General features: G+C 37.8%; 7 protein-coding genes and 1 non-coding gene across 12 annotated transcripts; 4 read left to right on the top strand and 4 right to left on the bottom strand.

Moving 5' to 3' along the window:
• Nucleotides 1–5063: 5063 nt before the first annotated feature.
• On the top strand, nt 5064–13928 carry LOC126623066 (wax ester synthase/diacylglycerol acyltransferase 11-like). Its single transcript, XM_050291851.1, has 6 exons — nt 5064–6144; nt 10578–10650; nt 10960–11027; nt 12300–12509; nt 13348–13485; nt 13620–13928. The coding sequence occupies exons 1-6, from the start codon at nt 5278–5280 to the stop codon at nt 13773–13775; spliced, it is 1512 nt and encodes a 503-aa protein (XP_050147808.1). The 5' UTR covers nt 5064–5277; the 3' UTR covers nt 13776–13928.
• A 167-nt stretch (nt 13929–14095) lies between these two features.
• Nucleotides 14096–19114, bottom strand: LOC126623064 (filament-like plant protein 7). 5 transcript variants are annotated; one of them, XM_050291850.1, is made up of 6 exons: nt 18773–19114; nt 17694–17804; nt 17276–17423; nt 15126–17127; nt 14967–15024; nt 14096–14851 (listed from the first exon to the last, which is right to left on the bottom strand). In XM_050291850.1, the coding sequence occupies exons 2-6, from the start codon at nt 17790–17792 to the stop codon at nt 14363–14365; spliced, it is 2796 nt and encodes a 931-aa protein (XP_050147807.1). In that variant the 5' UTR covers nt 17793–17804; nt 18773–19114; the 3' UTR covers nt 14096–14362. The 5 variants fall into 5 exon arrangements, with proteins under 5 accessions (XP_050147807.1, XP_050147806.1, XP_050147805.1 ...); XM_050291849.1 differs by having other exon boundaries at nt 17276–17429; XM_050291848.1 differs by having other exon boundaries at nt 17270–17423; nt 18773–19113.
• Nucleotides 19115–26730: 7616 nt separating this feature from the next.
• TRNAM-CAU (transfer RNA methionine (anticodon CAU)) lies at nt 26731–26815 on the bottom strand. Its single transcript is given in 2 exon segments — nt 26731–26766; nt 26778–26815. It is a non-coding gene; the product is annotated as a tRNA-Met (tRNA).
• A 286-nt stretch (nt 26816–27101) lies between these two features.
• On the top strand, nt 27102–32628 carry LOC126620889 (probable E3 ubiquitin ligase SUD1). The gene is made up of 9 exons (XM_050289198.1): nt 27102–27541; nt 28284–28976; nt 29267–30034; nt 30126–30337; nt 30448–30810; nt 31111–31271; nt 31349–31512; nt 31604–31750; nt 31875–32628. Exons 1-9 carry the CDS (start codon nt 27221–27223, stop codon nt 32379–32381), a joined length of 3336 nt encoding a protein of 1111 aa, XP_050145155.1. The 5' UTR covers nt 27102–27220; the 3' UTR covers nt 32382–32628.
• A 1348-nt stretch (nt 32629–33976) lies between these two features.
• Nucleotides 33977–38850, bottom strand: LOC126620890 (polyadenylate-binding protein 8-like). Its single transcript, XM_050289199.1, has 9 exons — nt 38242–38850; nt 37038–37156; nt 36267–36923; nt 36068–36145; nt 35597–35686; nt 35247–35384; nt 34838–35011; nt 34545–34760; nt 33977–34400 (listed from the first exon to the last, which is right to left on the bottom strand). The coding sequence occupies exons 1-9, from the start codon at nt 38498–38500 to the stop codon at nt 34155–34157; spliced, it is 1977 nt and encodes a 658-aa protein (XP_050145156.1). The 5' UTR covers nt 38501–38850; the 3' UTR covers nt 33977–34154.
• A 1047-nt stretch (nt 38851–39897) lies between these two features.
• On the bottom strand, nt 39898–42168 carry LOC126622594 (uncharacterized). Its single transcript, XM_050291370.1, has 4 exons — nt 41527–42168; nt 40696–41382; nt 40349–40596; nt 39898–40291 (listed from the first exon to the last, which is right to left on the bottom strand). Exons 1-4 carry the CDS (start codon nt 42166–42168, stop codon nt 39898–39900), a joined length of 1971 nt encoding a protein of 656 aa, XP_050147327.1.
• A 9579-nt stretch (nt 42169–51747) lies between these two features.
• On the top strand, nt 51748–52402 carry LOC126624056 (bifunctional protein FolD 2-like). Its single transcript, XM_050293051.1, has 2 exons — nt 51748–52009; nt 52189–52402. The coding sequence occupies exons 1-2, from the start codon at nt 51944–51946 to the stop codon at nt 52390–52392; spliced, it is 270 nt and encodes an 89-aa protein (XP_050149008.1). The 5' UTR covers nt 51748–51943; the 3' UTR covers nt 52393–52402.
• Nucleotides 52403–59452: 7050 nt separating this feature from the next.
• LOC126623308 (CBS domain-containing protein CBSX2, chloroplastic-like) lies at nt 59453–67377 on the top strand. The gene is made up of 7 exons (XM_050292154.1): nt 59453–59919; nt 60022–60086; nt 60478–60538; nt 65473–65525; nt 66417–66532; nt 66820–66877; nt 66990–67377. Exons 1-7 carry the CDS (start codon nt 59649–59651, stop codon nt 67065–67067), a joined length of 702 nt encoding a protein of 233 aa, XP_050148111.1. The 5' UTR covers nt 59453–59648; the 3' UTR covers nt 67068–67377.
• The last annotated feature ends 3020 nt before the right edge of the window (nt 67378–70397 follow it).

The raw sequence follows: 70397 nt of genomic DNA on the forward strand, positions 1-70397 counted from the left end.
AATGTCCCTTGACTTTGTACACCTCATTATTATTGTTAATATGTATTTCCATATGTTTGATATTAATTATTTGACATGTAATGAGATTTAAAATCCCATATTATATGGCATATAAATTAAAACTGATTACAATAAAAAAGAAAATACTCAAAAATTTTGATTGAATAAATAGATAAAAACAAGTAACAATATAACTTTGAAATAATAAATGTCAAACGAATGTACCTATAGTGTTCAAAAAAATTGAAAAATGGTACATTTTATTATAAATATGTATACATTATAAATAAAAATAAATAGATTTTACATTAAAAATGGGTACATTTTACATCAAAAAATGGTACATTTACAAACGAACAAAAAAATTGTTACATTTTACATATAACCAAGTGGCACATTTATAAAGAAAAATGGGTACATTATAAATAAATTATGAGTATAAATACAAATTTTAAAAATATGGGCACAAAATGAAATTAATATATGGGTACAAATTAAAACTAAAAAGAAAATTGGTACAAAATAAAGAGGGGTTGCCAATTAAAATTGGTACAAACAAAAAATAGAAATATATGATACAAAGTTTAATCATAAATAGAAATATACCAAATGTAATGTTTCTAACATTATATTTAGAAATAAATGTAAATAATTTATAATTGAAATAATGACGTTCATTAAAAGCTAGGGACCTTGATAAAAAAAAATTTTAAAAAAAGTTTTAATTAATGCAATAGAAGAAAGAGGGTTGATAACCTAATTTCTCCTTTTATTGAATAATGAACATTCTGTTTAAATTCTTGCACATCATAAATATCTTATTATGGCTTACGTCAATGAGTTGCCTTATGATGTCATCTCTTGATGGGGTCATATGGTCAATTCCATGATAGCCAGCAGGCTTCGGCCTTGTAACTTGTGTTATTGTGGTCAGGGTATGTCAATAGACGATAGAAACTTGGGTCCAAGGAAAGAAGAGACAAGACCAAGTAATGCAAAGTTTAATAGGAAAGAATCTATCACAACCCGTCCCGAATTATTTTTTTATCGATGACATGAAATGACTAAATTGCCCTTGGACGTTGAGCTCATTATATAGTGTTGTGGTTTGAGTTGGGTTATAGACTAATCTAGTTAGTTCCTAAGTTTTGGAACTTAAAGTTAGTGGTTTTAGTGGTTATTAGTAACCCAAAGCTGGACCATACACATACTCACACCTATACCCTTACCTGTTGACCTTTCTCTCTCCTCCCTCTCTCGGTTTTCATCCATTATCCGTACAATTGTACGAACAAACTTCAAACCAACCTTTGCAGGCATGGATCAAGGCTATGAAGGTGGTCTTTGTGTTCTTTGTGAGCTCAGGAGCCCATCCATGCCCTTGGTTGGACGTGAAGACCTCATTTTCCCGAGAACCAGATAACCCAGTTTTGGGTTACTATTCATGCAGTCATGATCGTGGAAGTTTCAGTGCATTTTAAGGTTCTAGGAAGCTTTAGGACGTCTTCTCGAAGCTCAAGGAAGAAAGTTGGAGTGTTTTGGACGTCGGGAAGTCCCAGTTCGCAAGTTTCAAGTTTTGGCCGGATTATCAAGGTTTATCAAGCGAGATTCTGTGGGTTTCAAGGCTTGAAAGTGGTAAGAATGTGTTCTACTCACTCTAAGCTTCATTTTGAGACAAATTTCATGAATTTTGGTTAAGAAATGAAAAAGATATGAATGTTTCAATATTTTCCAGAAATTGGCGATCGCAGCGACGCCAGCGATGGTCTCCGGCAAACCAAGGAAGACGAAGGGGAGTATTCCGTCAAGTTTGACAGAATATTCTAACGACATCAGGTAATGCCGTTAATTTCTGTTAAGGTTTTAACGGAATATTCCTAGCGGCAGTTAAGTTTCCATCAGGGTTGGTCGCGCGTGGGTGGTCGGAAAATTTTTCTACAAATATGGGGTTGTTCATGGTGTTGAGTAGATCACGTTGGTATATTCAAACACCCCATTTGAGCATTGTATGAGAAGTTATTTCCTAGTTTTGTGTATGTGCTTTAAATAACGTTTATTTAGTTATTTCGCATATAAGTAAGACCTCTATGAAGGATGAGCGCCATCAATCGAGGCTCAGGGGCTACGAACCTTTGACATATCAGTGAGTGGGCTTTTGGTTTTTCGTATATACCTATATACTTGAGATTTTTCCCAGAAAATAAAATTGAATGATTATACGTTTTGAAATGCCATGCAAAGTATCTGCCTATTTTATTTATGCATTAGTAGTTGCATATATTTATGATTGGTGTTGCGGACGCACAGGTAAGCCAAGTAAGTTCATAAATTAAAGATATGAGATTACTTCAGTTATGCGAGATATGATGTGATGTATTGAGAGCTCATAAACCTGCACCCCGGTGTTAGTGCTCCCGCCCAGAGTTAGGGCACAGTCCTTCACATGATGTTCACCTCCCGCACCATATGCTTACCTTGGATCCAAGTTAGGTGCACAGGCTTGTTGTACATACCACTTTAGGTGGTTCCGACTCGTAGGCAACTCGCGATCATTCGCACAGCTTTCACGTGATCGTAGCACTAGAGCATATTCATTTTACACCTAGTCTTGTCGTACAAACCACTTTAGGTGGTTCCGACTCGTGTGCAGGATTTGATATGATTGAGATTGGTTATGAGCTATATACTCAGCCGTGCAGGTAACGTTAGGTGGATACGGCTAATATGATATCTGGCATTGATATATTTTAATTGGATTACTTATGGCATTTCATTGAGATATTTTGGCATAGTATATTTCTATGGATTTTCATCCTGAGCATGATTTCTGTTATAGTATATATTAATTTCTGGGAAATTATACAGGTTTTACGGCAAGGGGTTAGAATTTTTGAGAAATGAAATGATTTTGAAAAGCTTTGTTTTTGCCCACTCACACTTTCTGTTTTGCGCCCTTCCAGGTTTTAGGTAGAAATGCTTTGGTGGCTCACGGGGATTTCGACGGTGGTTTTGACAGAGCATCACAATTGTACGATCACCTTTGGGTGTTATATATCTAGTACTTGTCCAGTCGGACTGCACTTAGGCTATGTATACTCTGATGATGTATTTCACACTTAATCTCGCACTTGCACCTTATCTTAATTAGTACTGCTAATAGTTGGATTTTTATTTACTCATATTTCTCTATATCAATTTTACTTCCGCACTGTTTACATGGTTACGTCAATCTCACGTGACGGCCAACATACTCTGATTTAGGTCGGAATGTGTCAGAATCACTAGAATAATGTGTAATCTAAAACCCAATTTAACTAAGACTTACACAATCACATATATTAAATAATATTTTCAAGACATGTGGAATAATATATCTGCAAAATAAATAAATAAATAAATATTATTTGATTGAAATTAATTTGTCGATATTTTACATAAAAATAAAATTAATTATTTGCACATAAATTAATAATGCAAGCAAAATAATTTATCTACAAAAAGAATAATGAGCTAAAACATGCCTATATGTGTAATATATTTGTTAGGCATAAGTCAACTTTTAGACATATTAGACAATGAATAATGTGCTAAAACATGCACATAAGGAAATTATTTGCCATATTAAGCAAGTTTTATGTTTTATATATTAGACAACGAATTTCTTACATCAAACTTTTTTTCTCTTGTAAAATCATTAATCCTCCTTATAATCCGCATGAAATTAATTGTGTACATCAAACATTTAAATAGAGGTATTTTAGGCATCCAAAAGATGTATAATCTATAAAGTCAAACATAATTAATGCATTTACTTATGTAGAATCTAATCACTAGGTTTTATTTGAATAAAAAATTATGTCAATTTTTATGTGGAGAAAATTAAATTTCAAGCACTAAAGTCACATTTTGATTAATTCCTTTTAGAAAAATAAGTTTTAAGGATGGTGTCATTTAAAACATAAATATTATTCTTACCATCAATTTGTACCATCATTTATACTATCTTTTTAAGAGAAATGAGACCCACATGTGCACTGTTCTAAAAACCGGCCTAGATGACGCCTAGGCACTGGACAGTCGAATACCGAACCGATTTGCTCTTAGTTGAACACAAAATCGAAAATACGTTAGGCAGACACCTAGATGGGATTAGGCGGTCTTAGACGGGACTGGGCGGGGCTGGACAGAGACTAAGCGGGGGTATGTGCAGAGTGCCAGAATCTGAAAAAAAAAGTTGTTGCAGGGGCGAGCACGCGAGGAAGAAGATGCTTTCCCTTAATTTTTTTGTTTGCGTGACCCACGTTTGTCCTCTTTATCTCCCTTTCAAATGGTGGGACCACTATCTTTTCTTTTCCTTATTTTATATATTTTTTGAAACCTCACATCATGTTCTCTTCTTACTCATTTTCACAAAAACATCCTCTTTTATTCTTTTTTTTTTTATTCTTTTTAAGGTTATATTTATGAATGTTTTTATAAGACCACACCTTATAATTATGGGAAGAGGATCCATTCCGGATCTTAGTGTCTAGAGCCTCCTCATCAAACAATCTGGACCGCACAATTTAAATCCAATGGTTTCTATTAATTTATTTTCCTGACCCTCCACACACAACCGACCTTGATTTGACTTGCACACCAATCAACGGCCCAAATTGTTTGATGAGAAGGCTCCGGACACTAAAGTCCGGAGTGGATCCTCTTCCATAATTATGTACGTAAAACTCTCCTTGCATATATATATATATATATATATATATATATATATATATATATATTCTAAATAACATGTTATTCAATATTTATCTATATATTATATAGTAAATTGAATTAAATTATATGATATACAATAAATTTACTCAAATCCTTTTAGTCCGTCTAGGCTCCCGCTTAAACTCCGTCTAGACGCTAGGCCTCAGTTCGCCGTCTGATTTGAGCCTAGCGTGTTTTAGAACCTTGCACATGTGTTAGCGAGCTCTACATTTATTAAAGAGATGACACAAATAATGATACTACAAAATGGTAAGTTTAGCACTATTCCATTTAAAAATATGATATTCTAGATGTAAGTTTGCAATAGGTGCGGAACTCCAGGTTCTTGTCTACCCGGTCCCCCGAAAAACTTCTCTATTTCTACACTTGGCTTCTCAATCGGCCTTAAAAGCTAGTGGTCAGTGCATAATTCAGTCTTTTGTTAGCAGCTGGGCACAGGCATCAAAACCTCCCTCCATTCTCTCTCTCTCTCTCTCTCTCTCTCTCTCTCTCTCTCTCTCTCTCATGGGTTCGTCGGCAGCTGACTCCTCCGAATTCAACGAGCCTCTAACCCCATTAGGTCGGTTCTTCCTCCAACCTGAAATGAACCAAATAATCCACTGCGCCATGGGCTTCACAAACCCTATAAACATAGATGCCGTCAAGTCCCACCTCAAAACCTCTCTCCTCCTCTCCCACCCACGTTTCTCAAGCCTCTTGCTTCGCCACTCCAACGGCCTCCAGCACTGGCATAAGACCACCCCCAGCGTCGACCTCGACCGCCACATTGTCGTCATCAACAATCCTGTCCTCACCACATCACCATCCGTTGACCACGAGACTGCTGTCAATGCCTACTTGGCCGACCTTTCCACCACCTCTGCTGGAATACTAGGCACCGACGTCGACAAACCCCTCTGGGAACTTCACCTTCTCATGGCCCATAACTGTGGCGTCTTCCGAATCCACCATGCATTGGGAGATGGGATGTCGCTCATGTCACTGTTCTTGGCGAGTTTCAGGGAAGTTGACCAAAAAGATGACGAAGAAAAGGGTTTAGGTGGTGGGTTTGTGAAGGAGGTGAGATTGGTGAATGGTGAAGAAAAGAATATTAACATACCAACTTTGGCTTCTGCTGGTGGGAAGAGATCAAAGAGACTAGTAGGTTTCACTGGTGGGAAGAGGTCGTGGGTTTGGTTGCTAGAGTTTGTGGAGATGCTGTGGTTTAACATGGTATTTGTGGTGGAGTTTCTGATGAGGTGCTTGTGGCTTTCTGACCAGAAAACTGAGATAAGCGGCGGCAATGGAGTTGAGCTGTGGCCAAGGAAGTTGGCCACGGCTAGGTTTTGCCTTCACGACATGAAGCTCGTCAAGAAAACTGTTCCAAATGCGGTAAGTGATTTCATTCGATAAGCAAACGAAATAAGTCGAGTACATAGAGTATGGTAAAAGCTGTGGCCCTGAAAAAACCTTTTTCCGGGTAAATCACTTGAAAAAAAATCCCGAAGTAAAATGGGCCACTCATGCTAAAAAACAATAGAAAACTAGATTTTAATTATTAAATAAGACGAAAGTGTAAAATATATTTTACACAAATTGAATAAAAATATTGTATATAAATTAGATAAATTGATTTTAGTTTCTAGACTCTATTTAATGTCACATATGCATTTAATCTCCTTTCTTCTGCATAATTTTTTGGTGTCCATGAATTAAATTATATGAACAATATTGTAAATTTTAATACTTATTTGAATTCAAATGAATGAGCTTTTATTTGCTCACATTTTGCAACACCAATTTATGTTAAGTATCTTATATAAGAAAATATTTTGATAAAGACTTTTCGATACATTTATGATTTTGCATATCTTTTTATGTACCACTAATTTATTACAATATTTAGGTACGAACATTTTGGTAAACTAGTTTAGCATAATATGTTTAGATACGGACAATTCGGTACACTAGTTTAGTATAATATATTTATGTACAGACATTTCGGTAGACTAGTTTAGTATAATATATTTATAGGTACGGATATTTTGGTAGACTAGTTTAGTATAATATGTTTGTTAACTACATTGGAGAAGTAGCAGAGATGAACAATTATAAAATTAAGAAATGAAGTTTTACAAAGAGGATAAATGTGAGAAAGAAATGGATGAAGCTTTTGTATTAAACTCAATGAACTCACTTTACTATCTATTTACAATAGCTATATATAGCTGACTAGAGGACTAACTAACTATTACATCATCCAATCTTTTACAACTATTTTGATGAGCTGTCAGAGATGAGTTAGCAGTGATATATTCAACATCCCCTTTCAATCTCAACTAGGTTTCCCAATTTGAGATTGAATGAGTGCTTTGACAAATGCAGAATTATGAAGTGCTTCTTGTCCATATACTCCTAGCCCTGCTCCCATCATCAATTAATCATTTGTTCTTGGTGTTTAAAGGTGTCTTCATGCATCTGCATTGTCTTTTTTTATGGTACCCATGCTGTGATTGTCAACCATTATGTTTTGATGAACTATAGCCTTTTTAATACTTCCCTTTCAGCCTAGATTTCTGAAAATAGTCCAGTCATCCACCCGATGCACATTTAAGCTATTGATACAAAAGATTTGCAAACTGACTGCACCAAAACTTATGTCCAGTTGTATTATCTTGCTACAATGCATCATCTGTTTTTCTTCCTGTATGTCCACAAACACTCTTGACAAATTCTAAGGCAACAAGAGAATGACACTCTTGACAAATTCTAAAGCAACAAGAGAATGACACTCTTGACAAATTCTAAAGCAACAAGAGAATGATACTCTTGACAAATTCTATGGAATTAAAGAAAGAATGATACTTTCTTAACCATCAAGAAGAATGACATTTTCTTGAAATCTTGTAAACCAACAAAATCACTGAATGAAACAGTAGTTTATCTCATATATCTTCAACATGGACCCATATATCTTCAAGAAACCGACTATAAATTCCGAAATCACAAAAATACAACAAAACCACCAGAAAACCACACCAAGAATGTAGAGCGAATATCACCTGAGAAGATCCCATATCACAAGGCAGACACAACAGAGAATCAAGAAACAGACAACATCCCAAATCTGCAAGATCTCTCCACACCAGAGAAAGGAACACGGAGCAATGGCAAATATAGAACTCAGAGAGCTGATTTGCAAACACCACAAAGAAGAAAGAAATAGACCAAAATCTTGCACAATCTTACACCAAGAAACCAACAAAATCACTCTTTGACATTTCGTCAAACAGATAATGTGCAAGAATGCACTTGCCAATTAAGGATGACATTTGAAAAAGTTCTTGATGTCTAATATGATGCAGAGTCCATCATCATAAACTGGTGACCCAGATGTGATAACGACATTGTTGGGTGATCGTAAATTGGACACCAGAGGGCATTCAATGTTCGAAGTCAGAAAGTTGATGATTGGAAACGGGACGAGTAGCAGCAGAGAACCATACTAAAATCTACATAGTGCCTTAGAGGGAAGAGAGTCAAATTCCACACCAAGCTCCCAAATTTTGAACTTTCCTCCACACCAGCTACCAACATAGCAATTCGGAGTTCCACTAAGGGAGACAACGATCCGAATCACAACAAGCAATCAGACTATTAAGGTTAGGGCTTCGAGAAGCCGCAGGCTCGCAATCTCCATCGAGGTAAAGAAGAGGATTCTTGTATCGGGTTGGAGGGGTGGTAATATGTTTGCTAGATGTCGTCTGTGGTAGAGATGAGTTGACGACCCAGATTGTGGAAGCCCAGACGAAAAATCAACCAAGAAGTTACAGGACCATCGCAGAAGCACCGAAGAAAATCTAATGAAAAACGATGAAAACGACGAAATCTAATGAAAAACGAAACCACCAGAGTCCATGGCGTGGCTCTGATACCATGTTAACTACATTGGAGAAGTAGCAGAGATGAACAATTATAAAATCAAGAAATAAAGTTTTACAAAGAGAAGAGAAACGTGAGAAAGAAATGAATGAAGCTTTTGTATTAAACTCAATGAACTCACTTTACCATCTGTTTACAATAGCTATATATAGCTGACTAGATGACTAACTAACTCTTTCAACTAACTATTACATCATCTAATCCTTTACAACTATTTTGATGAGCTGGCAGAGATGAGTTGGCAGTGGTATATTCAACAATGTTTAGGTAGGGACATTTAGGTACACTAGTTTAGTATAATATATTTAAGTGCAGACATTTTGGTACACTAGTTTGGTATAATATGTTTAGGGACAGATTTTTCGGTACATTTATGTTTTTGTATATTTTCTTATGTTCCACTTAATAATTATAATATAGTTAGGTAGGGACATGTACACAAATTCAGTCAAATATATTATGATACAGATATTTAGTTTACACTAATTATAGGAGTAAAACAAAATTAATGAATTAAAATATGTCTAATAATAAAATTAAAATTTAAGTAGAGACATTAAATAAGATATCCATTAAATATTTAAACAAAAGTATAATATAAGTTTGAATCAAGGACGCAGAAAAATGACTAAAATTAATATGTAATTTAACAGCAAGTTTTTATTAAATTTTAATCTTCTTTAAAGATTAAAGTTTAAAATCTCTAAAAACAATTACTTACAAAATCTTCAAACAAACTAACTCATTAATCAAGGTGGACTAATATCATCCTAAAAGGACACACCACGATGACGAAAAAGGGAAGCGAGTCGCCCTATGCGCCACCATGCTTGCTTACATTAAACAAACAAGAAAAAAATGAAAACAAATATAAGTTTGTGGTTTGTATATGTAAAAATACATTGCTGTAGTTAGACATTAGGCACATTCAAACATTAAATTTTTTATTTTTTTATAACCAACCTACCTTGGTTCAGTCATGCATAGGTATGAAAATTCAAACCGTTAAACTCGATAACCGCGCATGAATAATCAAATGAATGGGCGGATTTGAAGATATGTGGAAAAACCGTCGATAATATTTCGTTACAATTTCAAATATGATTATAGGGGTCCTTGATCCGTATTTGTCACCAAATCTACTCCGAATAATATATATTATACATACAATATAACATAATATATTTTATTATTTATATGAATATATATATGTAACATCCCATATCGACCAACGGAGAGGGGGTGATATGCTTTATATGTACATGCTCTCCTCCCTATAGCACGAGGCATTTTGGGAACTCACTGGCTTCGAGTTCCATCGGAACTCCAAAGTTAAGCAAGTTCGGGCAAGAGCATTCCTAGGATGGATGACCCACTGAGAAGTTCTTGTCTGAGTTCCTAAAAACAAAACCATGAGAGAATGGTAAGCCCAAAGCGGACAATATCGTGATACGGCATAGTCAAGACTGGGATGTGACAATATATATATATGTATGTATGTATGTATATTCATTAGTATTGAAATTATTTGATAATTTGTTTCGTCTTTCTCTTGTAGTGGCTATTATATTTGCTTTCGTCATCCCTTTTCTTTTTCATAGGACCAATTTGCCTTAATTTATTATCATAAATACTTCCAAAAAGTATTGTTATATTTTGTATGATTTGATATCGATATTTAATGATCGAACTAATATCTATGAATTTATAACATGTAACGAATTGAGGATTTTTCACATATAAAATGTTGGCAACTTAACACTACAGAGAAAATTGTTATGAGCGCCATGATTTAGAAAAATAAAAAGTAAATATATCCAAAAACAAACAGTTGGTCACGGTGTTTTTACTTATGTAAGTATTTTTTTTATGCCACCATGCAGACCATAAATGATGTTCTTGTTGCGGTTGTTTCATCTGGGCTATCAATATACCTAAGTCACCAAACACCAAAAGGTATAATAATTTAAAGGCAATCCATTTTTGCAGTCCTTAATTTTGGGGTGTGATATCCACATTCTTCTAAATCGGATGAATTGAATAAGATCAACAAACATAAATTAACAAGGGGTGTGTGAGAAGTAATTTTGGATGTGTTGATAGCACACCCCCTTAATTTTCTTGTACAACGCCAGAAGGGATCAGAATTTAAAGGCAACCCATATTTTCGGTCCTTAATTTTTTTGTACGTCTCGTTTGAATTATATAAGTTCAATGGCATTCGATCACGTATCTTAATCTAAACCCAATTGTTCTTCCCGTCAGTTTTGTCAGAGGGACTTCGAATTACTGGGCTGGCCATGGTAAATTTAAGACAGCAGCCTGGAATGGAGGTTTGTAACTTTATATATTTTATATTTATTTTTAGAGTAAAGTTACATTTACCACATATTTATACTATCTCTCTAAATACAAGTAGGCCACGCTAAGGTCTCATCTCTATCAAATAGATGGTACAAATAGGTGGTAAGAGTAACATTTTTGTTATTTTTTTTTTATAATTAATTACATAGGTCAATAGATGGTACAAATAGGTGGTAAGAGTAGCATTTTTGTTATTTTTTTTATAATTAATTACATAGGTCTGGGTCGGTTGACAAATCGTGTTAAAGTTATTGTGCCACCAGCCGGCCATATATACACAATTTTAGAAAACCACCTATTGCCAACCAATTGTTACCATACAGTTGCCAAAAATCGGTTCAGTCAAAACCGTTGGCCGGTTCGATTGATAAAGGACACAACTTGCAAGTAGCAACTGATATAATATAATATTTCACTAACTAATATAATATAATAGTTCACAAACTTGGCTTATTAATTGAAATGTCTCATGAAACTACCATTTAGTCTCAATTTACCCTTTGAAACTAGTTTTTCTCACTTTGCCTTCTGAACCAGACATTTTCGACTGTCTTGGTCTCACTTCGCCCATTCTATTAAAGGGCTGTTAAACTCAAGGGTATTTTAGACATTTTATTTTTTACAAATTTGTTTACCTCTAACTTACACACTAAACCAATCTCAATTCCATTTTCTACAACTCTAATTAAAGCCATGAGTTTTGGGCATTTTTAAATAAATTATTCAATCAATAGAAAATTTTCGAGCAACAAAATCATTATATTAATCAAAATAAGGGTTACATTTTTGTTCTTAGAGTCACTTCACTTGGAAGGCATCCAAGTATTGGCTCAAAACTTTGCACTTGAAAAATACTCATTACAACAGAAAGAAAACATGATCAACCTATTTAAAGATCTTTATAATCGAAATTGGCCTAATCATAAGTTTCATCCATAAAAAAATGATTTCAGATTAGTTCCACAAAATATAATCTTAAAAACACCTTTAAGCTATCATGTCCAAATATTCCTCAAACCAAAAAAAATCATCTAAAGCAAATGTGCTCAGTTTGCAACCGAAAGTTTTACATTGTTGCTCCGAATTTTTGTATTGATTGAATAATTATTTTTAAAAAGGCCCTCACTTATGGGGTTTGAATTAACGTTGTCAAAAATGGAATTAGATTGAATTTGAACATAAATCATTTGCTGAATTTGGCTGTACAGTTTTACAGTTAAAAAGCTTGAACATGTGATCAGGTATCCGATATGATGAAATCTTCTGGGTCAAGTTGGGGTAACAAATTCGGCATGTTTCACCTACCTATTCATTGCCATAAGAGCAGCGGCACTGATCCTCTTGAGTGTCTGAAGAGAAATAAGGTGATGCTTGACAGGAAGAAAAAATCTGTGGAGGCTCATTTCTCAAACAAAATTGCATGCTTTGTTATGACCTACTTTGGACAAAAGGTGAGGATAACAAAAAGAGAAATGTTAAGGAAACTTTTTCAAAATTGAGACTCTCCCTCACTTTATGTTTTTTGCACAATTATCGCGCCAACATTATAAAATATTGTGCCAAAAATATGAGGTGGCGGACGGTCCATAATAAGTCTCACTTTGAGACCTACTCCAACCCGTGGAGTAAAACTCAAATTTTAGGTTCAAAATCTACCTCAACCTACTCCAACCCTTAAGTCAAATATGAGTTTTAATCCAAAACTCATTTATGGGGCAAATTTAACCTAGAATTCCCCTGAGTTTTTTTTAGTTTTATATTTATAGATTTATTGAATCCAACGGTTAAGATATAATATGATCAAATTTAACGGTAAGAAAAAAAAAATCTAATGGTGCAAATTTAAATCCACCTGCTAAAATAATAAAAAAAAATTATTTCATGTGTTTCATATTCTTTCATAGTGTTCCACAAATTTAATTATGTCAATTTAGTGATTTTTCAATATTTATCAGAATCTAAATATTTTGATATTAAAATGTTCATAAAATTAAATTAGGATAGTCTATATAATTTTTTTTTTAAATTACTTTAAAGAAAAAAAATTATCCTAAATTTATTTTTTAATAATATCGATCTTAAAATTTAATCCAAAAAAGTTGGAGCAGAAAAACTATTTATGAGTTAAAAATTTTAGATTATAACTCGAATACGGGATGGTCTTAGAATTTCTCTTAACAAATTGCACTTTTTATTCTTTTGAAACAATTAATTAAATATTCGAGAATACCAAACAAAATTGGGTGTTAATTTTTTTTTAAAATATTATTAATATCCATTCTACTGCAGATTGCAACCTGGTTTCTTTACAGGCTTGTGTGCAATGCTAGCTTTACCATCTCAAATATAGTTGGCCCGCAAGAAGAACTTGCACTTGGAGGCAACCCTGTAACTTACCTAAGAATTAATGCATCCAGCCTGCCCCAGGTATGTGTGTGTGTGTATAAATATATATATATATGTATACACACACATATATAATCCCAAAGATTAACTTAAATATATGTAATGTGAATATATATGTGATAGAACATGAATGATTTTTCTGGCTGGTAATGTAGGCACTTGTAATGCACTTGGTGAGCTATGCTGAAAGAGCAGACTTGCAAATTTTGGTGACCAAAGATATCATCCCTGACCCTGCGTTTCTCGCCAAGTGCTTTGAAGAGGCCTTGCTTGATATGAAGGAAGCAGCTGCAGCCATCGGTCGAACCTAACAAGCACGACGTAACGTCTCTACGTTTAATGGAATGTTATATTGTTGTATGAGGTTGAACACAGTGATGGATAAGGGATACAGTTTTACATCCCATTAGCATGGACAAATTTTTCTATATTAACATTTATTTATGAACATTTCCACTGGAAAACACGGATTAATTGGTCGGCTAATGCTATTGGTGGAAAAAGGTTGAGCCCATGCATGACGACGTGAGTTCGAATCCATCAGTAGCTAATCTAACATCTAATCTAACAAAATCTATCGTTTGACCAAAAACAAAATATGAAATTACAGGTGGGTTTACTCAGATTATAATTATATAATGCATCTTTAGGATTAGATTGAATTCATAACTGAAGAATGGGGGTAGATTAGTGATAATCTTACAGGCTTTCACACTTACAAACAAAGACATACACATCAACCATACTTACAATGTCATAGTTCTCTCTCACTCTCTTACTAACCCTACACAAGAAAAAAAACCAAATCTCTCAGGAACCCTCTAAGCGTTGTCAAACAACCGAAAAGCATAAGTAAAGTCACATATTTGCCTCAGTAGGCATGATGGCTCTTGAGCAATCATACTTTCGCCAAGGATTGGGGTTTCTTGGCGCTTCCTTTCTTTCTTCGCAGCAGTAGCCTCCTTAGCAAACCAAAACCTCCTTGTTTCTTACTCGGCACAATAGCCAGACTCCCAACTGCGCTGTTACCACCTTTACCCCTTGAACCTAGATGCCCTTCCGGCATATGTACCAGAGCGATAGGAGTGGACAAGGCATTGTGACTATCAGACTGAAAAAGCGATGGTTTCTGCGGATCTGCATCCGTTGTTGTCTCATTATCTTTTGGAGACTTGGGATTGTCCTCAGCTAGCATTTGATCAAGCAGGGAAGAGCGCCTGTTCAAGTTATTGCTGGTGGCATTGGCTGCAGTGCTGGTTGTGGAGAACACCTTGTCAAAACGTTGTGCTTCCCTTGGTGTAGTCAGTGCCTTGATCTGTTTTCCTAGGTTTAGGATGGTTTCTTGACACTCTGCCAGCTTCACCGAAGCTGTTGTGATTTCCCATCCCTGCAAAATATAACATGTCACATTGCTGTGCCTAGTGAAAAATAGTTTACAAATGTGCTCGATTACTTATTTTCATATAATGATAGTGATGATTTCTACATTCCCGTGGACTTACGGAAGGGGATTGTTTTTCGTCTTGGTTTATGCCATGCGTTAGAGTCTCCTTCTCAGCACTGAGTTAAACATTTCACAAATCAGAGTTGTCTCATCAATCAAATCAACACAAGCTTTACATAGTTTCGGCAGAAAGAAAAATCAGGAGACCGGAACTTACCTTTGTAGCTGGAGCTGAAGCTCAAGACATGTTGCTTCTAAATCTTCACAACAGTTATGTTTATCCTCCAATTCAACTTCTAAAGAAGAAAACTTCTGGAAGACTTGTTTCAACTTTGCTTTGGCAACAGTCAGTTGAGTATCAAGATCTTCATTAATCGACTTCTGATTTTCGATCTGATCTACCATCACCCCCTCTGATTCTTTCAGACTCTCCACTTCTGTCTTTAAGATTTCAATTCTTTGTTGTGATTCCTGAAGTTGTATGACCAACGCTTCATTCTTTTCGGTTGCTGACTGCAGGCTAGCTTCCATATTCTTTAGTTCATCTTTCAATCTGCTGTTTTCTTCTTGCAGTTTATCCTGCACCATATTCAATTGAAGTGGAACATTTGTTTCCTTTGAAGAAGCAACTAAAGGCAGACACAACAACTGCTCCGCAGACGCACCCTTCACTCCATTATCTCGTCGGTCTTCAGGCCAACCAAATTGCTTATTGATTTTATTCCTCATGCTTGAAGCATCTTGACAACGTTGGCTGCCACTATCTTCCACTGAAGTGTCAATACTCAAAGCTCCACCAAAAGAATCTACAGGATCAGATTCTGCAAGAGGCCTTGAGACTGCACTTCTACGAGGTCCATTGTCGGTTGGTGGATTTATGTAACCCAAGGCAATTTTGATGTCCTCAAATAGCTCATCTAAACTTCGTTTCGAAACATTCTTTTGCTCCAACATTGCTTTTAAAACGACCTGAAGCCAATCAAAAGAATTCTCTGACCTTGAATCTTTTGACAGGCCGTGCTTTCTCTCATCACTGTTGGAACTGACTTCAACTGGTACAAGCTCCCTACCGGTAAAACAATGTTGATGCCCATTGTTAGGAGGTTTACCAGCAGAAACTATTGCCAATTTCTCCATCTCAACAAAATCATCCATTAAGCTAATGTCTGAACATTCCTGTGGACTTTTAAGTCTGTCGTTTTTAAAATGTTCCAACTCTGAAATTAGAGCACTAGCCCAAGATTCGGACGAGCTATCATCACTGCCAATGTCAAACCTTGAATATCGAGAAATGTCATTACATGGTACCAGCTCCATAGATTTATGGAATTTAGAAAGCTCTCCAAGCTGAGTCTCAGCCTGTGACAATCTGGAAGCTGTTCGAGAATATGTGGTCCTTGAAGAAAGGAGTTCGGCATTTTTTTTTGTTAAAATTTCTCTCAGAGTTTTGTTTTCTTCTTCCAAATCTCGTAATTGCTCAATCACGAGACTCATCTTCTTATTTGAAATTTCAGGAGAATTTCCCATGTTGGCATCTTTTGCAACCATATCTCTTGTATGATTCTGCTTTCTTCTTCTCATCTCGGTCTGATCCCTTCCCAGCATTTGAACCTCACTCTTCATATTCACCAAAGCAGTAGGACCTGGCAGCCGCTTTCGCATAAGGAGATGAAGTCTCTGACATTCTTGTTCTAACTTTGCGATTATCCTCACACTCTCCAAATGTTGTTTATGGGATTCTGCAGCTGACCGACGGTTGTATTCCATCTCCTCACTTCGGATCTCAAGTTCCTTCTCAAGCATGTGAAATTCATATCTTAGAAAAGCATTTTCCTTTTCTGTGGAATCCAGTCTAGCCATTAGGGCACTGAATTCTGCATCGGTTTGAGACTTGTGTCTATTCAAATCTTCGATCAATTTGTCTTTTGCTCGAAGGGCTCTGTTCAAATTAGTATTTTCAGCAACCAAGTGTGTAAGCTGTTCACTTGTCTCTCTCAACTTCTCTTCTAACTTTTTCTGTGCCTTCTCATACTCTCTTGATGTCATCATAACTGCTTCATGTATTCTTTGCTCCTGTTCTTCTTGAACAAACTTTAGCTGCTGCATGCATTCGTTCAATGCATCATCTGAATGAGTTGATCTTTCATTTGTGGATACTCCCTGCCTCAAAGGTTCCTCTAATTCTTGCTTTAAAACCGACTCTCCTGCCTTCTCACTACCTGAAACAATAGTTATTTATACAATCAGCAAAAACTCAAAAGGAGCATTCAATGAGAAAATAGGGATTTTACCGATGATATAAAAAACAACGAAGCCTGTAAAGAAAGATTTGTAAGTTGTAGAAAGAGAAGAATAACTTACAATCACCTGCTATAGCTTCTTCTTCCGGTTTTGCATGTTCTGGAACGGGATCTTCTTTTACAGTGCGGTCTAGGAGAACTGAAGCTAACTTCTCATTTAGATTTTTCCTCGATCTCTCTGTTTCGCTTCCTTTCTCAGCTGGATATGAAAATGTCTGTACCTAACATGATAAAACATCGGTAGTACAATAATCAGATTAAAACATCTTTGCTCCCCCAGTAAACTACTCCAATATATGCACATAGATGGATTGTATACTATAAAAGGCTTAAAACAAAAACAGCAGATGCGCAAGTCAAATGAACATATAAGCTGCATATCCGAGGACAATTGCTGCGCACAAGACAGACAAAATGCAGGAAACGAAACAGTATTATACTCGGGAAACAAATTGGCTGATCCGAAATGCAAAGTGATTGGTTACCTCTTCTTCAATTCTTCCCAAAGGAGTGGCAACTTTGTTAGTTGCAAGAATTGTCTTCTCTGAAGATTTTTTCCTCCAAAGCCAAGCCTTGTGGTCCATGATTTCGGGTCACTATTCAAGAACAGAAACGGATAACCAATTAAGCATGTAGAAAACTGTCAGTAACTTATAAAAGAAACAAAGCATTAGAGTAACAAACAATGTCCTTAAAAATGAAAGTGAAATGAATTGATTGCCTAACTAAGACGCTGTTGGTAACGCAGGGATAAAAACTCGAAATACTGAATTTCCGTTTTTTTAACTATCCGGTATTCTAAAGTATTCTCATCTATGGGGAGGAGGATTCGAACTTGAGTGCAAGAAGAGGCACAATCCCGGACCAACTTGCCTAACCTGCGTCTGCTAGAAACAAAGCATTAGAGTAACAGTGTCCTTAAAAATGAAAGTGAAATGAATTGATTGCCTAACTAAGACGCTGTTGGTGACGCAGGGAAAAAAACTCGAAATACTGAATTTCCGTTCTTTTAACCATCCGATATTCTGAAGTATTCTGATATAGGAAGATTCCAACTTGAGTGCAAGAAGGGGCACAAACCGTGACTATCTGGCCTAACCAACGTCTGCTAGAAACAATTAATGATCATAACCACAAAAAGGAAAGCATAGAACAAAGATTTAAGCACCCTAATTTTCTCCCAGTGCAGGCTCCAAAATTTTACAGTCCACTGAGGCTGCATGCAGCTGAAAACCTCTCAAAAGGAAGAAGGGGTGATCAACCACAAGGTAACAGTGGCATTTCTCCGTCTCCGATCAACAAAATAAGGCAGAATTTTTAGCTTTCATAACCAAATTGCTATACTCTTTACCAATCTAAACAAATAGACCGTTTTACTGCCGTAAAAATATTTTTAAAAATTAAAAACAAATAAATTAGGATTAACCATGGTGAGATTACCACCAAATTTGAGGAAACAAGAAGTCTTGCAGTAAATCTAAAATTTCTTAGCATGGTAAGAGCGAGGAAGATCATGCATGAAGAAAATGAAGGTAAACAATTATCTGAAACCAAAAGTTCTCACCTGGGCAATTAAGAGAGAGACCAAAATGCTAAAACAGTGGTGCTCCAAGAACTGTTTCCACCATGCCTTACTGTGGAAGTCAAGGGAGAAGAAAACAACGACTTATAATACCACAAATGAAGAGAGACTTTCTTCTTCATGGATCAATAGAATCATAGGATGCTCGCACTCCACCGACAGTTTACCTCTCTCGGTAATAATAATCAATGAGAGAGAGAGGGAAGAGAGAATAAAAAGAAAAAAGAGCAAAAAGGAAAAGCCAAAGAGAAAAAGAAGTCAAAGAACAACGGGCCACAGGTAGAACAGGAGAAAGAGAGAGAGAGAGAGAGATGGGTTGAATGCTGTGTGATTTAAGTGTGGTGGTTTGAGTTGGACAGCAAGAAGACGCTTAATTAATGGCATAACCAGTGGTCTTCTATCATAGTAGTAAAATGGTTCGAAGCCCTTAATGTTGGCGTGAGTTCAAATTATGTGGATGACTAATCTAATATTTAGTCTAACAAAATTTATTATGGTTCTTTACAACGGCGGTAGAAAGGTGTAGAGCTCTACCATGATAGCATGGGTTCAAACTTCATCAGTTGTATTCTTCTTCACTTGTAAGTAAGAGGTCTTAGGTTCGATTCTCGTCAAAAACGCCAAATGTGAATTTGAACTACATTATTATTAGCTCATTGTGAAGTTAAGTTCATTTTTTCTTTTTTAATGTAAATAACAACATTGTTTACAAAATAAAACCTATCGTCGGAAAAAAAAATTAAAAAAATTAATGGCAAGTGTCACTGTGTCACGCATGGTGGAGGTGGGAAAAAGACAAATAAAGGGAGAATAAGACACGAACGGATTACCAAGTTTTGGTGGATCCAATCCAATTGTGTGTGTGTGTGTGTGCTTGTAGTATGGAGTTGATACGTGCTATTAAGTTAGTGGGATGTGTGAGGCAACAAAAGTATGTACAAAACCTTTGAACAATGATGATGTCCTTAGACGAATCATTACTTGTTTTAGTCCCTACCAAATTTAATTAATTAATAAGCTTTGCATTTATTTTGGTAAACTTATGATTATTTTATATAATGCTTTGAGCTTGTCTTACATTGCCACTAAGATTTTTTTGTGTTGTTAATGTGATTTTTGTTTTATATGATAATTCAAGATATAATATGTAGGTTCTTGACTGTAGGTTATTTCTTATTCTTATTATTGGCTGAGATGGAACTCGAACTTCAAAAATTTAAAAGGAGTGGTGTTATTCATACACCACTTAATCTTTTGTCGTTGAATTAAATTAATTAAAGAGAATCAAGGGACATAAGTTAATAGTAATTGTGTGTGAATTAAAATGAAGTATGTAGATGGCACTACTTTTTATAAGTGACATAGTACTAGACTAGCTAGTTGATTTCTGCATATAGAGAATTTAAGATTAGTTCAAGCCAAACTTGAATTTGGCCAATATATTGAATTGGAATTTAAAACTATAAGAGGCAAATACAATTCAGACATTACACATTTTGGTAGAATTTAAAATCATTCACCTAAGGCCATCTCTAATGAAAATGTCAAATTATTAGTCAATATAGGATTTGATAAGATTTTATTGGACTTTGAAATCAAAGTGTGGTCAATTAGGATTTTAAAAGAAGATTTTAAAAGACTTTGAAATCATGGTGTAATCAAAGTAGGATTTAAGAGGATTTTAAAATTACATCAAAATTTATGGGTAGCCAATTGAGATTTTTATTAATTTTTTTAGAGTGATTATAAATCTATGTGAAGTGTATATAACCAAAACCAAAAAGAATCACATCTCACCCTCTAGGATTTCAAATCTAGCTTATGTTCTTCTAATCCTCTCTCCTCATTCCTCACTTCTCACCGGTCATTGTCATTAATCCTATCTTCTTTGAGTCCAATTATGCCATGTCTCAACACCATGTTACAACCCCTCTTTTCCAACCCAGTACCAGAAACACAATCAAACGTCAAATACAACCCACAAAAGAATATAAGAATGGCAGATATAGTTTTTGCTAACTCCAAATGTATTTACATACAATGCTATCATTCGTGGTCTTTGTATGCCAAGAAAGCTTGAGGAAGCATGCTCCATGCTCAAAGTTTTGGAATCCAGAGGCTGTGATCCGAATTTTACTGTTTACAACACCTTATTAAGTTATTTGCAAAGTATTGGAAAGCTTGCTTCAGCTTATGAAGTAATAATATATATGATGGAGAAAGGGCAGTATACCCATCTACTTTCAAAGTTCAAGGAATATAGGAGATGTTAAATTGCTAAATTCTTTTATTTTCAATATTCACTTGCAATCTCATAAGAAGAAATTAATTAATTCAGCTCAGTTAACAATATATAGCTCCAGGGTATCTGTAATACTCTAATTATTTTTAAATATGTGATTCAATTATGAAATTCAAATTAATTGATGATTATGAAATTTAAATGGGGAGAAATGTGAAATCCCATTCCTGGATTTTAGTATTAAATATTTTGTAGTCGTATTTGGGTTACGACGCATTTATATTTACGGCATATAATTGTTTTGATAAGTTTAAAACGATGAAATTGCCCCTAGTTGGCTAAACAGAATTATACGAGGATGTACTTTATCCATATATGTTTCGCTGCATTTCTTGGTATATTTGGATAGAGGTCGATCCTACAAGCGCATAGGCTAAAATCGTTCGTGAAACAGAGTTATAACGAAGGAGATATAAACGAGAAAAGGTAAGGGCAAAATGGTCATTTGACCATTTATTTAGAAAGCTCCAGCTTTGCTGAGTAGCCATCTGGGGTGCCACATGTCTAGCTGTTATGGAGAAAGGAGAAGAGAAATGAGGGAAATGAGAGAGTGGACGGGCTAATAGGAAGAGTAGGAAAGAAGGGAAATGAGGGAAAAGAGAAGGAGGGAAGCAGATCCACCCTCGACCTATTTCCTTGCGCGACTCGACCAGACCACAGCCATGAAATTCGACGTTTTCTCCGGCCAATTTCCAACGAATTGCACCGAGCCACCACTTAGAAACTCATCCCCGATCTCCTCTCCTATTTCCACCAAAAACCTGAGCCATTTCAACTCTCTTTTCCCAATGAACAGATCTAGTGCACCAGTTAGTGTAGCGACGGTGATCCTCCAATTCTGGAAGCCTCGCAGTCAATCACCACCACCAAGGAACTTCATATGAACCTAGGATGAAGGCCCAAGCCTTGGTTGAGGCATCAGAGTCCGTTGGATGTCGAATCGAAGCTCACCTTTTTTAGGTTCTGTCAGATCGTGGTGTTTTTAGACCACTTCTCGGCCGAATTGGACTTCGGCCCATGTATGAAAATTCTTTCCTTGTTGTGTACTACAATTATGTGAAATTTGAAAAATTTTAGAGTTAGTCGGAAAATTGGGTATCCGTTCATCAAAAACTGTCGTCGTGGCCAATGGGCTGACTTTGATTTCTTTTTCTTTTTTTAAGCTAAATTCAATATTCTGATTTCATATTTGACATTCGTTTGATGTGATTTGATTTTTTGAATCTAATATTGTAACGTCCACCACTTGAATATTTAAAGGATAAACAATTTAAGTATGACGGTGAACTACGAATGGCTTGTTCCCTTTTAAGGTACGTATGCAGTCTAACAAGAAGGTCAGACGCAGCCATAAAGTAACTGAATTAATTTTTGAATAATTGTCAAGTAAGTCGATTTAATATGGATAATAGAGTAAAGATTAACCATGACTGTATTTTTAGTGTATCACTGTATCTCGCTTCTGAATAAAGTTTGGGTCATTACATTATCTCATTTATGCAATGTATCCACACCTTGTATAAGTTGTCTCTGAAGGAAAAAAGTAAAGTATGCACTAATCTGGCTAGGTGCAATTCAGTAAGTGTTGGTTAGAAAATGGCTATATATGATAGTCTTTCTCTAAGAAATAATAAACAAGGAATGGGCATTGGCGGTTTCCTTCTTCATTTCTTTATGCGTCAATAATTTAAGATTTGGTTGGTTTCCACTGGATATTGGTTGACAAAACACGAAAATGAGGAGTAAGGCGATGCCAAATATATAGCTGCAGAAGATGGCTGAAGAGGAGAAAAAATGGCTGCAAATAGTGGGGGAAGAAAAGTTGGAGGAAAGAAGTTGATCACAAAAAAAAAAAGACAGAAGAAAAATCACTCAAACAAGTTGACCTTCTTCTGATGCAAAATCTCAGCAGGTTTTGTTAGTAACCTATAAAAATCAATCAAATTAATAAATCAAGTCCGTAGAAATCCTTAAAAATCCATATGGAGTTTGTAGAAGTTTTCAAATCCTATCAAATCTTTTAAAATCCTCCTATCCTAGATTGACTACAGCCCCCTTAGAGTCAAATTTCAATTGATGGCTGATGTGGCAATCTGAGGTTTTATGTCAAATTTTGTGTTTCTCCAACCGAGTTGTCAAATGGTTATATTTATTAAAAAGAATTGTTGAAAAGGAAAATGTTAGTGGAATAAGGGATCCACTATTAAATTAATAAAAAAAATTGACATTGATGCCAAATTTGAATCCAAAACACAAGGCCTTGAAATCCAATCAGCAAATAACACTTCGGTTGAAAGGATTTTTGATGTCATATATCCACCTAGGATTTGACATGCTCTGTTATACTATCAAAGCGAATCTGATAGAAAGAGCCGTTGTAAAATCAGTTGCATAATATCTTTTGGGAGTTGCCACTTAGTATTACGGTCTTTTCACTTGTTAGTGAAAAACTTAAGTTCGATTATCGTCAAAGACAAATTTGAACTATGTTGATGCACAAAACCGGAAGTCTTGGAACAACGTAAATCCGACCGTGAATCTGCATGAAATGTAAATGACACAAGGGTTATCGTGGTTCACCCCAATGTTTGGGCTACGTCCACACTGTAGTTGATTCTGTTTCTCTGTAATTGTATGGATACAAGTGTTTGAGGGGAAGTCCCCCGGAGAGAGAAGAGAAGGGAGAGGAGAGCCTCGGTGGTGTGAGGACTCTCTCTCAAGGCTTCTAGCCTTTGTTTTCAGCTCTAGCCCTTAGAAATGAGGACTTCAGACTTGGTTTAGAATGAGGGGGAGTCCCCTTTTATAGAATAAGGGGCTCCTCCTATTTTACATTTGTCGTGGGCTTAATGTGTGAGGCCCAAATACGAGGCCCAAATATATGGTACCAACAGTAGTCCCCCAAGTCTTCAGTCAAGAGAGTCTTTTGGCTGGAGACTTCAAATCCAATCCATGTACGGGCCGAAGTGGCTAGATGTCTTGAACCAGTACTCAACCTAAGGTAATGCTCAACATAAAGCAATACTCGGCTAAAGGTATCACACGTTACGAGACTGCTTGGCTGGAGGCGATGCTCGTTGCGAGGCTGCTCGGCTAGAGGCTATGCTCGCGGCGAGGCATTTGCTCGTGTTATTCCTTATTGCAAGTATCTACTTTATGTCGACATGCACTCATTATGAGTTGATTCTCGACATGACTCGGGTCTGCTTGTCGGGTTCACATATTGGGTCTATGTGTCGGATCCGCGGATCGGGTCCGCAAGTCGGGTCTTTGAATCGGGGCCATACGTAGGGGCATCGAGTTGGGACTATCTGTAGGGTCATCGAGTTGGGTCCAGGCACATAGGTATCCCAATAAGTGAATGTCCGAGCAAGTGGATGTCCGGTCAGACAAGAGATCACCACAAGCACGTGGCTCATCAGTCTATAAGTTGGTAGACCTCGTTAATCAGCAACAACGTTAATCAGTGGACCTAGTTGCTCAATAATTCCTGACAATAAATGACAGTATAAGTACGACCGTATAATGAATAAATCAAATTGACAAAGTTTGTCAAGGCAAAATATTGTACTATGTTCTTCTATAAATAAATAATTTATTCAGTCGTGTGGTAAATGATTTGTATCATATATCAACAATATATTAGGTATTGCCTAAATGTGTGTGTATATATATATAATCATGAATAAATGATTTATTTAGTTGTTTGATAAATCACATGTTGTATAAATCAATAACGTGGTATAAATCATGTGTCATGACATAAAAAATAATAAAATTATTATTTTATAATTAGTCATCATGACACAAATAAAATAATAAGATATTAAATAAACAATGATATTGAGAAAACATAATTATATTTATTTCATGGCCGACATTATCAAAGTGAAAAGTAGAGACTTCATAATAAAAGTGCTCTTATCTTGAGTTTTACCGTGGCTTTTTTTTCTGTTAGACAAATGGATAATGGGTATATATTATACCCTGTAATATTAAATAATAATATTTGTAATAGCTTTTCAGAAAATGGGATGCATGATGAAAGTTTGGCCATTGTGTAATCAATCAAATGCTGAGAAAAAATGGATTTCGAAATATGTGTTGCTGAGTCACTACTAACTAATGCTTTTGGTGCCATAATATATGGTTTGTTGCTTTCTCCAACATATAATGTAACGTTCCCTTTGTTTTTTGTGTTAAAATAATCAAATGATTATAATAAAATTTATCTTTTTAGATGGGCAGCACTTATAGAACCATTGAGGCAGACAAAACAAAGTAAAGCTGGCACCATTTATAGAATAATTAAGAAATAACATAAAGAAATATAAAGTTTCTGACAACCACTTATCTTCTTCGTGGGTGTGGTTTGTGGCATGAAATGCTCTTCCATGATGATACATCTCCTTCAAACCGATAGTCCAGTGATCCCATTCTATGCCACTCAGCTACTAGAATTGCACTTTTAGCTGCATGAAACAGGTTCCTTTCCATCAAGAAATCAGGCCGTCCAAGTAGGCTCTTCCATGGCCTGAGCAAGAGATGGCTGCCACATGTTCAGCTTGTTTACTGTCGACGGGAACCGGCGGGTACAGCCTCATGCTCTCGCACAGCGCCACGTGGGTGTACACCATCTCCTTCACCTCGTCGTGACCTCCTCCCGCCGCTAACTCAGACGACGCCGTGTCGTTGATCTCCTTCAAGATCTCTTGTTCTACATATGGGTTCTGCGAAAGCAGCCAGAAGAACCAGGTGAGAGCAGCCGAAGTGGTGTCCCGGCCCACGAGGGTGAAGCTGATGATGATGTCGGTGACAAACTTTTCGTCGGAGTGATGCACTGGATATATGGTGATGCCCCAGTCATTCTTAGCATGGTGGAGATCGGTGTGGCATATCCCACAGTACAAGATCTTTATGGTCGCATCGTTGATCCCATTTTCTCTTCGTTTGAAGACGAAAGGAGTGGGATGGTAGAAGCAGTAGTTAGTCGATTGGGTTTTGCAGATTCACGGCGGGGGGTGAAAAAAATGAAAGAGAACCGACACAACTTTTCGTATCGTTTCCCACAGACGGCGCCAAATGTTGATGCACAAAACCGGAAGTCTTGGAACAACGTAAATCCGACCGTGAATCTGCATGAAATGTAAATGACACAAGGGTTATCGTGGTTCACCCCAATGTTTGGGCTACGTCCACACTGTAGTTGATTCTGTTTCTCTGTAATTGTATGGATACAAGTGTTTGAGGGGAAGTCCCCCGGAGAGAGAAGAGAAGGGAGAGGAGAGCCTCGGTGGTGTGAGGACTCTCTCTCAAGGCTTCTAGCCTTTGTTTTCAGCTCTAGCCCTTAGAAATGAGGACTTCAGACTTGGTTTAGAATGAGGGGGAGTCCCCTTTTATAGAATAAGGGGCTCCTCCTATTTTACATTTGTCGTGGGCTTAATGTGTGAGGCCCAAATACGAGGCCCAAATATATGGTACCAACAAACTACATTATTGCTAGTCCATTGTAAGACTAACTCCACCCCTTTCCCTTAGGAAAATAAAAAATCTCTTGGGAGTTTATTAGGGGTGAGCTCAGAAGGATTTCTAGAAGAATAAAAGAAATATAATTTGCCAAAAACCAAAAAGAGAACTGAAATGGGGTGAGAGAGGCTCGAACTCTCGACCTCAGGATAACTCAGAAGCTATGAGACCTACGCGCTAGCCAACTGCGCCACCACCCCGATATTGTCAGTCTTCTACCCATATCCAATTTCAGCTCTGTGGTAAGTTAATCTTAATCTTCAAAGTTAATCACGACACTCCTAGATTTTAACGTGATTGGTGACGTGATGTGCTTTGGGGACCGTCGAAACTTCCCGGCACCAAACGAGCTCTACGTCCACCCGCGTCCACGTCACCCCCACGAACACCTCCAACGTAAAATCACCGACATACCCCCGAATCAATTGAAGGCCAGCGGGGGCAAATCCGGAACATAAAATACACTCCCCGCTAAGATTACCCATCGCCATCTTCTCCCACCACGACCCAAAAACCCACCCATCTTTCGTCATCATTTCAAACGCCCCCACCTAGGACCGATCGACAATACCCAACGCGGACTCCGACCCACCCTTGACCGATCCATGGAGATCGCCCCGGCCCCGCCGCCGTCCGCTGACCGGGACATCACAATCGATACCGGCAAGACGTCGTCGTCTCAGGAGAACGAAGCGAGCGCCGCGGCGGCGGCGGCGGCGACGACGACCTTGTCTTCGTCGGCGTCGTCGGTGGCGGTCAAGTACGACGATGAGGAAGAGGAGGAGGACGTGTGCCGGATCTGTAGAAACCCGGGCGACGCCGATAACCCGCTCCGGTACCCGTGCGCTTGTAGCGGAAGCATCAAATTTGTGCACCAGGATTGCCTCCTGCAGTGGCTCAATCACAGCAATGCTCGCCAATGCGAGGTTCAATTCTCTCTCTCTCTCTCTCTCTCTGATCGGATTTTGTTGAATTTTGTCCATTTCGGTCTCTGTGGGTGATTGAATTGGTGTCTGCAATCCCTCAAATTTTCAAATAAGAGTTTGGAATTGATTAGATTAGAGTTATAGGGTTTATTTTACCCCTTTTGTTGATGATATTGGTAAGGGAGTTAAGCGGTGTCGTTTTGAGTAATCAAAACGAAGTTGAGCTTTTTATTCAACTCTGAAATCATTTTCCTGTTAGTTCATCATTGTATTATGGGGGTCTTAACTCAACCATATGATATGAGAACCACAAGATTATTGTATGCTAGTGTGCGTGGGAGTGCTTCCGTTTACTAGATAGAAAACGAAAACGAAAGAGCAAGATATATTTGAAATTTGTTTAGGATTGTGTGGTGGGAGGCAATGGTTTAGAGAAGAAAACAATATCGTTGTGTTAGTAAGAAGCTAAACTCCAGCATTACGCCCAAGTTCGAAAGGCAGAAGTTGCTACGTGTTAATATCCTAGCGGAGGATTGTGAACTGTTTTGAGCTTATACCATTTATCTTGGACCTTGAATAAATCTAATCAACATATAAGTTGGGTTGGATTTCATTGGGAGCTCCAACATGGTGGTCCTTTATTTCTTATCTTTTTCAAATTGTCATTCAATCTGTGCTTAAGCTTACTGGTGATTTAATTTTATGTTCTCGGGAGCTCATGATTACTTTACATGCATTGCAGGTTTGCAAGCATGCATTTTCCTTCTCTCCAGTTTATGCTGAGAATGCCCCTGCAAGGCTTCCTTTTCAAGAGTTTGTAGTTGGGATGGCAATGAAAACTTGCCATGTTCTGCAATTCTTTCTGCGCCTTAGTTTTGTGCTTTCTGTTTGGCTCCTCATTATACCTTTTATTACATTTTGGATATGGCGGTTGGCTTTTGTGAGGAGTTTTGGTGAAGCTCAGAGATTATTCCTTAGTCATTTATCCACTACAGTAATCCTTACCGATTGTCTACATGGGTTCCTACTTTCTGCTAGCATTGTGTTTATTTTTCTCGGGGCCACTTCTCTGAGGGATTACTTCAGGCATTTACGTGAGCTAGGAGGACAGGATGCTGACAGAGAAGATGAAGGGGAAAGAAATGGTGCCCGTGCTGCAAGGAGAGCTCCTGGACAAGCTAACAGGAACTTTGTTGGTGATGTGAATGGGGAAGATGCTGCCGGAGCACAAGGGATTGCCGGAGCAGGTCAAATGATTAGAAGGAATGCAGAAAATGTTGCTGCTCGGTGGGAGATGCAGGCAGCTCGTCTTGAAGCTCATGTGGAACAGATGTTTGATGGTCTGGATGATGCTGATGGCGCCGAGGATGTACCGTTTGATGAGCTCGTTGGCATGCAGGGACCTGTATTTCATTTGGTTGAAAATGCATTCACTGTAAGTTTTCGTTTTGCTCTTTTTCTCCCTCTTCTTTAGATTATGTTTCCTGATAAATAGTTAATGCTCTTATATTTCTATTTTTAGGTTGTTCTCTCTTTTTAATTTTCTTTCTCGTTTTGTTTCTGATTGTTCTGGCAACTATAGCTTGTTTATGCATCTGTATTGTGTGTGCTAATTGGTTGAGGTCAATTTTCAGTGGTAGTGGCTCATTTAGGAGTCTTTGTTGTATAAGGATTTTTTTATGTAATTTGTATAAATACATTGAATGGTTCCAATTCTTTCTTCAGGTTCTGGCCAGCAATATGATATTCCTTGGTGTAGTAATCTTTGTGCCTTTCTCAATTGGTCGGATTATACTCTATCATTTGTCTTGGCTTTTCTCCACTGCTACTCGTCCGGTATTGTCAACGGTCATGCCACTCACAGAATCAGCCCTTTCCTTGGCAAATGTGACATTGAAGAATGCATTAACAGCCGTAACGAATGTATCATCTGAAAGCCAACAAAGTGGTATGGTTGGCCAGGTTGAAGAGACCCTGAAAGCAAACATGAGTGGACTAAATGAGGTAGCAAACAATATAAGTTCACCACTTTCAGCAGACTTCCTGAAAGGGGCAACACTTGGGACATCAAGGCTGTCTGATGTTACAACTCTTGCTATTGGATACATGTTTATATTCTCCCTAGTTTTCTTCTACCTTGGCATTGTTGCTTTGATTCGGTACACTAGGGGTGAGCCATTGACTTTGGGAAGGTTCTACGGTATTGCTTCTATGGCAGAGACAATTCCATCTCTCTTCAGGCAGTTCTTGGCAGCAATGAGGCATTTGATGACTATGATTAAGGTTGCATTTCTTCTAGTCATTGAACTGGGGGTATTTCCATTGATGTGTGGATGGTGGCTAGATGTTTGCACAATAAGGATGTTTGGGAAGTCCATGTCTCACAGGGTTCAATTCTTCTCAGCATCTCCCTTAGCCAGTTCACTGGTCCATTGGGTTGTTGGAATTGTATACATGCTACAAATAAGCATATTCGTCAGTCTTCTTCGAGGGGTATTGTACTTTGCCATCTTAGTCGTATGACTAATTTGCTTTTCCAAACACCAGTTTTACATGTATTTTTTGTCCTATGTTCTTCCTGCAGGTTCTGCGTAATGGAGTTCTTTATTTCCTTAGAGATCCAGCTGATCCAAACTACAATCCCTTCCGCGATCTTATTGATGATCCGGTGCACAAACATGCTCGCAGGGTCCTGTTATCTGTTGCGGTGTATGGGAGTTTAATTGTGATGCTGGTGTTTTTACCGGTTAAACTAGCTATGCGGATGGCACCTTCCATTTTTCCTCTTGACATCTCGTAAGATGACCCTCTATTCTTCCTTGTCACTTATTATTCTCTAACTGCAGTGATATTTTTGATATTTTATTTTGTTCTCTAAATTGTGCCTTACTTTTCCCCATTGGTAGGGTGTCGGACCCATTTACTGAAATTCCTGCGGACATGCTTCTTTTTCAAATATGCATTCCATTCGCCATTGAGCATTTCAAATTACGGACAACGATTAAATCCCTCCTCTGTTATTGGTTTACGGCAGTTGGTTGGGCACTTGGTTTAACGGATTTCTTACTTCCCAGACCTGAGGACAATGGTGCTCAGGAAAATGGAAATGCAGAGCCAGGTAGACAGGATAGAGTACAAGTTCAACTAGGGGTACATGATCAGGCTTTGGTGGCACTTCCAGGTGCTGATGATCCTAATGCGGGCATTCTTGCATCAGGGAACTCAATTGTCACAGAAGAGTATGACACAGATGAACAATCTGATTCTGAGTAAGTTTGGAGAATCCATACAAATTGATTTCATTCGAATCCTATCTTGTATTATTGCAGGCTGATTTTCAAGAATTGTCCTTATTGTGCTACCTGAATCTAATTTTCTTGGTTTGCTTTCCTGCTTTGAGATAGAAAACTTGTAAAAAAATTGCAGCTGTTCTTACTAAACAATTTTATGTCATGACGTCCTTTTTTTTCATATACCTGTTTGCATCTTTGAACTGCGTGTTTTAGTTGATTTTATTAACCGGTTTTACGTCTTCTAGTTACTAATATCTTTTTCTTTTTGTTTTTCAGAAGGTACAGTTTTGTGCTTCGCATTGTACTCTTGTTGGTGGTGGCTTGGATGACGTTACTTGTCTTCAACTCTGCCTTAATAGTCGTACCAACCTCACTTGGAAGGGCAATTTTCAATGTCATTCCTTTTCTCCCTATAACACATGGAATCAAGTGCAATGGTAATTTCTCTTCTCAATGTTACGTTTCATACATCTGGGATACAACTGCTGAATTTTCGTGCGCTTTCTTTTTTTAGATTTGTATGCTTTCATCATTGGAAGCTACATAATATGGACTGCTGTGGCCGGAGTAAGATACTCAATTGAGCATATTCGAACAAAGAGGGTTGCAGTTCTGTTAGGCCAGATCTGGAAGTGGTGTGCCATTGTTATCAAGAGTTCCGCACTTTTGTCAATATGGGTAAGAATCATTTGGTTTTTTACTCCTATAAATCCGTGTTTTATATCAGGTTCGTATGTGTTTTCATTCTGACATACATTTATTGTTTCAGATTTTTGTCATTCCGGTATTGATTGGGCTGCTCTTTGAGCTTCTGGTGATCGTGCCGATGCGTGTGCCTGTTGATGAAAGCCCAGTGTTCTTGCTTTACCAGGACTGGGCATTGGGCCTTATTTTTCTCAAGATATGGACTAGACTGGTACGTGGTCTTATAAAATAACCTGTTGCATAATCTGTGCAACTTCTTTACGTTGAGGATTTTCTATCGCAAAGTAGTTTGGTTTTTATTTTTTATCGCTGGTGCTTGTTATGCGCTTGTGCAGGTTATGTTGGATCACATGATGCCACTGGTGGATGAAACATGGCGAGTAAAGTTCGAAAGGGTGAGGGAAGACGGTTTCTCTAGGCTGCAAGGTCTTTGGGTGCTTCGCGAGATTGTATTCCCAATCATAATGAAGTTGTTGACAGCCCTGTGTGTGCCTTACGTACTTGCCAGGGGGCTATTTCCTGTTCTCGGTTACCCATTAGTGGTGAATTCAGCAGTTTATCGGTTTGCCTGGCTGGGATGCCTTTGCTTTAGCCTGTTGTGCTTTTGCGCCAAGAGATTCCATGTCTGGTTCACCAACCTTCACAACTCAATACGTGACGACCGGTATCTAGTTGGTCGTAGGCTTCATAACTTTGGAGAAGCAATCGAAGAGAAGCAAAACGAAGCAGGGACATCCTCGGAAGTGCAGGGCTCTAACTTCGAGACCAACGGGCTAATCCGGTACGACCGAGAAGTTGATATAGGACTCCGGCTAAGGCACGTTAACCGAGTTGATGCCTGATTTCCTAGACAAATCAGTAGGTCTTGGTCTTGGTCTTAATCGATGCCGGGTTATGAAGCTTTAGATATATACGTCCCGATTTAGTATTGGTTTTGAACGTCACCTCCGTGGGATGTGGATGGTAACAAACGGTATTCAAGTATCTGTTGTTAGAGTTGTCTTCGAGTTTGTGCATATAATGCTTTCTTAAAATAGTAAATTAGAGTACATGAATGCAAAATTGTCTTAATATACTCACATGTTTTTACCTCGCGTTTAGTTTTCGTCCATCGTTGGGTGTTAACGCCCATCAATTATTCGTCTGTCATGCTCTAATTGATTCTTAGTTATGAAATTGCTTTGTTGCCCCTCTCGCATTGCAAACATCGACAACGCGTTTCTAAAATACCGGGATTGAAATTATTTTTCATAAAATATAGAAATTTATCTGAGGATTAATTGTAATAATTTGGTATTGTACTCTTCCTTTATTGTGTCGCACTTTCTTCACTGGAATACAAGCGTACGGTAATGATAACGGTCGATATATGGGCACGGCTTGGTTTGGTCCGGTTTCATTCTCACATTTAAACTGGAATCGGGAAATATTAACGGTTCAGTTCGGTACGGTTTGCTTAAATTTATTTCTAAAACTGTACTATTTGATTCACGACGGTTACAGTTCGGTTCACGCCGGTTCATGGTTTTGAATAATAAATCGTTTGGATCTTACAAACATATATTTAGAGCACAAAAAAAGGTCAACGGATTTTTATACTGAAAGATAGTAATTGAATCACACAACAAAATACGTGCATGACCAATCATAAAGAATGATGAACTACAATAGAAGAATATTTATGCCCACCCCTAAATATACCGAAAACTGAATGAGAAAATGAAGACAACAATCAATAGATTGAAAATGGATCGAGAAAATGAAGACTGCTGAAATTACAACTCATGGCATAATAAATTATTTATGACACGAGTACAGTGTTAGCATAATATCTCGTGCCAATAACACAAGGACATGCGTTAGTCTCCACATGTTCATATATCACTGACACGTGAGCCACTATGCCGGTGTACACGTGTCATAAAAATTGCTCTCCCTTGCACATGGTTATTTTAAATTTACATCATGAATCAATACCTAGCAACCCAACGGCCATACAAGTCTCTCGTCTTGTTTCAGTCGTGTTGTTATCAGATCCAAATTTTTTCCCTTCGAATCGTCCCCCATCAATTCTAATAATTTTTTAAGTCCAGTTTAGATGTGTAAAAACCACAACCCAAGTGCTCGGCTGAGCAGACTCCACATCCTGAAAACGCATGGGGAAAAGGAAGCCAGCATCTTTCCCGACTCGCCGCCGTAATCCCATGATCTTCTCTTGACAATACTTTGGAACAATTTGACGTTCAAACCCACATCAAATTCAATCACAGGAAATGTAATTTGCAGAGTTGAAATTGTTACAGCCAGAGCAAGTCAAGTCTTGCATATGAAAAAAAATATACTCGGATCATTTGGTGCTGCTGTAAATTGCTCTGGCCATGTAACAATTTCACTCTGGAGACAACACTTCTCAGAGCCATTCGTTGGCTCCAAATAATAAGGAAAGCAACATGTGCATAGAAGTATTTATGCATAAACGTCACAATCTCAAAATAAACTCCGAAAGCTCACGGAAATACACCAAAACCAGCTTCTACCTGCGCAAGAAACTTCTCAAACTAATCCAAACCACACCCTACAAGTATCTCAATCCATCATTCCGAAGATAAAAACTCTCACGAAACAAGGTTTTCATTGAGTGACAATGAGCCAAGTTGATCAGCTGCATTGCCAGCTTGCTGTTGCTGAGCAACGTTCCTCAGAACATCCATAGCCTCAGCTACCTTTGCCTTCAAAGCTTCAGGCGACTCGAGCAAATGAAGAACTTCAGTCTGATCCATCTCCAGAAGCATGCCGGTAACCTTTGCTGCATTGTCAGGTTCCAGCTGTTCCACGAGTGGGTAAAGATTCTCACCCAGCATCTGCAAATTTCCCCCAAAAGACGATTTAATAATGGGCATACAGCTTAGTTTAAGAGAACGTATGAAAAGCACTAGGAACTAAATTTACAGAAACTATATTTCCATCTCAGAACAATTAATGGACAAAGAAACACAAAAGCATACCGTTCTTTGCTGCTCTGGTGTGGCATTTGCAAGAGCAGTAGCCAAAGCCCCTATTGGAATTGTTGGCTGAGACAGTGCTGCATCACGGATAGGCATGCCACCACCGCCGCTGATGTCATATGGAACAGAAAACATGCCTCCAGCAACACCAGGCATGGGACCATCAGGTATACCTCGACCAGATGGGTAGCGGTAGACACGCCCCCTTGGTAGCATCTGTCAGTAAAAGGTCATCAGATAAATGTTAACAAATAAAAATACTAAAGACTACATCAGGACAACATGCATCCAACCTGCTGTTGCATCATGGGAACTGGTTGCTGGTTTTGCTGGACAGAACCTCCACGTCTGCCACCAGGACGCTGCCCTTGCTGCCCCTGCTGAACCATTGGCACAAAGAAATTTGGCATTGGAGCCCCACCAGGCCTCATACCAGGAACAAGCTGCTGCTGATACCCAAATCCAGGCTACAAAAGAAAAATAAAATAAAAATACAAAAAGTCAGGTAATTGGGGTAACACTTTAAATCTGTGTCCAGTCATGCAAGTACACAACTAAAACTAATCAAAACCTGAAACAGCAAAGTGCCCAGAAACACTAGTAGTTTAACTAAGACCAGTGAACAACTTATCCATATATAAAATGATAAACAGTGAAATAAAAGAAAAAAAGGTAAACCGTCAAAAGAATGAAATTCTTTACCTGGGAGGGAATGATAGCAGGTGGGCCTTGACCATAGAATATTTGTTGTCCAAGACCTGGACCACCAGGAGGGTACATTGGCATACGAGAAGCAACTGGAGGTGCCATTGCAACTGGCCGCATTTGAGAAAACTGAGCCTGTGCAAGCAGCAAATGTCCATAACACAACAATACTAAAACGATTTTGCCACATGTTAAATAGTATAAGTATCTTCAAGATATTTAAGTATGCACCCCACATTAAGGATCTTGTCGGAACATAACTTATTGCATACAGAAGAACTATTTATCAATTGATGTTAGGCCAATCTTAAAAGTATGATGTGTGGGAGGACAAATATAAGGCATACCTGTAGCCTTGCTCTTCTATCTTCTTTTCGTTGTGCAAGTGCAACATACAGAGGTTTGCTTACAATCATCTTTCCATTCATCTCCAATAGCTATAAAACAATAACAAAAATAAAACTTTTATTTCTTTAACAGTAAAAAGAATTTATGTGCTGGTCTTTCTGTTTATCTCCCATTCTGCTCATCCCACCCCCATACTTATTTTCACTAAACACTATTATTGAGGAATAAAAGACGCGCGCACACGCTCACCAACGCACATTACCCATAAGAGCCCCCATATTCTACAATATTCATAAATCCTAACCCCTAATGTTTTTTGGGTTAAAAGATGAGGGCAGCCATGAATCTCACTACCCATGGTTGGTCATGGCCGCAAGATTAAAATATTGTCCTTCTACAAAACCAAAATGAGGGAAGTTGGAATAAGACTATAGAAGCACTATATTAACCCACGCAGGAAATCAACTTACAGCTCTATTTGCCTCTTCAGGAGTTGAGAATGCAACAAAACCTGATCCCCTACTAACTCCACTAGGGTCTCGCATGACCTGATCACATGTCAACAAACAAAAAAAAACTATGTTAGGCCATACCAATACAAAATGATGATGGTTATTACACAAGTGCATTGCACTTTGCAATTCAAAACAGGGTCCACACAATACACACCTTGCATGAGGTAATAGTCCCAAATGGAGAGAATAGCTCCTGAAGTTTATCATCAGCTATAGTATCATCCAAATTTTTAACATACAAGTTCGCGCCTTGATACTTGTCTGCTGCCTCTTTCATACTCTGTTCAAATCGTTGTTTCAATTCATTTTCCCTTTCAGATTTCTTCTGGGCCTTCCCAACATACCACTCCTTATCATCAAATTTCTTTCCATTCAGAGCCTCAACAGCTCTAGCAGCATCTTCAGCCCTTTCAAAATTGACAAACCCAAAGCACTTCGATTTTCCATCTCCATCCCTCATCACAACTTCACTAGTGGTTATCCCAAATTCAGAAAAAACTTTTTTCAAATCTTCCTCAGTAGTTGACTCTGATAGATTCTTTACATAAACATTGTTGAATCTTGACTTGTCAGCAGTACTGTCCCTTTCCTGCTTCCGGAGGAAAGGACCAACAAAAACTTGCTTATCGTTTAAAAGCATACCATTCAACTTCTCTATAGCCTTTTGGGCAGCTTCTTCATTGTCAAATTGTACAAAGCCATAGCCTTTTGACTGGCCAACGGAGTCTGTAGCCACCTTGCAAGAAAGGATGTTTCCAAATGCAGAAAATGTATCATGCAAGGCTTTGTGATCAATAGCTTTGTCCAAATTCTGGAAAAATTAATGCAAGTAAAGGTGTCAGGAAGGATATAGGACAAGTAAAACTGAAGACAACCATAACATGAAAGTATAATGGTGTTGCATAAAAAGTTAAAAAAGGAATACCTTAATAAATATGTTTCCAGACCCACTTTTGCGAATACTAGGATCACGATGAGAGTACATAATCCTAATGGGCCTTCCATTCACAGGAGAAAAGTTCAACACATCCAAAGCCCTAGCAGCTGCCATCAATTCCAACTAAAGATGTAAGCAAGATCAAAACAAAAAAGAGTACTGACTAATCTAACACAACGCAAAACAAAGGAAGGGGAAAAATACTAGGTATCTCCAATCTCTATTTCAAGAACAAAACATAAAATTGCATGTATGTATGCAGCTATTTATGAGGCACAAGTTACTGTAAAAGGTTTCTGTCAAACCTTTTCAACTCAATCCTTATGTTAATAAAAATCATACGACAAAACAAAAATAACTCATGGTCCTAAGAAAAATGACACATAGCTCAACGAATAAGAGCAAGGCATCCCAATTGATCCAGGTTTTCAAGCTGTAATTTCAACTTTTTTCTTCTTGAAAAAGATACTATACAAAAATCTTTCCAGGAAGTACTGCTTAAATTTAATTGTTCATTGGCACAATTGTTTACAGGAAACCAAAGTATCCTCCTTTTTTGGATTCTAATCACGATGGCCTCCATATGGTAAAGAAAAATTCAAAGTAAAATTGTATGAGAGGCCTTAGAATATCCATCTAAACTGATCTTTACGTGCAACAAAAAACTATAAAACCATGAAATGAAGCCAAAGAATTAAAACCTTTATTATCTCAGCCATAAAAGATAGGTCACTTAAACGCATCGGCAGGAAGGAAAAATTAATGACAAAAATAAGTACATTGCCAAATTTGAAACGTCGGTTCATAGGCAATCACAATTATACCAAACAAAAAACACATGCTTGTATTCACTTTCCCCACCTAACAATAATCCCTGTTTGCAAACACTAAAGCTCTTAACAAGCAACACGTGGGCACATATCCATCACTTAGTTTCGATTTCTTTCGACACTTAATCGAATAAACACAGTTAAACACAATCGGATCCACTCACCACACCTAAAAATTGTAACTTTCAGATAATAAACACGATATTGGGCTGAGTTTACTTAGCCTCCGCAGCTGCCAATCCGGCATGCACAAACATATCTTAATTAAGCATCCCTAATCAGCTATTAATAAGAAAAACCCATGATTTAAATCACATAATTGAGCTTAAAAATCCATAATAAAGTGAATCAAAACCACTAACCATCTTGTGGGTTGGCGAAATTCACATAGCCATAGCCAAGCGACCTCCGGGTGGACAAGTCCCTGCAAACCCTAACCGAAACCACCTGACCCAGCTGGTAGAACAGGTCGTAGAGCTGCGAATCGGTGACGTTGGGGTCAAGATCGCCAACGTAAAGCGACGTCGTCACGAACTGGTTGGCTCCTCCGCCACCGTTCGCCGCAGCCGCCGCTGCTGCCGCGTTCGCATTCTGAGCCGGGACCTGCTGAACTTGCGCCATCTTCAACAGACAAAAAAACCAATTTTTTTTTCCTTTTTTCAAATATTTCAACTTTTTTTCTTTCGTTTTTTCGATAATCCTCCCTCTCCTCTTTCTACTGAACGCTCTCCAACTGCTCGATAAAATTCCGCTGAGAAAAAAGTAAAATAAAAGACTCGATTTTTTTTTTTTTTTTTTGGTTTATTGGGTAGGGAGGAGAGGGAAGGGAGTAGAAGGATAAATAGTCGGAGATCCGCCGGTGGGCGGCGGCGCGTGAGTGGGAGAGGAGAGAGATGTAGAGCTAGAAAGAGGAGGAGAGAAAATAGGAGAGATGATTTTCTTTCCTGCTGCGGGCAGCTGGAACTGCACTAAAGGACTGGGACTCGCGGCTGTGAGAGTTTATATAGTGGGTGAGCTTGCGTGAGCCCTTGGATGATACGAGGGTTGCGATCTGGACTGTTGTTTTGGAGGAAGTGGGCCCGCGAAGAGGAGTTTGCTTGTGGGAGATCAACGGCTGGGATGAGCGAAGCGTGGGTTGTGAGGTACAACTACCGGTAACGATAGAGTTTTTAGATAAGGTAGGTTTTGTCTTTGTGGGGTTGGCGTGGGGGCCGTCGGGTGGCGTGTGAGCGCGTCAGACGTAGGTTTATTGTGGAGTCAAAACGCAACACATTGGTGAATGTTTAGACTTCGTCGGAGGGACGATGCGTCAATTAGTAATATAGTTTAGTGGTATTTTTTTTACTTATAAGAAAGACATCTAAAATTTGATTTTAGTCAAAAGTGAATTTAAACCATATTATTATTACTCATTATAAGACTAAGCTCAATTCCTCTCCCTTAGTGTTGATAATATCGTTAAGGATGATGTTATCCACACATCCGTTTTTATCTCTCACACATTTATCAATTTCAAGCCATCGGATCAAATTAACTTAAGAAGATTAATGGACAAAAATTACAAGAGTGTGTGGAAGATAAAAAATGGTGTGCGAATAGCACTACCCATTTGTCAAATGATGGGTTTGGTTTATTCGGTTCAGTTTTTGCAAACTGAAAATCAAATCGAAATTACTATTTGGTTTGGTTTAGTTTGGTTTTTACAATTTGTACCTTGATTCAACTTGGTGTCGGATTTTCCAAAAAAAATCTTTTTAACCTAGAAATTGGAGAGAAATGAAGAAAAAAAAATCTAGAAATTGGATGAGGAAGATCTCCTATTTGTGCTTGCTCGCAGAACATGGTATATTAGAGGGCAGATTTTTGCTCTTCAACAACGGACCCTAACTTTTATGGCTGCTCGAGCCACTATTTCCCACTTGCATGTGTGGCTTCGCTTACTTTTTTTTTTTGTCAATGAATAACTTTTATTAAATACGAATCGAAATGTTAACATCAGAAGCCAAAGTGTTAAACAATCACTCAGGCTCCAACTCATCCCAAGAATGTACACCCCTCACACGCGTGACATAAGATGCCACAAGATGCGCAGCCTCATTACAGGCACGAGGAGTGTAAAGAAACTCAATAGAACATAAATGTTGCTTAATAGTAGTAATATCCCACATAATAACTTCCAAAGTTGCATCAGGTTGTAACTTCCCATGAAACATATCAACAAGGATCTTAGAGTCAGTTTCCAAAAGAACAAAGCCAAAACCCCGTTCCACTGCAGCCATTACCACCATCCTCAAAGCTTCCACTTCCGCCATGATGCTTGAATCACAAAGAACCTTCCCCACACCACCCGCACCTATAAAAATCCCGACGAAATCTCTCGCTACCCACCCATAACCACCCACACCATCATGACTACACCAGGCACCATCGCAATTTTTTTTAATTACTCCAAATGGTGGCTTAATCTACCCATTCAAGATCATCCCACACTCATATTGCCCAGGGACCTTGCACGGCAGGAGCTCCTCATCACTTTCCACAATCTCCTCCCATTGCTGCCAAAATAGATGCATTGCAACCGTTGGGTCAATCACAATCTTCTCAAACACCACACTATTACGACACTTCCATATTCTCCATAAACCACATATCACCCAACGCATAAGCGCACAAGCATCCTCCATCTTACCATACTTATCACACAGCCAAACCCAACACTGCATAAAGTCATCTCCCCCAACCGTAGTTGCATCCAATTGGAGCGGAGATCCAAACCAAAAGACATGAGCAAATGAGCATTTAAAAAAAATATGTACCTGGGTTTCCTCTTCACAATCACAAAATGGGCAGCTAGTACTCAATCGAATCCCTCTTTGTTGCAAGTTGGTACGAACAACCAATATATTTCGACATCCTCTCCATACAAAATGACGAAGCTTCGGAGGCACCTTTAAACTCCACAGATTCCTCCATACCGAAGCCATATTATCAACCCTACTAGACTGCCCTACTCCTTGCTGACCAAGTTCACCATTCCTATCCATTTCCTGGGTTATCAAATATCTAGATTTCATCGAATAAATTCCACTTCGAGTGTAGTGCCAAATAAGACGATCAGAACACCCAAACTGGCTTAACGGCATACACAAAATAATTGGTGCTTCATCGACACTAAAACACCTCTCAATGATGTCACGTTTCCATGTTCCATCAGTAGACACCATATCGGTAACCAACTTGGGCATCTCCGGATGTGGTGAAATAGGTCGAAAGGTTCTTTGAATAGGTAACCAATGATCCTCAACAACCTGAATAGTCCTCTCATTACCAACCTTCCAGCGCAAACCAGCCTTCAATATTTTCCTCCCTTGTAAAATTCCCTTCCATCCCCATGAAGTTCCTCGTCCCAGTAATGCTTCAAGAAACGATGAATTAGGATAGCACTTAGCCTTAAAAACTCTAGCCAACATAGATTCTGAATTGTATACCAAGCGCCACCCCACCTTGGCCAACATTGTTAACTTAAAATAAAAAATCTCTTTAAAGCCCAAACCTCCAGTAGCCTTTCTATTTGCCACTTTTTTCCACGCAAGCCCATGAACACCCTTTTTCGTCTTCTGATCCCTCCATCAAAATCGTGCTATTACATGCTCAATTTCCCTTGCCAATTGAATAGGCAATTGAAAACAAGACATAGTATAAATAGGTAAAGCCGCAACAACGCTCTTAATAAGCACCTCCTTACCGGCTACCGACAAAAACTGTTCCACCCAACCATTGATTCTTGCATCCAATTTATTTCTTACCTCTTCAAATACTTTTTTCTTTGAAGCCCCCAAATCAGATTGTATACCTAAATATTTCCCGAAACCTTCCTTATGCGTAATCCCCAGAACTTGTGATAATTGAGCTTTCAACCCCGGAGAACAACCCACACTGAAATGGACAGAACTCTTATCCAAATTAATAAATTGGCCAGAACCCACAGCATACCGATGTAGCAAATATTTAATATTATATGCCTCAAACTCCGTAGCTCGACAAAATAACGCGGAGTCATCCGCAAAAAATACATGGGATATAGGCTCAACAACAGATGTGACAAATATACCTCGAAGACGTCCTACCCGCTCCTCATAATGAAGTAAGGATGAAAAGCCCTCTGCACAGATGAGGAATAAAAACGGTGCTAGCGGGTCCCCTTGTCTAATCCCTCTACGAGGTGTGATATATCCCATAGCCTCGCCATTAACAACCACACTATATGACACAGTTTGCACACACTCCATTACCCATTGACAGAACATATCATCAAAGCCTAATTTATGCATCATCGAATTAAGGAAATACCATTCAACCTTTTCATAGGCTTTTGCCATATCTAGTATCATTGCCATATAATTAACATCCTCATCATTCCGATGTTGCATAGAATTGAGAAGTTCATGAACCACCAGGACATTATCATAAATATGCCTTCCAGCCACAAACGCCGATTGAATTCTAACTAATCACCTTAGGAAGAACTCTTTTTAATCGATTAGTCAAAACTTTAGAAATGAGCTTATAGATCACATTACAAAGTGAAATTGGTCTAAACTGAGACATTTTCGTTGGATTCTCTACTTTGGGAATAATCACAATATTAGTATGGTTCAAATCTGGTAACATACGACGAGAGCAAAAGAAAGATTTAACCATACCTAACACCACACCTCCAACCGTCTCCCAGTGATGCTGAAAGAAACTCGCATTAAAACCATCCGGACCCGGTGATTTTGTAGGGTGCATATGATATAAGGCATTTTCAATTTCCATATCACTCACAGGGCCAATCAACAGATTATTTTCCGTAATCCCCACCTTACATGACGCACATTGTAAAATCTCTATATTCTCTGCATGCCAATCCTAGGAAAATAATTTTTGAAAATAATCTACAACAATGCCATGTAAACATTTTGTGTCCGTGCACCAAGTCCCATCCACCTCTTCTAGGCCTCTAATAGCATTCCGTCTTCTATGTTTCATGGTATGTGCATGAAAAAATAGGTATTTTATCACCTTCGCGTAACCATTGAACACAAGACTTCGTACGTCAAAAAAACTTTTTCCCTTCGAATAACTTTCTGAAGCTCTTCTTCCAAACTTTGAATACGGTGCCTGTCGAACATCCATTGTTGATATGTTGCTCAGAGAACCCCCTTCAATCGACAGATTTCTTTCTGCTCATTTCGACCCTCCTTCTTACTCCACAACACCAATCCATGGGCAACCCTCGTAGCATATGCACCAAATTCTGTTCAGAATACCCACCAACCCTTTCCCCCAACATGCACGGACCACATCAGCACACTTTTGATCATGGTTCCATCTTGGGTCATACATAAACCTTGTCCTACACCGGGGCTGCTCCACTTCCGTTGATAGCACTAAGATCGCATGATCCGACCCCTCCAAAATCACATGATTCACCACTGTTTGCTAATAACATTGAAACCATTCATGGGTAGCAAAAGCACGATCAAGTCTTTCCTGGATAAAACCGTCCTCCTGCCTATTGCTCCATGTAAACGGGTATCCTACAAACCCCAAATCTAACAACCGTGCTTGAGTCACAAAGGATCGAAAACACCTCATACTCACAACAATGCACTCGTTACCTCTCTCATTTTCCGAGTCCAATAATAAGTCATTGAAATCGCCCATTACCACGCACGGCTCAAAATAGGACAAAACACGGTCTTGTACCAGCCCTAATTACGTTGCCCTCATACGCTCATCCGTACTCGCATAAACAATCACCAAACGCCATTTGCAAAGCCGTATCGTATCCTCAATCAAGACCTCAATAAAGAAATCCCCATACTTCACCAAAACCACATCATTTGCATCATTCCAAAACACACACATACCACCAGCACGTCCTCTAGGTTCAACAGCATGCATGCATGCCAAACCAAGCCTCGGCTTCAAATAATTGTACCGTCGACTATTATTTTTAGTTTCTAAAAGAGCCACAACCTCAGAGGAATGGAGTTGATTTTGCTCCAAAAGATCATCAACATATAAGCCTCATTGCGATCGCAGAAACCCCTCGTACGTGGCCCTCGCTTGGTAACAATCAGACCTTTGAATTTTGTTCACCCGTATCTCACCTTGGCCAAACTCCTCAAACTCACACCCATCATTCTCCCAAATCATTTTCATTCTTCCCCTCGAAACTGCTTCAATTGTAAGAAGTAGATTGAATGGATCTGAATCTTGTGATATCAGCACTTCCCCCACACCCATATGAACTTCCACAGATGGTATATTAAGGTCAAAGTCCCTACGTGGTTGCAGGACCTCAGTACTTTCCCCAATGGCCTCAATCTCATCCGGGTGGCTCAATAATTTAATAGTCCCAGCTTCAGGTGTAATGGTTTATCCTCGACCTATAAGCCTTACATCAAAGGCTCGTTCTCTTTCCAATCGTTGCCTTTCCTTCTCCTCTTGTTCCACAGCATATTTTCGACGGACCTCCTCATCAATGATACAGTCAGAATGCCACCCAATAGACGATGAAAACGCACCAATCCTCCCCCTAACACCCCACTACCCAACACCGCGCCCCACAATACTATTTCCTCTCAGATCATACTCCGCATCAAGGCCACAGAATGCATATAACGCTTCTGTGTCAACCTCAGAATCCTCGTCCCCAAGCCTTTCCTTCTTACACTATCGAGTTACATGTCCCACCTTCCCAAAAATAAGACAATAATGTGGAAGTCCCTCATAATGAAAGTTCACCCAAAGTGACCCATCATCAGAAAATTCAACGTTAGCTCCCCTCATGAGAGGCTTATGTACATCAATAGAGATCCTCACCCTTAGGAATCATCCAATACAGTCTCGACCATCATCTTTATCAACCCTTACCACCACGCCAATCAAACCTCCAATTGCCCAAGCCACCGCTTCCATCATATTTAGCGGCGGAATTTTATGTAATTGCACCCACAATGTAGCCAAATAAAGAGGTTCGGCCCATCTCCCACGACGAGCCCCATCAACAACCAAGACGAGATCGTCTTTAAACAACCATGGTTTCTTCGCCTCCAAAACCCTAGCCATATCTCTACGGCCTACAAAGCAAGCCATGAACTGCGCCCCACCCAAAGCTCTGATGGATACCTCATCCCTTCCACGCCACAGATTTGTGAACTGATCAATAAAGCCACTCTCATTCACCATCTTCTTCGAGAAAACCTCAGCCACAATACTGTAGTGAAACCCCAATAAAGCCCCCTCCACATCCTTCTTCTCTATCTTTATGCTGCCTTTTTCCTTTGCAGACAGAGAAAGACTCACTCCAAACCTTGTCGCCAAGCCCTCCATATTCTGCATGCCCGCCATAGTCACCTTCACAACACATAAAACCAAGCCCAAGCCTACTCGTACACCGTCCAGTTCTTTAAGATCTCAGAAACAGTGTATACAATACTCTACTGCATATCGGTGCCTGAACCTTAGGGTTTCAAAAAGAAAATCGTCAAAAACCCTAAGCTCCTACTTTCTTCGACTTTTTCTGCCTTTTCATATGTGGGATGAAGTTCAACTTACGGAGTTAATGGTTTAGTTATCGAAAGAACATATAACATAGAGAGAGAAAAGAGGAAAAATAATGATAGGGTTTCAAAATTTTGAATTTCAACAAAAAAAATCATGTAATGACTTTATTTAATGTTTAAGATAAAACCCAACTTAAATTAGTCCAATCAACAAGGCCCAACCAAAATAACGTAAGGAGTTTCCAGTTTTACCTTGATGATTTTTAATTGTGCCGCTGTAGTGGAAGCTTCACCAAAAAAAAGAAATAAATTTCTCTTCTTCTTTTTTCGTCAAAAGATCAAAAGAAGGCTCAAAAGATCAAAAGAAAAAAATGGTTGTGCTAGGACTTGGAAGGAATCGCCTAGGTTGCCTAAGATCAAAAGAAGGCTCAAAAGATCAAAAGAAAAAAATGGTTGTGCAATGGCCTACTCTCCTTCACCCCCCCCCCACGTCACTTGGATTCTAGGTTTCTTACTTTTGGCTTATACTTTTGTGGTGTTTCAGATAACTCTCAACCTCTTGGGAATTATGGTTCTTGTCAGCCGGTTGAATTTAGGAATTAATTTATTCAAACAAAGAACCTTAGATCAAATTTGTTTCTCACAATTAATACTAGCATAACTGAATTTTAGCAAACAAAATAATTTTGTGCAGATTTTCAAATTTATAAAGATGAGGGAGAGAGTTTAATGTCATTGTTGGACGGAGTTAAAGTTCTTGACTTATTATTTTAATCACAAAATAGAAAGCCACATGGTTGATTTTAATTTGTCAGGAACACCACCTGTAATGGTGAGATGTGTGTTCTTGTCACCTCGAAATTTTTTTCACTATTATGCTATAAAATTAATTAATCATTAATTGGCTTAAAAGAGGAGTAGGATTCTCTCCTCCTAATCTCTCCCCTTATTTTCTCTCTTATTTAAACAGTTATGATTAAATTACGTCAACATAAATTATTTTATATACTATTTCTAAAATTGAACCAAAATAACCTATACTATTTCTAGAAAAGAACAAAATAAACACTATTTTTTAAACTACAGCAAAATAACGAACATTCTTTCTCAAACTGAACCAAAATAACCCACACTATTTCTGGAACCACAACAAAATTATGCACTATTTCTGAAAACTAAACCAAAATAACTCACACTGCAAAATAACCATACTATTTCTGAAACTGAACCAAAATAAACCCACACTATTTTTGGAATTACCGCAAAATAACTTACACTATTTCTGAAACTGAACCAAAATAACTCACATTATTTCTGAAGCTACAACAAAATAACCAACACTATTTCTAAAATTGAATCAAAATAATCGATACCATTTTTGGAATTACAATAGTGGTAATACTAGTATTCAATTTAAAAAATAGTCATTGTTCAATTCTACAAGTGTTTAATTTTAGAAATAGTGGTAGTACCAATGCTCAATTGTAAAAATAGTGGTAATGTTCAGTTTGAAGATTTTACATTTTGGAGACTTTTCATTTGTTTATAATTGATAACTTTGTTTACTTATGAAAATATTTTAGCTATTTGATCTTCTGTTTTTTCCTTGAAGAATCTTAAAGTAACAAATTTATATAGTTAACCCAAGAAAAAGTAAACATGACAAAAGTTGAAGAGGCTACTTGTAATGTAGGAAAAAGTGTACTAGGTAGAAAAAAAAAGAGAAGACAAAAAAAAAAAAAAAAACAAACAAACAAAAAGTCAAAACACATAAGAGAAATAGAAAAAGATGTGAGGCATTGTCCACCACCATGTCTGAACAAGTGGGTTCACTTCCAAGCTTTCCATTATAAGTAATAGTTTTAGTTTTTGGGAATTGTGTAGAGGAAAAATGACAGTGGGAATCGTGGACGTCGGAGAGGGAAAATGGAAGTGAGGATGGTGGACACCAGCTCATCACTTTCATGTTTAATAAGAGCAACTCCAGCCTTGCTGGTTGCTCGGGCGTCAGGCGAGGAGAAAGGGCCCTCGGGCCGGTGGGAGCAAATCCAGCGGGGAAGGGCCTGAATGAGGGTGGGAGGTCGAGCGAAGGGGGGGTGGGGAGTCGACGGGCCTGTGGCCCGAGGGTTTTGTATTTTTTTATTTTTTTTGTGTCAGAGAGAGAGAGAGAGATAGCTTTTATAATTTTTTATTATTTAAACAAACATAAAAAAACTATTATTTTTATTGCTTATTGCCAGGGGGGAGGGTTCCAAGGGTGGAGATGTAAATGGTAATTACTGTTCATTAATGGTAATTACTATTCATTTAAGGCAGTTACTGTTCAATAGGGTGGATTGAATAGTGGATTGCCAGGGGGGAGGGCTCCATGGGTGGAGTTGCTCTAAGGTAACAGACTTGGCTAGTTTCCGTTAGGGGTAAGTTTGAAAAAAATATATTTAATTCAACCCATGAGTATTTATGTTTGTAGGGCCTGTGTTCATGAATAGTTTTATTATTATGATGAATTTTTAAGCTTTTCTTAGTTAAATAATAGTTTATGGTGGTTTCTAGTTAAATTAAAGTTAGTTCAAGTTATTTTTATTAGAGCTCTAAAAATAATATTAAACAAAATAAAAATAAAGTTAAGAGTAAATTACATTTTATCCTCTCATGTCTGATTGCAAGTACAACCTCATATATTATCTTTAAAATATTTTAATTGCATGCAATTATTATTATTTTTTGTGATGTGGGAGTGGTATTGAAGGAAGACGAAGCAAGGCAGAGCATATTAACAAAGTAGTAGATGGCAAAGGCAGCAGCCAGCCCGGATTCATTTGTAATGCTTCTGCTTAAACCGAATGGTGCTTTACTTGTTCATCCACCCAACTCCACTTCTAATTCCATCGGGGAAATTATTCAAAATATATTATCTACGTGACTGCGCGCTGCCCCTCAATTCTATTTTCTTTCCTTCTCTCTCCACTGTTCTTGTTGACGTCGTTCGATTGGAACGACATCGAGCCTCGTCAAATTGGTACTTCCAGCGTCGACACCACCTGGCCAATTTGGGACATCCAAAAAGGGGGTCGTCGAGACGCCCAGCTAGATCTGCGCCACCAAGCAGCCTCCTGCCTGTCGTTGCTGCAATTCCTTCTGCACCAACCCGCTCCAATACCCACATGCTGCACCAGATCACAGAAACTTGCCGTTCGCTGTTCTTATTCGCATATTGTCGGAGTTCGATGAAATTCTTGGCACCAAGAACTCGATTGTCGCGGCTTGTAAAATGACCATGAGAGTTGAAGTTGAACATTTTGAACATTTTCTCTGGGTTTTGTACTAACAAATGTGGGCTGAAGTTGAACTGATTAATTTTTGCAAAATTGCAGAAATTTGAATGAATTTGTCGATCTAAACAAGCGAGAGAGAGAGAGAGAGAGAGAGTTGCGGTGGTGATGGGGAAGGCGCTGACTGCGGCCTGCGGCCCTAGGGTGGGAAAGATGTGGGTTTTTTTTTTTTTTTTTTTTTTTTTTTTAAAATTAAATGAATTGTAAGAAAACTAATAAAAATGGTTTGAAAACTGAGTTTTAATGATAAGGACAAAATAAAGGATAAAGTGAATGGTACCATAATTGACTTTTTAGTGTAAAAATATGATTTTTTGTTAATGTAAACAGTATCTGGAGCTTTTCGTTAAAGTTCATTTTAATAATTAAATATGTTTTATTAATTGTTTGGCTATGTGACATAAGTTAGCAGCCACGTCAGCATAATATGAAATTTATATTTGTCATGCCATCACTTAACGATTAACTTAACACTATGTTTGGATAAGGGAAATAAACTTAGAATTTTGGTAAAAGTCTAAATTTATAAATTAACATGCACCAATTCCCTTGTTTGGATTCATAAACATAGAAATTTAGAATTTTCACATGGAAAAAAAACTTGGAATTTGGGACCTCCAATTCCCAAGTTCAAATTCCATGTAAATAGGTGTCATTTTCCAATTTCTATGATTTAGAGTTTAAAAATAACAAATTCAGTATGCAATTACATTATTCTTTTAGATTAACCAAACAAGAAAATTTACAAATTCTTGAAAATAAAATCTTGTCATTTCAATTTCTGTCATTTTAAAATTCCTTAGTAATCTTAAATTTTTTCATCCAAACATATTGTAACAGAATTTCTAATAGATGTATGAAATTGTAACTTACCCTAAAATTAAAGGACAAAAATTTTGACAAATTTTTTTTACACTCATTTCTAGCCTTTAGATTTTAGACAGCAGATGTTGCTTATCGATACTTAACACATAAAATACCCTGTCTTCGAAATTCCCCAATAAACTTTCGTAGGATTTCCACACACGTGTTTAAGTACTCCCAATATTAGCAGTAGAACTAGGGACTTCTTTTGATGAACCGACATTATATGACTCGTTCCATTCCATTATTTCTTTGAACCAACGAAACCATTTATTTTTTTTACAAACTATAGCATTAGTATGTTAAATTATTAAATATCAAAAAGGAAGGAGACGGGTATGGATCTAATCTACACCAAAGTTCAAAGACACTTTTCGTTACTGTAGTAAAGTGTATCTGCAAACCCAATACAACGTTGGCTGTTTGTGTCTCGTTTGTTTTGTTTCTTGTATATGAATCCGCCCGACATGATGACGATGACTGAGAGATGTCTTCTAATTAAAATCACAGAGCTTGTGGAATCATATTGAGAATTGCTGGTGAAGCATCGAAATCCTAACCTAGTTTCGGCAATGCTTTGGATTTGGCAATCAAACTAAGCAAGGCATTTGCAGTTTCGTCTCTTGATCTGGTGCTCTTCGTTGCTCTCTTCCTGAAGACAGTAATCCTGGCAATGTTCGGTTGCATATGTTACGTTAAGCTTAAAGCTTGAACAATACGACTTTCTGAATTAAGTGTCAAACGTTTCTTCTATTCATTTATTTTATCTTAATTTCTTACTAATCTGTAAGGAGCTATACACATATTTGATTCGATTCGAGTTCTTTTGGGTTTGGTATTACTCAAGCCAATTTGGCAGATGGCAGCTACCCAAACCACTATTCAAATCATATGCTTTGCTAGTACGTAATGACATTATACATATTCTACGTGTTGTATTCGATTTGCATGAAAAAAAGAAATTATATACGGCGTGCTGTATTCGATTTGCATGAAATTTCATACTCCAAGTGATGTTAAGATGCTAAATTGCCAAAAGAAATTTCTTTAAACGGTGCTTTTGTTGAATCCCACATTGGCCAGAGGGAAAGGAGAAAAGCAATTTAAATAAGATTATCTCACTCTAACTAAAACCGAGACCATTTGTAATAAAATTCCATACTTTACGGATTAGGTAGGTGGTAATTATCAAGTTAGGGGACAATATCGGTGCTATTGGAGTGAGGCCCTCGGCTTGTCGACCTGAAAAATTCAACATGGTATCAGAGTCAGGGAGCTGGTGTGTACTGTACACTCATGTGATAGGTGGTTCCCATTGGCCTGGCACGATGATGGTGGGTTTCCGTGACCCCCCATGTAAAGTGAGTCCTCTTGGCTCCATATGGTTGTTAATGTGTGAATCTCCCACATGTGACCCAAGCAGGTGTGTACTATACATCCACGTGATGGATGGGTCCCCTTGCCCCACACGATGATGGTGGGTTTATGTGGCCCCGCGTGTAGGGTGAGTCCCATTGGCTCTACATGGTTGTCGATGTGTGGATCTTCCACGTGTGATTAGACCTGGCATTTTTCACCTGACCCGTTAACTCGATCCGACCCAACCCGTTAAAATTAGTATTTTGGTGGGTGATAAACGAGTCCGGTGGTTAACGGGTCAACCCGTTAATTAGTTGTTAAATAACGGGTCATTTTGGGTGAACCCGTGAAACCCGTTAACCACCCGTTAAGACCCGTTATGAAGGACTTTTGTGTAATTTCAACAATTCTAATAGAAAACCCTTAAGGCTCGTTTGTTTGACTGGATTAGGAGGGACTGGACTGGACTAGACTGTAGTCCCTTGTTTGTTCCACAACCGGACTAGCTTAGTGGGATTACCCTTCACTTGCCTCGACTAAGGGGCTCGCTAGATCGTCTTAGCGAGACCCCCCGAATACCAGTGGACTAGTAAGACCGTCATCTCTCTCGTCGTCCCGCTCTGCTCCATAACCTTGCCGGACCATTCCACGACCAACGTCGCGTCCTCATAAGTCTCTCAAGGCTTCCTCTTCCACTTCCTCTGCTTCGTTTTCTTCGATTTTGTTATGAAGATTCGTGAAATTGTTAGTGGGTTTTGAATGATTTCTGGGTTTAATCGATTATGGGTTTTGATTTACTTGTGGGATTTCTGCATTTTGATTTATTTATGGGATTTCTAGGTTTTGATTGATTTCTGGATATTAATTTGATCCACAAATCAGTCATATTGTTTTAGGAGAATATTTGATCCTGCAGAGAACAATCGTCTTCCTCTGAGAAAATCATTCCGTGCATGTCCTTCGAGAGGCCCTGTTGTTATTCCCAACATCGATCTCGTCGGTTATGCCTATCAATTCGAGTAAGTTTGCTGCTTAATCTGTATGTTTTTTCTGTCATGTTTATTTTGTGTTTAGTTGCACAGAAAGTTATGGAAATTAAATGGTGGAAAGAACTTATTGTCCAAGCAATATTTACATAAAATCGCGAAAGCCATTCATGTACAGGTTATAGTTTTGTTTTAATGGTTTTTTTCTGCAGGGCTGTCTTGAACTTATGTCGCGGAGTGGGATAAGCATAAAGGGAAAGAAGGCAGTGATTGTTGGCAGAAGTAACATTGTTGGATTACCAGTTTCATTACTGCTTTTGAAAGCAGATGCTACTGTTACCGTAGTCCATTCCTGCACACCTGATCCAGAGAGTTTCATTCGCGAAGCGGACATTATTATTGCTGCAGCAGGATAAGCAATGATGGTAGGCAATTCATAGATTATAGTTCCTTGGTATGTCGTAACATCGTCTTATGACATGCAGGTGTTATCTTATCTCGTATTTTTTGGCTTTCCATGAAAAAATCTAGTACTTAGTTTCATTCTAGTTAGAAGAATAGGACTAGTTGTTTGGTTCCATTCATCCCAAGTGAAGGAAAAAGGACATTCCATCGTTCACTTTGGAGTTGTAAGACAATGCATTAGAAATTTATAAGCTTTAACTAGGCTCTATCGTTGCTTAAATAGAATAACCGACATCTGCTGGTGTAGATAGCATTGCATCGGTTCTGTACTTTCCTTGTCTTCGTCTCGTGGCGATTATTGTTTATGTTTTAACTCAATGAAATCTGTTTACTATCATTTTTGTTATTATATTTCCTTGCTGAATTTCAGATCAAGGGTAGTTGTGTAAAACCAGGTGCTGCTGTCATTGTTGTCGGCACAAATGCTATAGATGACCCGAGTAGAAAGTCGGGCTATAGATTGGTTGGAGATGTAGATTTCTAGGAAGCATGTAAGGTAGCCGGATGGGTAACTCATATTCCTGGTGGCGTCGGACCAATGACGGTGGCAATGTTGCTCAAGAACACTTTGGATGGTGCAAAGCATGATATTGCTCAATAAAGCCACCCTTGTCCTTTGCAGAGTACTTTATTAGCCAGGTAACATTTTATATTTTGTATGTGTTATTCTGCTATGTTTTCTTCATAGCCTTTGCAATTAAGATGAGTTTTAGGTGTTTAAGCAATGCGGTCATGTTTATTCAGGCTGTTGAGGTATCTAGCAATGAGTTTGAACCTTCATAATGAGATATACTATATGCAAAAGAGGTCGCTAAGGAAATGGATCAGCTTTCATAGAATTGTCTCTTGATTATCAGAGTCCTATGTCTGAAACCCACACAGAAAATCTGGAAGCTCCACCCCACCTATAACCAAGTAATGCTATTATGTGTGATCATATAATTCATGGGGATTTTCCTATTTAACATGGAATGTCTCTTGGGGATTTCTTGCTAATTTCTTTTTTTCTTACCGCAGCTGTTGCTCTACTAACATTAACAGCCGTTGGCAGCGGTTGTTGGTCGTTGGGAGAAGGACTTTAGGTAAAGAACAACCTTGGAGAAGAACTAGAACAAGAAAGAACAAGTTTGGATAAGTAGAACTGGTTTGGTTTTGTTGTTCCAATATAAAGCTCTCATCTTAGTTTTAGTCTGTAGTGAGAAGTTGAAATCTAATTACAAGAATTGGGAATGTAAAGGATAAGTGGCTCAGAGTCAATTGTTATATTTTCTGGAATTGTTTCTTTGTTTACTCAATTTCATTTCCAAGAATCGCTTATGTTTAGCTTTGTTCCTCCATTTATTTATTTTATTTTTTTGGAAAGACTTTGTTCCTCGATTTTTTTTTATTGCGGATATGCTACTTTTTGTTGGATTGAAGCAAAGAACATTAATATTTTGTTATATATCATCGGTTATTTTTTTTCTTTTTTTTCATTATCCTGTTTTTTAGTTCGACACTGCACCAAACGCTTTACTAAGTTAGTCCAGCTTAGTCTAGTCTAAGCCAGTCCAGCTTAGTCCCTGCAGCTAGTCCAGTCCGAGACAGTCCGGTGCAACAAACGCACCCTTAGGTTCCTCACTTTCCTCACGTCTCTCTCTCTCTCGCACCGTCGTCGCACGGCTTTGCTCTCCGCAAGTGTTGCCATTGCCGTCGGTACTGGCAATTCCTCCCAACGTTCTTTAAAACTTTAACCCCACGGCTCCTTTTCCATTTCTTCCCCACCTCTCTCTCTCCTCTTTTTCTCACTCTCCCTACAAAACCTTCATCTTCGACGTTTCTGCTAATCAGTTCATGTTATTTATAATATCAGGTAAGTCTATCTCTATCTCTCATTTCTTTGCTTTAGAGTTCTTATGGAAGATTGTTGCAATTTTCGGTAGACCCTTATTGTTTTCTGGATTTTGTAGGCCATTTTGCGTTTGAATCAATGAGGTTCCATTATTTGCTAATATGGGTTGATTAGTTTTGTCGTAAATATGTTGAATTGCAGTCTCATTTGTTATGTATGAGCTTAAAGGGAGCTTCTTTCCCCTTCCCAACGACTCGCTTTGAATTTGTCAAAATGTTAGCTATAAATGTTTCGATTTGGGTTCGTTTTGGTTATTCGATTTGGGTTCGTTTTAGTTTCGAAGTATGAATTTTCCCGATTTTTCTGAAATATTGAAAGGGAGTTGGTTTTCTAGGTTCCAAAATAAAATGTAATTCTGGTATAGGACCTTTTATGTGTGTGGAGAATGAAACTATTATTAGTGGCATTCGAATTTATTTATCAATTTTTCGATGGAACGTTTAATTATTGTTTGTATTCTTGTGCATCGTAATAAAGCTCCATGTGTTCATCAAATCACTCAATGACTTGCATATGCACACAAACCGAATGAAGGAAGGAGGTGGCTAGCACAAGCACTAGGATGCTAAGAACGGGTGTAATTGATTTGGATGAAATGTGTAAAAAAAAAAAAAAAAAAAAGGTTAACGGGTGAAACGGGTTGAAACGGGTGACCCGTTAGCTTAACGAGTTGGGTTCGAGTGACCCGTTAAGCTTAATGAGTTAGGTTCGGATGACCCATTTACAGGTTTACGTGTGACCCACTAATTGGGTCCCACGTGAGGGGCGTGTTGTATCCTACATCGGCCGTAAAAAAAGAACAGTAATAGTTTAAATATCATAACCTCACTCTAACTAACATCGAGACATTTTATGATAAAACCTCACACCTGACGGATTGTGTATAGGGGTGGGTTCGGTACGGTTACCGTACCAAAACCCTTGTACCAATTACCGTACTAAACTTTCGGTTTGGTAAAATCTATTACCATTACCGTACCAAACTTTCGGTATACCGAAGTTCGGTATTGCCAAAAGTTTGGTTGGCATGGTATGACAATGGTAATTGCCATTTTGTTTTGGAACAAAATATGTTTTTGTTTTTTTAACCCAATTCAAGGGCAAAACTTTTTTTTTGTACCTTTATCTCATACAGTATAGATTAAATTCATCTATTATTCATCATTTACAATTCACACACATAATAATTCAAATGAAGCATCAAGATTTATCATGAAAATTAAGCTTACAATCCAAATAAAAGTTACGAACCAAAACAAATAGAAGTTAACAATCCAAATAGAAATTAAAGTTTCAAACCAAATGAAAATTGGAAGTAAACTTCAAAAAGGAGAATTCATTGATCAGTTATTCAAGCTTGAGATGTCGAAACTTTTGGAGGAGGCATTGAACCTGTAGAAGATTGAGTTTGTGTCAAGCTTACATTACAAACAAATAAAACATATTAATTAGTAGCAAGAAGAATTAAAGTTGAAAACCATTTAATAACAAATTTACTAAAAAAATTAAAGCATATCTTTCTTGTTTTCTCTTCTTCTATTTCCTTGTAAAATTGAAGCATATCTTCCGTTGGTCCTTATAGAAGTTTACTTCACATGCCCTAAGCCAACCACTAGTACACACTAGTGCCTCAATTATTTTAGGAGTCAAGGATACCCTAAAAGGGTTCACAACCCTCCTCCCTAGACTAAATGCATTTTCACTAGCAACAGTAGAAGTGGGGGTTACAAAGATATTTTGGCTATTTGTGAAAGAATTAGGAAGTCTTTTGTGTTTGATTTCCACAATTTTAAGAGATCAAAGTCACCAACAACAATGCTAATATAAATAGGGTTTTATTTTCAAATTATTGGAATATTATAAATATGTGTTATATAATTATGTATTATATAAATTATAAATTATATTGTATTTTCGGTATGGTACAGTAATACCGTGGTAATTGTATCCATTACCAATACCGTACCATGAAATTTCAGTACGGTACAATACCGTACCATTACCGATTGGTACAAAAAATTTGGCACAAAATCGGTATGGCATGGTTGGCAATTCGGTTGGCACGGCAATTTGGCAAAAAAAATCCACCCCTAATTGTGTATGAGGTAATTACCAAGTTAGGAACAATATCGGTGTTGTTGGAAATGAGCCTATGACTCGTCTGTCTGATAAGTCTACATGGTATCAGAGCCAAGGGACGAGCTTGTAGCACCATATGATTAGGTGGGTCCCTTTTGGCCTCGGGCAATGGGTGAGTCCTAACTTGGCTCCACATAGGCCAGTAGTACCACGGGGTCCCCGTTGGCCTCGCGTGCTGGGTGAGTCTCGACTTGACTTCATGTGGTTGCCAATGTATGGATCCCCACGTGTGACCCACTAATTGGGGTTTCACGTGTCAAGGCGTGTTGAATCCCACATCGCCTAGAGGGAAAGGAGAAAAGCAATTTAAATAAGATTACCCCACTCTAACACCGATGTCTTTTGTGATAACGCCTCATACCTGATGGATTGTGCATGTGGTAATTATCAAGTTGGAGACAATATCGGTGCTGTTGGAGTGGGGCCCCCGACCTGTTGACCGAAAAAATTCAACAGTTTTAAGCACACTAGTAATAATCCAAGTGGTGTTTCTTTCACGGAAATGATTTTCCAACACTTATTTTCTCTTTATGTGATCATTTTTTGTTTTGCTTTAGGCATTGAATTGAGTGAATGAATTAGAATAAAAAAGAAATAAAGAAAGATGGAAATGACATCAGAAAATCACTTTATTTTTCTAAGGCTTTACATATCAACTCAATTAAGAATTTCATACTCGTGTCATCAATTTTTAATAGAATTTCAGATAATTTATTAAATAAATAGTATAAGTTAATACAATTTCAAAATTAAAAAAATTAATGTCAGAAAATTAAATCATAGCTCAAAATTTTTGAGTATTAATAATGTTTTGCATACAACCATTTGTATTATGACACACATGTATTCTCAGTACACTTGCTAGAATAGCACTCTGCTCTTTTGTTATTTCCATTTTGTCCAACGGCGGAGCTAGGAAATTTTCACCGGATGGGCTAGCTTAAAAATTTAAATCTTTATAAACAAAGAAACTTAATACTGTATTTTTCAGAGTATGCTCTAACTTAAGAAAATTTGACAAGGTGAGCTGAAAATTTTCGTTATTACGCAAATACGTGTTAAAATTCAAACAAATCCAAACTTGTACGTATATAAGAAGCGATGAGAAAAATGATGTAACAAAAAGAGATGATTTGTAAATTGTATTATATAATTTTATATGGTTAAACTAAGAGAATTAAATATTAGTGACTAAATATATAATGGGTTACATTCGAAAATCAATAAAAATTATATATAAAATATTAATTTTTTATTGAAAGCTACCTGGGCCCTTAACATGGCTACGCCATTGATTTCGCCGATTCCATTTTCTTGCGATTTTGTTCTCCACCTGATATGTAAATTTAAACTATTATTTACTTTTCATAATAGTAAGTGTTTGTAAAACAAAAAATATTAATACAAATTTGAAAAACAATTATTAATCACTAAAGATAAATTTGCCTATTCTGTCAAACCACATCATGCCATATAAGAATTGAAATTTCTGATGGAAAGCACAAATGCTATCTTTTTTATTGTTATCGATATTATGAATTTTTTGACTCGTCATCTGGAGAAGCTCTAAAATATTAGCTATTTATGATTTTATTTTAGTTTAATCAATATGGGGAAGCTTTGGAAAGATATGCATGCAGAACAGCAGGAGTGATGGTTTTCCTATTTTACATTTACATTAACTACGGAAAGCTCTCCAATGGCGGGAAGCTGAGGCTGCCGCTAGGTGGCGGTGCGGATAAGAGTGGGTGATAGGAGAGTGATTCTTTTCTGATTTGTACTCCTCCGGATCCCTCATTGTGAGGATCCTAGGGATTAGCTACGATGAGCCGCTCACCACACATCCTGCGGCTACAAATCATTGTCATGTAGATAGGATTGAAAATTCAAATGATTTATGATCGCAAGATGTGTGGTGAGCAGCTATAATAAGGGCTGGTTTGGTATTGTTGTGTTTTGAAAAAAAACTGCTTCTGTTGTGAAAATAAACTCATTTTTGCCGCTTCACGTTTTCAGTTTTTTCACCCAAAACTGTGAAAATAAGCTATTTTTAAGTGTTTACCAAACATCTTTTTGAGCTCAGTTTTTTTTTTTATACTTACTTTTTATAAAAGCATCTCAGCACCAAACCAATACTAAGAATCCGAAGAGGATCCAAATCCGTTATTTCCCTGCTGACAACATGCTTTTTTAGTGTCTAAAATAAGGGCTAAAAGTCCTCAAAAGATCGCAAAACTTGATTATTTTTCCAACTATGCTAAACATTTTCTCAAAGATTGCCAAAAACTCCGCAAACTATGTAGGGATGCAGACATTTTCAATGGTTTGTGTGTGAGAGGAAGTGACAGCAGCATCTCGCTTGTGGGCAGCGAAAAACATGTGTTTTTACAAGCTATAGCCATCAAGTTGTCAACATGGATTGTTAGCTATACCATTTTGTCACGAAAATTCAACATCGTCTATCATTTGCACATCCACTTGTTCTAATCTTCTAAGAAATTTTGGAAATAATTGATATTATGAATTTAAGAATGGTAACAAAAATAGTTGAACTCAATACTTGCTGTTCATTTGATTTTGCAAGATGGGATGCAGACTTGCTATGAGCTTTTACACCCTAGCGAGGATCAAGCAATTAAAAATTGAAGATCCATTTGAATTCATAAAAAAGTTGAGTAGTTATTAGATTTCTTGTTTTGCGCTCTTACTCTTCTATTTTATTGATTGATTTTCGAATTCGGCTACAATACTTGCATGTGTTTATTATAGTTAATTCTTGACTATCACATATTGATTGTATTAAATACATATATTCTCACGTCTTGACAAAAAATAAAATATAAATATCTAACCATAAAAAATTATTTTCCCATAAATTATATTTACACTTTTCTTATATTCGAAAATAAGAGCAGTCATAAGAGACCGAACGGCGTCGTCCTACTTTCTCTCTCTCACACATTTCCCTTTCACGCGGAAAGCCAAAAGAGAGAGAGAAAAACGAACAACAACATGCTCTCTAGTCCCTCTCCCATATATCTGCAAATTGAATTTTATAACCAAAATCGTTAAAAAAATTTATTAAAAAAAATCCCCAAAAATTAAAAAATACCTCTTTTCTTCGCTAAACCTGAGATTTGAGCTCCATCTCATCGAAAGCTGCTGCTCTGTTCGGAAATGGTGGGCTCAATCTCAATCCCTACCCCAATCGCTTTCCCCAATTCCACTTCTCTCTCTTCTCCTTCAATCCTTCCACTCCGTCGATCCCCTCTCCTCTCCCTCTACAACCGACGCCGCCGCCTCCAATTCCGGCCCCTGGTTCTCGTTTCCTCCGCCGCGGGTGTCGCCGCCAATTCCGTCCCCAGAAATGGGTCCTACACCGTCGGCGACTTCATGACCACCAGGGAGTATCTGCACGTCGTCAAGCCCACCACCACCGTCGACCAAGGTATAATCTTGCCGCGACCTCGAACCCTCAGACCCTCGAAGCTCAGGCGCTTTGCTTACTGATTTATGCTAATTGATTGATTGGTTTTTCTATTTTTTGCAGCATTGGATGCTCTTGTGGAGAAGAGAATCACCGGTTTTCCTGTGATTGACGATGACTGGAAACTCGTAAGTCAATAAAAAATCTCATCTTTTTTGTTTCCCTTTTGTTATTTATATATAATTATATAAAATATGTAATTTGTTAAAATTTATGTAATTTTTTTTAACAAATGATATTCTCTACCATAGTGGTTCAAATTCGCCTTTGACGAAAACGAAAATTGAACCTAAAACCTATCAGTTACATGTAACAGAGGAATACATTAGACTGTAATACTAAGTGGCTATAAAATATGTAATTAGATTCTCCATTTGTACAAAAAAATGTGTTAGCATAGTTTACGAAGTTTTGTGGAAAGATGTTCACCTGTTTGGGTTAACAACTTGGTATTGTCTGCATATGATTTTGTGTTGCTTGCTTACACCTTGATTTGTGGGTTTGTTTAATGTTCTGCAGGTTGGTGTTGTTTCAGATTACGACTTGTTAGCGTTGGATTCCATATCCGGAAATATAAAAGGTGTGCATGTTTCTACATCTGAAGCATTAAAACTTTTATTTTCTTGCTTCCTGTTTTTGGGTTTGTTTTGACTCTTGAGGACAAAAAATTAAATTTTTTCATATCATAATACATAACATCCTTTTTTGACATAACAAGTTAGTATATCTATTGAGTTTGGTCGGCTGTTAGGAAATCTTAATGTTGGTTAGTGACTTCTGTGAGAATGTTAGACGTGTCAAGCTATCTGAATGCGTAAAGTTGAATCTTCAGAAAACCTGGGCTTATGAGCATATGCTAAGGATAATGCAAATGTTAACGGAATGTCAAAAATAATTTAAGAGTTCCTTTGGATGCAAGGTATCTGAATATGTAAAGTTCTATTCTAGTTTTCTCTTGGTATTAGTGACAATAATTTTATCTTTTGAATGTCCAATGATTTACAAATTTGATAAAGAGGTAATCATTCACAAAGAAAAGGATTGAGGGGAGAATTGCATTATGCGAGTGAATATTTGTTATACTTGTTTATACCATATTTAGGGCCTCGTATTTAGACCTCGTATAAATACTCGGGAGACTTAAATGTAATTATGTAATAAAGGAAAGGGCAAATATGTAATAAGTGAGGAGTCCTTATTATATAAAAGGACCCCTCACCCTCACAATTAGGGGAGGCCAATTCCTAAGGCTCCTCACCCCCTCTCAACGCTCTCACTCTCAGAGCTCTCTCTCCCTCAGATAAATACATAATCAGTGTGGACGTAGCCCAAACCTTGGGGTGAACCACGATATATTTTGTGTTATTTACATTACTTGCATATTCACGGTCGGGTTTACGTTGTTCCAAGACCTCCGGTTTTGTGCATCAACATTTGGCGCCGTCTGTGGGAATCGACACGAAAAGTTATGTCGGTTTTCTCTCAATTTTTCACCTCCGCCGTGAATCTGCAAAATCACAAAAACCCAAGAAACCAAATCTCTCTCTTTCTCCTCTCTCGGTCAGTTATACACTCAGTCAGTCATACACAGAAACCAAAACAAAAAGAAAACCTCAAAAAATCTCTCTAACTCTCTCAATTAGTCCTCCAAACGGCAATAGAGTACGCCCAGAAGCTTAACACTCTCAAAAAGTCTCTCAAACTATCTCTGAGCTTCTGTAGTCCACGCATGGCTCCGGGGCATAGACGCGGAGCGAGCAAGGCCAAGGATAAGAGCAAGTTGAGTCTCGGCGATCTTGTCCTTGCTAAGGTCAAGGGCTTCCCCTATTGGCCCGCCAAGATTAGTAGGCCTGAAGATTGGAAGAAGGTCCCTGATCTAAAGAAATATTTTGTCCAATTTTTTGGAACGGAAGAGATCACCTCGAGACCAAGTCAGGGACGTTGTGGGTCGCCGACGTCAAGGACCCGACGTCGGCTCCGGTGGTGATGTTCGAGAAGCCGTTGCTGAACTTGACGTTTAAGGACTTGATTGCTGCAACGTCGCACTTCGGCAAGGACTCCCAGCTCGCCGAGGGATGCTCATGTTGGTGAAGCCAGATTCTCCGATCCGGAAACATCTCTTCTGGTTTTCTCCTTAAATTATTTTCTAGGGTTGCAGGGTTCTCTGGTCTGCCCCTTTCTCGAGGGACTCAAAATTTTCTTGCTGGTACTTGAGATTTCCCGGGAAATCGGCTTCTGGGGTTTTCCGGAATTCGATTTTCGTGTTCGGAAAGGTGAGAAAATGGTGAGGGGGAAGACTCAGATGAAGTGCATCGAAAATACAGCGAGCCGGCAAGTGATTTTTTCCAAGTGAAGGAGTGGGCTGCTGAAGAAAGCCTTTGAGCTTTCAATCCTGTGTGATGCTGAAGTTGCACTTGTGATCTTCTCCGCAAGAGGGAAGCTCTATGAGTTTTCGAAGGTATAGTGGTTGCAGACAGAAAGCAATGCTTGTTCAACTTTGTTCCTGCCCTCAGTGAGAAGTCTGCAGATTTGTCCCTGAAATATGAAGCATCACCATCGTGGCCAACTTGCAGATTCAAGGGTGCACATGCATGACAGCTCAGAGACAGAAAGAGAGGAAAGTGAAGAGAAGAAGGCAAAAGCGGAGATAAGATTATTTTCTTACTATTAAAACTATTATCATTTCTTGTCTGCCATATTTATCAGGGTCAAGAAACAGAAAGAAAATTAGAAACAAAAGCAGAAAAGAAAAGCAAAAACAAAAGCAAAAGAGAAAGCAAAAGCAAGGAATAAACACCCCACCAGAATGATGTGATTTACTTTTCTTATTTTTGACTGATGTAATTTATTTTCCGTATCTTTCGGAGATATCTGTATAAACCCCCATCAGAGGGTATAAAAAAAAAAAAAAAAAAAAAGAAGAAAAAAACGGCAAAGCCCAAAATAAATGGGCTGGAATGTTGTGTGGAGAGCGAAGGCCTATAAGCCCAAAATAGCACTAACCAGGTCATCAAAAGTACGCCCAGTACTTCACAATTATTCGGCAACCCGCCGCTATTATCACCAACCAGGTGACCAAAAGTACGCCCAGTACTCCAAAATTATTCGGCAACTCGCCGCTATTACCACCAACCAGGTGATGAGATGTACAACCCGTACTCTAATTTGGCAACTAGCCATTCATGCCACCAACTAGGTGATGAAATGTACAACCCGTACTCTCCTTCATGCCATCAACCAGGTGATCAAAAGTACGCCTAGTACTTTAAATTATACATGAGCATTACTCATGTCATACATAAACATTCATGAGCATCACTCATAACAATCATACTTAAACATTCATGACCATCATTCATGTCAACATTCATGAGCATCACTCATGTTAACTTTCATGTCTATCAACATAAACATTCATGAGCATCACTCATGTCAATCAACATAAACATTCATGAGCATCACTCATGTCAATCAGCTTCAAAAGCTCCATTTACAAAAGCTCTAGCTTCAAAACCTTCATTTACAGAGCTCCAGCATCAAAGCTTCACTTGCAAAGCTTCACTTACAAAGCTTCAGTGCAGGGTATATAAATACCGCCTCCGAACAACCGCCACTTCGGCCATACATGGATTCAATTTGAAGTCTCCAGCCAACAGACTCTATTGACCGAAGACTTGGGGACTACATTATGTACCATATATTGGGCCTCAACTGGGCCTCATGAAAAATACTTGGGGGGCTTAGCCCATTATTTATGTATTAAGGAGCGAGCCCTTATTCTATAAAAGGGACTCCCTCACTTTCATTAGAGAGCACCCATTATTCATGTATTGAGGAGCGATCCCTTATTCTATAAAAAGGACTCCCTCACCACCATTAGAGAGCAACGCCGCCAGCTGAGCAACCGCCTCGCCGCGAGCATCACTCCTAACCCATCACTTATGTATTGAAGAGCGAGCCCTTATTCTATAAAAGGGACTCCCTCACCATCATTAGAGAGCATCGCCGCCTACTGAGCAACCGTCTCGCCGCGAACATCAACTCTAGCCTATCATTCATGTATTGAGGAGCAAGCCCTTATTTTATAAAAGGAACTCCCTCACCGTCAAACGCCACAAGCCGAACCAACCAAGGCAACATAAGCCACGAGCCTCGCAGCCTCGCAGCGTGTGCTACTTCTAGTTGAGCATCATTTCAGATTGAGCACCGTCTCATATCGAGCATCAGTTCAAGACAACATTTAGTTACTTCGGCCCACACATGGACTGAATTTCAAGTCTCCAGCCAAAAGACTCTCTTGACTGAAGACTTGGGGGACTACTGTTTATACCATATTTAGGGCCTCGTATTTAGACCTCGTATAAATACTCGGGGGACTTCAATGTAATTATGTAATAAAGGAAAGGGCAAATATGTAATAAGTGAGGAGTCCTTATACTATAAAAGGACCCCTCACCCTCACAATTAGGGGAGGCCAATTCCTAAGGCTCCTCACCCCCTCTCAACGCTCTCACTCTTAGAGCTCTCTCCCCCTCAGATAAATACATAATCAGTGTGGACGTAGCCCAAACCTTGGGGTGAACCACGATATATTTTGTGTTATTTACATTACTTGCAGATTCACGGTCAGGTTTACGTTGTTCCAAGACCTCCGGTTTTGTGCATCAACAATACTAGTTTTTGACATCAAGTAAATATATCTCCATATTCGTTTCTTCTTACGTTGAAAAAGCGTGAGAAGAACAGAATAATCAAGTAATCAACTTATCATCTGTTCTACTTGAATCTTTGGTCAACTGTTGATTTTCATTACATTGCATCAACAATTGTAGTTTCATTAAAGATATCACTTAATTATTTAACTTTGCCAATGTAGTGGCGTTTATGCATTGTGGATTGCCACTTATGCCTGGGATTTTTAGTTAGGGGACCTTGAGGTTTTTGCCTTTAGGGGCATTCAGTAAACTCCTAAAAGTGGGCCATGATACTTATATTAACATGAGAGGAATTTGAATTGTTAAGGACACTCCCCCCTCTCTCCAAAAAGAAAAAAAGAAAATAAGTACCAGCACAAAGTTTGAGTATATGAATAATTACCAAGATTAGCTACAAAAAAGTTCTTAAATAGAGTAAGGTCATAAGGAACTTCACAAAAACATAAAAAGATAAATATGGTCTTGTTGCTTTGTAGCTTGGAAAAACCCAGTTTTCAACAAGTGGAAACAAAAACAAAATAATATCGTAAGCTATACCACAAAGAGATGAAGCAATTGCAGCGTAGAATTACTTGAAATATTGATTTTCTCACATATTTAGCTGCAATGTTTAGACCTGAGTTTAATGAAGGTTGCACTTGGTTAGAGAGCCTAAAGTAATAGATTGGGGACCTAAGGCAAGTGTCTCAACTGGGGCTTGCCTTGGGGGTTCTTTGTTAGCTCTAACTTAGTTCTTCCTTTTGTTTTCTTTTTGGGGAGAAATGAAAGGAGACTTATATAATTATTATTTTGCTCTCAGGTGGTGGTCAAAGTGACACAAACTTGTTTCCAGATGTTGATAGTTCTTGGAAAGTATGTAAGAAGTTGGTTTTTTACTACATTAATTTTTAATTTCGTTTACAACTAGTCTCTGCTGCACTGTCTATTTTGTTTCAAATATATGATGGATGATATTTTTCTCGCTTAACGTGGATTATAATGTTGATTTGCAACTCTTGATAAATTTCATGAAATGCTAATATATATGTCAGTTGTACACATGTACGCCACATGCGGTTTATGGACCTACAGTTACACACTACCTCATACTGTGTATTTTTCTCGCTTGCCTTGCAAGACTGTTGGAGTTGAGAATTCTTTAGAGATATGGATTTTATAGTTATAAATGGCAATGTTAGTTTGTGGTGCTGTGGTGGGAAAGAATAGAAGAGTTTTGATGATCGAGAAAAAGATGTGTCTTCATTATAGGAGAGAATTAGATATTTCCTTTCCCTTGGGATTCACTTTCTAGACATTGTTCCTTTCAGTTAAATCTCATTTTGTGGGTTAAGGGTTGTGTTAGTTCTTGGTCTAGTTTTAGTTTTGTGGGACTTCGTTAGTATTAGTTTTCTTGTATTATTGACTTTCTTGTCCGTTGTTATAAAAATATTCTGTCATTTGTAAGCTTGTTAGTATGACGTTGATTAGCATTAGCCTGTACCTGACATAATGATAATCTTTTCCTGTGCTCACCACGATGATAGATGTTTTTGTTACTTCTTTTTCACCCGTACTATCCTTTCATGTGACTGACTAGTGTAACTCATAACTCAGCATTCAGCAAGAATGCCCAAATGTGGGATACAGTATGTAGCCTAAAATTATAACTGTGCTTATGCATATTACTTTAAGTAATGCGTAGATCAGTAAATGTATGGTTAATTGCTTCATGAATTTCTTTCTAAATTTGGATGAGTGTTGCAGACATTCAATGAGATACAGAAACTGCTTAGCAAGACCAATGGAAAAGTTGTTGGTGACTTGATGACACCTGCTCCGCTTGTTGTTCGTGAAACCACCAACCTGGGAGATGCGGCTAGGTAAAGGATTTAACTAATTTTCCTAATATCTTATTTGTGGTCAGAAAAATTTCTTGAAGCATAACTGTTCAATTTTGCTATGACTACGTTTATTTGAGATTGAGAATATTGATGACAGGCTGAGATTTAGTTGGAGTAGAACTAAATATCTCGTACAAGTGGTCGAACTTGTTAATGTTATGATTCTGTCTTTTCATGCTAAGATGTGCTAAAATGTTATGCAATGTGCAGTTAGATGCAGTTTAAGTTATTAAACTCAACTTTAAACGATCTCTATGTTTTGGTAGGTTGTTGCTTGAAACAAAATATCGCCGACTGCCAGTTGTAGATTGTGAAGGCAAGCTGGTAATTATCCTTTTCTCTCTCCTAAATTCGAACAAAAATATAAAATATCTTCTCCGTTGGATGCCAAACTGCTGCTAGTTGTTTTTGATTGCTTTCTTATCCGTGTCAAAAGGTTGGGATCATTACGAGGGGGAATGTTGTTAAAGCTGCCCTGCAGATAAAACGTGCTAGTGAAAATAAGCTTAGTTGAGGGGATCATCGGTGGAGCTCACAAAAAGTCGCTTCAATATCACATTTATTAAGAGGCCGGCCACTTATACTATTTGAAGGAAAGTTTATCATTTATGTCCTTCAGAAGGGATATATTATAGCTTTCTAGGAACCTTGCCTTAATATATAGTATAGATTGCCTTAAGGCAGGGTACTTCCACTTGTATTTAGGGTTGTAAACTTATCAAACATAGTTTTGTGTAGGATAAGATCCGACTTGCATTTGTCCTACGCCAAATTTTGTATTGTTACGTCTTAAAGACGATGATTATTGATGTTTATAGTTTATAGTTTATAATGAGCTTTCCCAACATAGCTCTTACTTTGGTGTTTGAGATTGCTCATTGTTCATGGTCTTCATGCTCCCAACCATCCATTCAATTGGGTGGTTGAAAGAACACTGAATAATTTCAAGGGGACCCTTCAATCATGTAGATCCTCTGGGGATTTCGCTTATCAAAAGTGGCTTATGGCTTGTGGCTTGTGACGCTCCTCACAACAAGGATTCTGTTTTGACATCATTGTATTCTAGTTGTGGTGAGTGATTTTCAAAGCTAATCTTGCTCGGACATTCTCAATTGGGAATTGTTATTAGGGGATTCTAAAATAGTCATTCTCTATTCAGCCCTCTGTTGTTCTTTTATTAGAGGAGTGCATCACGATTTTGACTTTTCTTAAAGCGCCAATAACGGGGGTCTGGCTTTAATATTATGTTCTACTCAGTGATAACGGAGTTCTAAAAGAGTGGCTGTAAAAGAGTTTGCTTGGAAGTGTTTTTGAAAGTATTACTTCTTAGAAAAAACACTTGGACGAGCTTTGTTTGTGATTGCTTGATAAAATCGTTTTTCTAAAAGTGATTCTAGCTCATATAAAAGCACTTTTCTGGAGAATATGCTTCTTTAGTAAGTACTTTCTAGAAATGCAATTCCAAACGGAACATTCTTTTTGCTTCTTGAGTAAGCATTGAAAAAAGATACTTTTAACTCAAAACGGTTCTAGTTTTTGTGTCAAACAATTGCTTTTATAATCAATTTCAGTCAAATATTTAACTAATTTCTCTGAATTTGTATCTCATTGCTGACTTGCCCCTTAAATTAATATTTTGGCCAATTTGTCCTACGAATAATGTTAGGGAGACCAAATTTGCAAACAAAGTGATGTGTCACCGATAAGAATATAAGTACGTTAATCAACACTTAAGTAATAATCTAATTATTAACATCTACATTATTTGATTTCCCCATGAATGCTAAGGAGACCAAATATAAAATCAGATTTGCAAATCAAATGATGTGTCACAAATAAAAAATAAGTACATTAATCAACACTTCAGTAATAATCCAATTATCAACTTTCACATTATTTGATTTACAAAATTTTGTTTAAATATTTGATTTTCCTAGCATTATTCCTTATTGAATACTAAGAAAGGTAGCAATATTAGATGGACGGTTGCCGTCAATAATTTTTCACTTAAAATAAAGAAAAGTTAGGGAAATAAATTTCTTTTTATGTCTATAAATCCTTTGTCCATCACTTTATAAATAACTTAATTTGAACGAAAAGAACAACCTTTTTCACTGTTGAATTGAGTATCAACACTTGACACAATCAATTGGTGAAAGTTACAAGTTGGTGATACAATGAAGAGTTAATTGGAGCAATGATTTATTAATTTTAGTTAATTTAAGCTTTGATTCTCAAACTAAAAGTTTACGAGTATTAGTCTCTTAACTTATTACAAATTTACAATGTGTAACAATTGTCTTTTTGAGTAATTTTGTTAGGATTTTTGTCATTTTTAGTTTTTTATGGAATTTCTAACGATGTTATTCAAAAGCACTATTACTCTACATTGTGAAAAATTTAGAAGTGATACTTATGAATTTTTAATTCAGGAACCAAAACTTCAATTGAGTATGACTTCATGTATCAATACTCATGAAAATTGGATGTCATACATTCACACTTAAACATGAATATGGGCAGTAAATTGGTAAAGTTTTTAGTTTCGGTGGTATTTGTTCATGCCCTAACATGTGGTATTTGTGAAATTTTCCCTTTGAAAGAATGAATTCATTTCATCATCATTGTTATGAGCTATATGGCGTATTTAGGTTACTAAGTATGACGTACGTGTGTACTCATAATTTTATACTTAACCCGAGGACGGAAATAAAACCTAATGGAAAACTAGGGTTTAACAAAAAGATTATCTTATATGAGGATGACAAATCTAGCTTTCCATATAGACATTTTTTTTCTTTTTTATTTTTTTGAGCGAAAACTTTCTGTATAGAAAATAAGAAAACTGCTACGTATTACAAATATATCGATTTCGGGGGTGCATCTATAGTTCTACTTCAAGAAGCAACCCCCCTGGCCCTGTGGTCTCTGACATACCATGAACAAACATCTGCAACAACAGATCTTTTGTGTATCTTACCATCTATATATCAGAGTACTAAAGATATACAAAATTTTCCCCAGACATGCATAATATCTTCCAAGCAGAAGAGCTTGGTACCACAGATTATGTATATATATCAGGCTGACAGACTGTAAAGTTCTCTAGTAATTTCCCTGAAGCCACCTATTGTTTTGTTTCGAATAGAAGCACTTGGATGATCAAATGAATTCATGTCCGAAGAACACTCACGTTTTCTAAACCTTTCACAGAGAGTACTGTCAAACTAATGTGACAAGACACAAAGCACACGCGCACACATCTTCACATAATGCATATAGCCCCACTCATTTGGTCTGCACTCTTTACAGCTGGTACGTATAAAGCTTTTTGAAAGAGTGTTTTAGAATCCCGTGTTTAAGGCACTTCATATATATGTTGATATATATATATATATAAAAGCTTCCATCAATTTTGGATCGTGAGCTTAATGAGCACAAGAGTACCTCTCATTCTTCCAATTATCTGCACTGCAGCTCTCACTTTTTTTCAAGGGATCCAAAAGATTGAGATTGAAGACTTTAAACACTACTAGTTGCTCTGATATAGCTGGAAGCCAATACCATTTCCAACCATCTGAATTGATATATGATTTGACCTCTCACGTACTCAAAACAAAACTCTCCCTGCATGATTATTATGGCATAGTAGAGAAATGCTAAAGAAAATAGCTTTTGGAGCGTCAATATTGTAACAGTTGATATATGTGTAAAAAATGTATATTAATTTGTTACTGTAAATTGTGAAATCTGTTGATCCATGATTTGAGGACTTGTATTCCAATTAGGATGCTTGGTCGTACATAATGACCATCCGTATGTACTTAAATACGTAAATTTATGT

The sequence above is a fragment of the Malus sylvestris genome, chromosome 5 (genome assembly GCF_916048215.2).
Source record: "Malus sylvestris chromosome 5, drMalSylv7.2, whole genome shotgun sequence".
NCBI lineage: Eukaryota > Viridiplantae > Streptophyta > Magnoliopsida > Rosales > Rosaceae > Malus > Malus sylvestris.

Bases quoted from the DNA above. Each gene is read 5' to 3' on its own strand.
- LOC126623308 (XM_050292154.1), top strand. From the start codon at position 59,649: ATGGTGGGCTCAATCTCAATCCCTACCCCAATCGCTTTCCCCAATTCC. The intron at 59,920-60,021 runs GTATAATCTTGC...TATTTTTTGCAG, and splicing joins CACCACCACCGTCGACCAAG to CATTGGATGCTCTTGTGGAG. The intron at 60,087-60,477 runs GTAAGTCAATAA...AATGTTCTGCAG, and splicing joins TTGACGATGACTGGAAACTC to GTTGGTGTTGTTTCAGATTA.
- LOC126623064 (XM_050291846.1), bottom strand. From the start codon at position 17,792: ATGGACCACAAGGCTTGGCTTTGGAGGAAAAAATCTTCAGAGAAGACA. The intron at 17,430-17,693 runs GTAACCAATCAC...TTATCATGTTAG, and splicing joins TGGGAAGAATTGAAGAAGAG to GTACAGACATTTTCATATCC. The intron at 17,128-17,269 runs GTAAGTTATTCT...CTATTGTTTCAG, and splicing joins AGAAGCTATAGCAGGTGATT to GTAGTGAGAAGGCAGGAGAG.
- LOC126620890 (XM_050289199.1), bottom strand. From the start codon at position 38,500: ATGGCGCAAGTTCAGCAGGTCCCGGCTCAGAATGCGAACGCGGCAGCA. The intron at 37,157-38,241 runs GTTAGTGGTTTT...AATTGATGGCAG, and splicing joins TTTCGCCAACCCACAAGATG to CTGCTAGGGCTTTGGATGTG. The intron at 36,924-37,037 runs GTATTCCTTTTT...TAATTTTTCCAG, and splicing joins CTGGAAACATATTTATTAAG to AATTTGGACAAAGCTATTGA.
- LOC126623066 (XM_050291851.1), top strand. From the start codon at position 5,278: ATGGGTTCGTCGGCAGCTGACTCCTCCGAATTCAACGAGCCTCTAACC. The intron at 10,651-10,959 runs GTATAATAATTT...TCTTCCCGTCAG, and splicing joins AAGTCACCAAACACCAAAAG to TTTTGTCAGAGGGACTTCGA. The intron at 13,486-13,619 runs GTATGTGTGTGT...CTGGTAATGTAG, and splicing joins ATGCATCCAGCCTGCCCCAG to GCACTTGTAATGCACTTGGT.
- LOC126622594 (XM_050291370.1), bottom strand. From the start codon at position 42,168: ATGGAGTGTGTGCAAACTGTGTCATATAGTGTGGTTGTTAATGGCGAG. The intron at 40,597-40,695 runs GTACATATTTTT...GACTTTATGCAG, and splicing joins ATTGTGAAGAGGAAACCCAG to TGTTGGGTTTGGCTGTGTGA. The intron at 40,292-40,348 runs GTAGATTAAGCC...TGCCTGGTGTAG, and splicing joins TGTGGGATGATCTTGAATGG to TCATGATGGTGTGGGTGGTT.
- LOC126620889 (XM_050289198.1), top strand. From the start codon at position 27,221: ATGGAGATCGCCCCGGCCCCGCCGCCGTCCGCTGACCGGGACATCACA. The intron at 27,542-28,283 runs GTTCAATTCTCT...CATGCATTGCAG, and splicing joins GCAATGCTCGCCAATGCGAG to GTTTGCAAGCATGCATTTTC. The intron at 31,513-31,603 runs GTAAGAATCATT...TTATTGTTTCAG, and splicing joins CCGCACTTTTGTCAATATGG to ATTTTTGTCATTCCGGTATT.
- LOC126624056 (XM_050293051.1), top strand. From the start codon at position 51,944: ATGTCCTTCGAGAGGCCCTGTTGTTATTCCCAACATCGATCTCGTCGG. The intron at 52,010-52,188 runs GTAAGTTTGCTG...TTTTTTCTGCAG, and splicing joins GGTTATGCCTATCAATTCGA to GGCTGTCTTGAACTTATGTC.